We start from the raw sequence: 72,089 nt of genomic DNA, 5'->3' as shown, positions 1-72,089 counted from the left end.
ATAGATGCAGAGAAAGCTTTCGACAAAATTCAACACCCATTTATGATAAAAACCCTGCAGAAAGTAGGCATAGAGGGAACTTTCCTCAACATAATAAAGGCCATATATGACAAACCCACAGCCAGCATCGTCCTCAATGGTGAAAAACTGAAACCATTTCCACTAAGATCAGGAACTAGACAAGGTTGCCCACTTTCACCACTCTTATTCAACCTAGTTTTGGAAGTTTTAGCCACAGCAATCAGAGAAGAAAAGGAAATAAAAGGAATCCAAACTGGAAAAGAAGAAGTAAAGCTGTCACTGTTTGCAGATGACATGATACTATACATAGAGAATCCTAAAGATGCTACCAGAAAACTACTAGAGTTAATCAATGAATTTGGTAAAGTTGCAGGATACAAAATTAATGCACAGAAATCTCTGGCATTCCTATATACTGATGATGAAAAATCTGAAAGAGAAATCAAGGAAACACTCCCATTTACCATTGCAACAAAAAGAATAAAATATCTAGGAATAAACCTACCTAAGGAGACAAAAGACCTGTATGCAGAAAATTATAAGACACTGATGAAAGAAATTAAAGATGATACAAATAGATGGAGAGATGTACCATGTTCTTGGATTGGAAGAATCAACATTGTGAAAATGACTCTACTACCCAAAGCAATCTACAGGTTCAATGCAATCCCTATCAAACTACCACTGGCATTTTTCACAGAACTAGAACAAAAAATTTCACAATTTGTATGGAAACACAAAAGACCCCGAATAGCCAAAGCAATCTTGAGAACGAAAAATGGAGCTGGAGGAATCAGGCTCCCTGACTTCAGACTATACTACAAAGCTACAGTAATCAAGACAGTATGGTACTGGCACAAAAACAGAAAGATAGATCAATGGAACAGGATAGAAAGCCCAGAGATAAACCCACGGACATATGGTCACCTTATCTTTGATAAAGGAGGCAGGAATGTACAGTGGAGAAAGGACAGTCTCTTCAATAAGTGGTGCTGGGAAAACTGGATAGGGACATGTAAAAGTATGAGATTAGATCATTCCCTAACACCATACACAAAAATAAGCTCAAAATGGATTAAAGACCTAAATGTAAGGCCAGACACTATCAAACTCTTAGAAGAAAACATAGGCAGAACACTCTATGACATAAATCACAGCAAGATCCTTTTTGACCCACCTCCTAGAGAAATGGAAATAAAGACAAAAATAAACACATGGGACCTAATGAAACTTCAAAGCTTTGGCACAGCAAAGGAAACCATAAACAAGACCAAAAGACAACCCTCAGAATGGGAGAAAATATTTGCCAATGAAGCAACTGACAAAGGATTAATCTCCAAAATTTATAAGCAGCTCATGCAGCTCAATAACAAAAAAACAAACAACCCAATCCAAAAATGGGCAGAAGACCTAAATAGACATTTCTCCACAGAAGATATACAGACTGCCAACAAACACATGAAAGGATGCTCAACATCTTTACTCATTAGAGAAATGCAAATCAAAACTACAATGAGATATCATCTCACACCAGTCAGAATGGCCATCATCAAAAAATCTAGAAACAATAAATGCTGGAGAGGGTGTGGAGAAAAGGGAACACTCTTGCACTGCTGGTGGGAATGTGAATTGGTACAGCCGCTATGGAGAACGGTATGGAGGTTCCTTAAAAAACTACAAATAGAACTACCATATGACCCAGCAATCCCACTACTGGGCATATACCCTGAGAAAACCATAATTCAAAAAGAGACATGTACCAAAATGTTCATAGCAGCCCTATTTACAATAGCCCGGAGATGGAAACAACCTAAGTGTCCATCATCGGATGAATGGATAAAGAAGATGTGGCACATATATACAATGGAATATTACTCAGCCATAAAAAGAAATGAAATTGAGCTATTTGTAATGAGGTGGATAGACCTAGAGTCTGTCATACAGAGTGAAGTAAGTCAGAAAGAGAAAGACAAATACTGTATGCTAACACATATATATGGAATTTAAGAAAAAAAAATGTCATGAAGAACATAGGGGTAAGACAGGAATAAAGACACAGACCTACTAGAGAATGGACTTGAGGATATGGGGAGGGGGAAGGGTAAGCTGTGACAAAGTGAAAGAGCGGCATGGACATATATACACTACCAAACGTGAGGTAAATAGCTAGTGGGAAGCAGCCGCATAGCACAGGGAGATCAGCTTGGTACTTTGTGACCGCCTGGAGGGGTGGGATAGGGAGGGTGGGAGGGAGACGCAAAAGGGAGGGGATATGGAAACATATGTATATGTATAACTGATTAAATTTGTTATAAAGCAAAAAATAATAATAATAATAAAAAAAAAAAAAAAAAAAGAATACAATTTTTAAAGTGTCCTCATAAGTAGATCAGAGATTTCCCATTTCTTTCCCTTCCTAGCTGGTCCTGAATGAAAAGGAACAGTTTCAAAATTTAAAGAGAAGCCATTTCACATTTATTTTGAAGCTGCAGATGTGGGAGAAGATCCCACCCCACCCCCGCCCCCCTGCTTCCCCCAGTTCATTCTGCCTATTTTGTTCTTCTACTAGCAAGAAAGGGTAGAATTTTAATATGTCCCTGGAATGACTTTCTTCATGAATGAATTATTTCTCATTTACAAAGGTTTGGGAGATGCTTTTTTTCCTTCTATTTTTTTGCTGTGGAAAATGATGACTGTTTTCATTGCTAGACACATCACTGTCAGAACTCATGAAGCTGATGGTCAGGCCTGCTTCCCACGGAGTCCCTCTCCAGCAACCAGCTCAGCTTGTCGCGTCCCTGAAATAGCGGCTCTTGTCAAGGCGTGTATAGGGATGTCACAGTCACGCTGGCAAATGGCAGGTGACTGCTGTGGTTACACTGTTGGCACAGAATAAGGGCAGATGAAAAGCTGTGGAGGGCTGGCTCTCTCTCTCGTTTGATCCTCACGAAAACCTTTTATGAGGAGGTATGATTATCATTTTTACAGATGAAGAAACAGAAGCTCAGAGAAGTTCAGCCACTTTCTCGAGGTCACTCAGCCATGTAAAGGACTGAACTGGTATTTGAATCTGACTCTGCCAACTCCCTACACTTTGATCACCAGACTGCATTGCCATTCCTGTGTTCTCTAGGGGATTTCACCCAGGGTTGTGGCTCACGTGAGAGAGGGGGGATGATTTCTGAGGTGTGTGGGCACAAGATGGTGCCAGGGCAAAGCCAGCAGTGGCGATCTTTCGGGAGCTATGCCCACCCTTGAAAGTATCAGTGAGTTTGCGCCCCTGCAGCCTGCCTGACACCTCCTAAATGTCACCCCATCTAAGCCTTAGAACACCCCTTTGAGAGGGGTATTGTTCGTGTCCACTTTACAAATGCAAAAATTATGCCGTGCATTAGCTCCAGAACATCTTCATCATCCGTTTCCAAGTTTGTGCCCTTTAACAAGAGCTCCCCCATTCCCCCACCTCCACCCCTGGTGACCACTGTGTTCCCTGTTCCCATGAGTTTGGCTTTTTCAGATTCCACATAAAAGTGAAATCATACCTTGTTTGTCTTTCCCTGTCTGACTTATCTTACTAAGAACTCAGTGTGCTCACCACATAAGCAAAAGAAAGCATAATTATGTGACATGATAGAGGGGTTACCTAATGCCATCGTGGTGATCACAATGCAATATATAAATGTACCAAATCAACATGTTGTACACCTGAAACTTACATGGTGTTATATGTCAACTATATCTTAATTAAAATAATCATTAAAAATAAATATTTTTTTAAAACTGAGGCTCACAGAGTTTTTGTGACATGCCAAGGATTGAATAACCTAGAAAGGGAATTTGAACTCAGGCCTTCCTGGTTCCAAGAACCACTGTCCTTTGCTTTCTCTACTGAGAACTTCTGAGGGCAACTGTCCCAAAGTGAGCATTCATGTCCCTGGGGGTACATGAAATCATTTCAGGAATTCATGGACAAACCTTTTTTTATTTTAATGGCATGGATTTATCATAATCTGTGCTGGAAAAAATATTTTAAAAAGAAACCAAGGGCTTCCCTGGTGGCGCAGTGGTTGAGAGTCTGCCTGCTGATTCAGGTGACGCGGGTTTGTGCCCCGGTCCGGGAAGATCCCACATACCGCAGAGCGGCTGGGCCCGTGAGCCATGGCCGCTGAGCCTGCGCTCCGCAACGGGAGAGGCCACAGCAGTGAGAGGCTCGCGTACCGCAAAAAAAAAAAAAAAAAAAAAGAAAAAAAAGAAACCAAACCTACAATTTTATAAATATTATTGCTTAAGCTAAGGCCAAAATTACTTAAGTAAAATAAGTGAATTGATTAAAAAATTCTGTAGATAACAGGAGAGGTGGTACCCAGAAATGGCAAGAATTGTCAGAACGGTTTGTGGATGTCTGAAGCTTGGAAACACCGAATAATCACCCCATGACATTCAAGAATGGGATTTCCTGTACAAGCGCCTACGTAGTAAGGCCATAGAGGACATGCTTGGGGCGTGTCTCCCAGCTCGCTGTGTAATTACCTCTTCTCTGATAACTGTTCCCTCCCCGCCCTAAAGCATTTTACAGTGAGAGAAGCCATGTTCATATAGCATAGCCACAACCCACAGGCCACAGTTGGTGGTTGGTCCACAGTGGTCAGTGCTAGCTGGGCCAATCAGCTGCTTCCCAACAAAAACAGGCTGGTGTAAGAGCTGGCAGGCTTAGTTGGAGTGCTCTGTTGAAAGGAGGCTGTAGGAATTCAGGAGCTGTTGGTAACCACCATTCTGCCTTGTGGACAAGAAAGCAGAGTTGGCCACTCTGTTGGGTGAGAAAAGAGTGGAGTAGGCATGCCAAGAGAAACAGAGATGAGATGCAGAGTGAGAGGCCCCCTATCCCCCTACCGGTCTCCAGTCCCTGGCTCTGTGCTATCCTCAGAAGCCAGTGGGCTCTATAAGGCACTCCTGTGTTCTTCCCATTACTTCTCCTTCTTGCCAATGACAGCTCCAGTGAGGATCAGTAACTGCACCCAGAAGAGCTGGAACCTACACAAGGTGCCCCAAGATTGGTGGGACTGCTAAGCACTCACCTTTGTCAGTGCCCTTTCCTCACCTTCATGCCCTCCCTGGGTGCCAGGAGAGGCAGCGGGGCACACGCTCCACCTCCTGGCGTGGACCTTTCAAGATGAGACAGGTCTGATCTCCTTCTCAACATGGCACTTAGGGTCAGTCAACACAGCCCCATTTGGAGGCCTGGAGATCTCCACGTGCACCTACCATAAGTCAGGAGGTGTGGATGTCTCTGTTCCCCTGGGGGTGAAGAAGGGCAGCCTCTGTAATGAGGGGAGACAGGTCATTACACTTCTCACAACAGCACTTCTTTGCATAGAAAATGGCTCTGCAACTGAGCCCCCAACTGCTTGGGCTTGCTCTCTCTGGTCCTCTTCCTCAGGAAGGACCGCATTTCTGGCAGAAGTACAGGATATGCCCCCAGGGAACCTGGACCCCAATCTTTTTTTTTTTTTTTAACATCTTTATTGGAGTACAATTGCTTTACCATGTTGTGTTAGTTTCTGCTGTATAACAAAGTGAATCAGCTGTACGTATACATATATCCCCATATCCCCTCCCTCTTGCGCCTCCCTCCCACCCCTCTAGGTGGTTGCAAAGCACTGAGTTGATCTCCCTGTACTATGCGGCTGCTTCCCCCTCGCTATCTATTTTACATTTGGTAGTGTATGTATGTGAATGTTACTCTGTCACTTCGTCCCAGCTTACTCTTCCCCCTCCCCGTGTCCTCAAGTCCATTCTCTACGTCTGCGTCTTTATTCCTGTCCTGCCCCTATGTTCATCAGAACCATTTTTTTTTTAGATTTCATATATATGTGTTAGCATACGGTATTTGTTTTTCTCTTTCTGACTTACTCCATTCTGTATGACAGACTCTAGGTCCAACCACCTCACTACAAATAACTCAGTTTCATTTCTTTTTATGACTGAGTAATATTCCATCATATATATGTGCCATATATTCTTTATCCATTCACCTGTCGATGGACACTTAGGTTGCTTCCATGTCCTGGCTATTGTAAATAATGCTGCAGTGAACATTGTGGTACATGACTCTTTTTGAATTATGGTTTTCTCAGGGTATATGCCCAGTAGTGGGATTGCTGGGTCGTATGGTAGTTCTATTTTTAGTTTTTTAAGGAACCTCCATCTGTTCTCCATAGGGGCTGTATCAATTTACATTCCCACCAACAGTGCAAGAGGGTTCCTTTTTCTCCACACCCTCACCAGGATTCATTGTTTGTAGATTTTTTGATGATGGCCATTCTGACTGGTGTGAGGTGATACCTCATTGTAGTTTTGATTTGCATTTCTCTAATGATTAGTGATGTTGAGCATCCTTTCATGAGTTTGTTGGCAGTCTGTATATCTTCTTTGGAGAAATGTCTATTTAGGTCTTCTGCCTATTTTGGGGTTGGGTTGTTTGTTTTTTGATATTGATATTGCTTGTATATTTTGGAGATTAATCCTTTGTCAGTTGCTTCATTTGCAAATATTTTCTCCCATTCTGAGGGTTGTCTTTTGGTCTTGTTTATGGTTTCCTTTGCTGTGCAAAAGGTTTTAAGTTTCATTAGGTCCCATGTGTTTATTTTTGTTTTTATTTCCATTGCTCTAGGAGGTGGGTCAAAAAGGATCTTGCTGTGATTTATGTCATGGAGTGTTCTGCCTATGTTTTCCTCTAAGAGTTTGATAGTGTCTGCCCTTACATTTAGGTCTTTAATCCATTTTGAGTTTATTTTTGTGTATGGTGTTAGGAAGTGTTCTAATTTCATTCTTTTACATGTAGCTGTCCAGTTTTCCCAGCACCACTTATTGAAGAGGCTGTCTTTTCTCCACTGTATAATCTTGCCTCCTTTATCAAAGATAAGGTGACCATATGTGCATGGGTTTATCTCTGGGCTTTCTAACCCATTCCATTGATCTATATTTCTGTTTTCGTGTCAGTACCATACTGTCTTGATTACTGTAGCTTTGTAGTATAGTCTGAAGTCAGGGAGCCTGATTCCTCCAGCTGGAGCCCAGTCTTAAAGCATTTCTACAGTACAGGTTCTCACTTGCCTAAAATATACTGTACATAATGCTGCTGGGCCTTCAGCTGGTCAACCTCAGTGATCCAGTTCCATCTCCAATTCTTTCCACGTAAACCCTCTTTTCTGGTCCAGCTGATTTTGTTAGGATGCCCTGTAGTTGACACACCTGTGGAGCTCCTGGGCCTCCTTCTCTGAAATCTTCCATCACCCTGGGAGCAGATCCCTGCAGCCCTAGGTGCCCTCTTTCCCACACCTCAGCTGACTGGATTTGGAATGAATCTGGGGAGTCTCACAGAGGCTCTAGTTAGTTGCAGAGCTAGACTGGAAGGTCTTTTGGACTTGGGGGGCTGTGGGGTGAGCTGTGGTTTCCAGGCTGAACCATGTGCCAGTGCAATAAGTGAAGGTGGTCCAAGAGAATTCGGATATGGAGTGAGAAACAGAAAAGATGCCATTTGTGTGCGATCTTCCTAGTATTCCAGGCCCTTGTTCTTATTCGTCTTGACAACCAGGCATGTTTGTTTAACTTGAATATCAGGAAATAGTCTTATAATAAGTCTACTTTTGATTAAGTTATAATTTGTATGTAGTAAATTGCTCAAATCTTGAGTGGTTTGCTGTTTTTAGATACCGAACGGTGCATGATGAGCTATTTCCCCACGTGACCATGATGTCTATTTCATTGTCCCCATTTGTTCATGCTGCCTCCACTTCAGTGGTGTCCTCCCTGCTTCCCTCTGCTTTCTTGAGCCCTCCCCATCCTCCATGAAGCCTGCCTGACTCCCCTAGCCCAGAAAGGGCTCCCTGTGCTTTGAGCCCGTCTTATTCAGTCTGGGCTGCTATAACAGAAACACCACACGACTTAAACAACAGAAATTTATTCCTCACAGTTCTGAAGTCTGGGAAGACCAAGATCAAGGTGCTGGCCCACTTGATTCCTGGTGAGGACTCTCCTCCTGGCTTGCAGATGGCTGCCTTCTTGCTGTGTCCTCACATGGCAGAGAGAGGTCATCTCTCTCATGTCTCTTCTTGTAAGGGCATGAATGCCATTCATAAGGGCTCCACCCTCATGACCTGATTACCTCCTCAAGGCCCCACATCCAAATGTCATCACATTGGGGATTGGGTTGCAGTATATGAATTTGGGGCAGCAGGGGAGCACACACATATTCAGTTCATAGCAAGTCTAAGGACACTGAAGCAGTCCAGTTAACAGTCTTGACATAAGCTTCCTCTCTGGGCCAGGCCTGTGCTGGGCACTAGGGACACAAAGCCCCAGAGACACAGCCTTCCCTCTAGGCACTCACAGCAGAGGGGACAGACCTGTGAAGACACAGTCGTAATGCCATATGACAAGTGTTAAAATGAGAGACTTTCCTTCTTTTGAGGGAGACATGGGGTCCTCAGGGAAAGATGGAAAATAGTGTGATGTTGAAATTGAAGGATGAATGAAATTTTGCCAGGTGCACAGGGGGAGCAGGGACTTCCACACTCTTAAATTGTAGTTAAGAAAAAATTATTCTGACACCTGTTAAAACAGTAAGGAAGATTTACTTAAGACTTGCAACAGGAGTATTGTAATAGGGAGAGAGATTAGGCTCAACTCTGATTACAGCAATGTCAGGTGGGAATTTATAGCCAAGGAGCAGGGTGAAAGGCCAGTGGATGGGAAATTGCTAAGAGGAGACCCTAAGTGTAGGGAGATTTGCTAAACTGACCTAACAAAATTCTTGATAAAAGGGAGCCAAGGACTTAGACAACAAAGTTGGGGGATGAAGAATTTGATCAGATATCAAGGGTAAAGGATGACTTAGCAGGATTCTTTGCTTAGACTTGTATGGGGAAGCCAAAGACAGGATGAGGGCCCAGGTCAAGGCCTTGTGGAAAAGACGGCTCAGAGGAGGCTGTCTCAAGTTTGGTCAAGGAGAGTCTTTGTCGTAGTCCAGGTCCTGCAACATTATCTAATTATTATGTGTGAAATGGACTTCTCTTCTGACTTGCTCCAGTCAGTTTTCTCTCAGAGATCTAGGAATCTCCGCATCTAGAAATCACACACACACACACACACAATGGTAATGAAACCATCTTGGATGTGTATTGAGATGTAGAAAAGGAAGGGGGAAGACCCTGTTTCCTTCAGATTTCTAAAGGAGCTAGGAATTGAAGTTAACAGGCATGGAGGCAGTAGACCAAGGCTGGTAAGTAAAGAAACCCACACGTAGGAATGGACCCGCTTTAGGATCAGGGTGCTGAGGTGAAGTGGGGCTTCTCTAATATTGCAGAAAGTAGGAAGCAGGTCTGAGTTATTTCTTGACATGCTATAGACTGGGCTCCGTCCCCATCTCAGCCATCTCTATGGCCCCTCAGTGATTTGCACAGACTAGTGTCTCAGTTAGCATCTGCTATATCAAATGAAACTTGATTGGAAGCCACTGCTTAGTTACCCTAGTCACAGACCATAGCGTGATATTGTCAGGACCAAAAGTAAATTGAATGATGGACTACAAACACATTGTAGGTATTAAAAGGAATCCAGAACAGCCTGCCCTTCTTTTCAAATATCTTTTCTCCATTCTTTTTTCTTGACAAGAGTTTTGAAATAATGAGTGCTAGTAGGTGATACATGAGTGCCCTTTATTTCTTGCAGCAATGAAAAATGTAAGGAGCTTGGCTGAAGAATCCCATCTTTATTGTCATCTACCCTTGGTGGATATGTGAATTGGTACAGCCTTCAGGGAGTAGATTTGACAGTATCTATCAAAATCGCATAGCACCTTTCCTTCCATCCAGCAATCCTAACTCTAAGCTTTCTGTTCCCGTTATCCATGGCTATGCAACAAAGCACCCAAGAACTTCATGGCTTGAAACAACCATTTATTATTACTGCTCGCACTTATATATGTTGACCAGGCTCATTTAGGGTTAAGTGAGAAGCTCACTTAGCGTTTCTCATGTGGTTGTAGTCAGATGGAGGCTGACGCTGCAGTCATCTGAAGGCTCACCTGGGCTGGACATCCAGAACAGTGCACCCCGGTGGCTGGGAGTTGAACGCGCCGATGGGGCTGTTGCCTGGATTACTTCACATCGCCTCTTCATGTGAATTGGCTTTTCGTAGCATGGTGGCTGGATCTCAAGAGGGAATGTGTCATGAGTAAGTGTTCCAAAAGAGAAAAAATGGAAGATTCCAGGTCAGTTAAAGGCAGTGCCAATGAACTGGCCCAGTGTCACTTCTGCAGGATTCTACTGGTCACAACAGTTACTGGATCCACCCTCTCACCAAGGGTCCATATGCCCTCTACTCCCTTAATATATTCTATGAAATGTTTTCCCACAATTCTCTTTCTTGTTTTATAAAATATCAGAACTCTTTTACATACAAAGCTTTTTCAGTGAGGGTTCTTCAACTTTAAGCAATAGAAACTGAGTGTAAGAAGTAGAGAACTTACTGGGTGAGGAGTGGCTGAGGAACCGGGCTTGGAGCAGAAGGAAGTGCTGAGTAGTCTCTCCCGGGTTCTGCTGCCGGAGCGAACCAACTCTGTGATCGACTCCGCTCTTGCTTCTCAACTCAGGAAGCAACATCCCAGGAGAGAGATGCTGGTTGGCCGAGGGTAGGTCAGGAGCCAAACCCTGGTCTTTGGGAAGTGGAGGAGGAGCTTCTGGGGACTCCTACAGCTTCCATGGTGGAAGGCAGGTGCCGAGATTTCCATTCCAGCATGACTTAACCCAGTGGGGGAAGACAATATCCCAAAAGGGACAACAGATACGGGATTAACATGCAATAATGGACAGGCTTCCCACTGGGTTTGCTTTCTAATGCCTCCTCCTGATGTTACACACAACCAGATATGAATCTGAGTTGCAGTTCAAGGAGGATGGACTTTGGAGCCAGACATGGACAATCACTTAATCTTTCCTGGACTCAGTTTCCTGACCTGTTAAATGGAGGTAAATGGTGCCTAATTTTCAGGGTATTTGTGAAAATTAGAGACGACCTGTATAAACTGCTTTGCATGGTCTCTGGCCCACAGTAGACCCTTAATAAGTGGCAACCATTGCACCATTCTTCAAGATGGAGCAGCCATGGACATGCTCCCCTCCCTCCCACCACCTCCTTGGGACCTCCGTCCTTCTTCCATGATTGGTGATGAACTCACTAGCTATCCAGATCATCGTGTGAACTGGGTGTGAACTGTGGGACCTCAGAACACCCTGGGAAGGGAGCATAGCTGACAGGGAGCACCCTGCCCTCCCCAGGAGAGTGGTATTGTCTGCACGCATAGTTTTGGAAGGAGGAGCTCATGCCTTGGATCCACATGACAACATGTTTGAGCCCAGATGCTCTCACAGCTGCCACTCCCTCCCAGGATGCCAGGCACACTATGTGCTATTTAAAGCTGTGATTCCATGGGCAGTTACATCTCTCCTCTTTCATTCCTGGGCTTTTCTGTTCTTTAAAGAGACTTTGTTCTTTTTCCTTTTGTCCCTCTAGGAGTAATGGGATGAGTTCATGACCGCTGTCACCCTCAGAATTGCCTGGCTTTGAGACTGTATTCAGAATCCTTCAATGGTGCTTTAATGTCAGGTGCAAAATGAAGCCTTTCCTGAGTCTTTACAACATGCTTGAAGGGACAAAGTGGTCTTGTCATTGGCTGTTGTGATGCTCTCAGAGCTTTGCCACAATTCCTCTTATAACAGATGGACTCTTCATTAGGTGTGCACATTGCATCCACCTGGGAATTCACTGTCTTTGGTTGAAAGAGATTTGATTTTAGCTGCAGATAATTACTCCTTTTCTTGTTTGACGCTTAGTTAATAGATTATCAACAAATTCAAATTCTTCTGTCTTCTCTTCTGCTGGATTGGAATGCAAGAAATAGGTTGGATGAAATCAGCTTTCTTTCAAATGGCTTGGCTTGGACTCAAATATCAAGACCAAGGTTATTAGTGTTTGGCGGGGAGTGCAACATGGGGCTTCTGTCATTCATACCCATGGAAATCACGGATGACAGCAGATTCCATTTCTATTGCTCTTGGCATCACTCCACTGCAAAGTGCAGGTGAGGGCCCCAATGACCTCCATGTGAAATCATCCTTAAAACCCTCCCTTTCTTGTCCTGGTTTTTTTCCTACCACTCTGACCATTATGTCTGTCTTGTTTTTACAGGTTTCTCTTGGCCATTAAATATTTGAAAACTCAGGCTTAGTCCAATTTCTTTTCTGTTCTCATTCTTTAATCTCTTCTTGTGAATATCATCAGTGCCCATGTCTTCAGTTACCTCCTATGTGCATTTTGACAAGGCTAAACCTAACCTCTGAATCTCAACCCCATACACCCGACTGCCTTCCTGACATTTCCATGTGAATGTGCCAGAGGCTCCTCAAACTCAGCCTGTTAAAGTCTGAACTCAGTATTTCCCCTCAGAAGCTTGTCTTCTGAGATTTCCATCTCCACGGATGGTGGCCCCATCTACCAACCTTCAAAAACCCAGGTGTCTTCCTTGCCATGTCTTTCTCCCACCCTCTCCTATCCACTCTATCATTAATCACTGCAATTGTATCTCTTGAATATCCCACATTGCTCGGCCCGTTTACACCCCACCAGCAGCACCTTAGCCCATGTCATCTTTCTGGCTGAGATTACTATGCTTGGCCCCAGTCTGTTTCCCATGTCGTAAGCTTTCTAAAGCATAAATCGTATTACGTTACACTCTGCCTAAAAGCCTTCAGTGCTCTCCAATTGATTTTAAGATAAGAACCCAAATCCTTAACATGTCCTCAAGGCCGTGCTTGCCTGACCCCAATCCAGCCTTCCACACCTCCCACCTGTCTTCCCTCTGCCTGTGTCTGTCTCTGCGACAGTCACGGCAAGGCTTTCTCACATGCTGTTTGCTCTACATTCCACACCCTTTCCCTGGATTTTATTTTATTATTATAATATAAATTTATTTTATTTTATTTTTTCGGCTGTGTTGGGTCTTCGTTGCTGGACGTGGACTTTCTCCAGTTGCGATGAACGGGGGCTACTCTTTGTTGCAGTGTGCGGACTTCTCATTGCCACGGCTTCTCTTGTTGCAGAGCATGGGCTCTAGGCGCGTGCGCTCAGTAGCTGTGACACATGGGCTTAGTTGCTCCATAGCATGTGGGATCTTCCCGGAGCAGGGCTTAAAACCGTGTCCCCTGCATTGGCAGGCAGATTCTCAACCACTGTGCCACCAGGGAAGCCGCCTTTCCTGTATTTTAGATAACATTTACTCTGGTTCAGATTTCTACTCAATTATCAGCCCCTTGAGGAAGGCTCTCCCTTACCTCCCAGACAGGTCAAGTCCCTCTCGTGAACACTCTCAGAGCACCCTGTGCCTCTCGATCACAGCACTTATAATAATGGATCTGTGGGGCTCTCTGATTACTTGGCTCTATTCCATGAGAGCAAGGGCTGTATCTCTTTTTGCTCATCATTATGTTGCAGCCCCTAGTACAGTGACCACACGCTCATAGTAGGTGCTCATTAAATGTTTTTTTAATGAATAAATAACTAGTGAAGTTGAGATGAAACTCATGCCATTCAAGAATTAGACAAGATAAGCCTCCATGGGACCTCAGATTCTGGATAGAAGAAGAAAGAAGATAATTATTCACAAAGTCTGGTTTGGGTCTGGGGGACACTGTGGTTCTGCTTTTATCACGTAGTCTTTGTTGTACGCCCAGGGTCAGTCTATGCCCAGTGGGGTTTCTTCAGTTGTACAGGCTGGGTTTGTGATGGGAAGGAATATGCTATCAGAGTAGAGTTCTGTCTGAAGGACTACTCTGTTAGTTGCTAAATGTTTAGTTCTACTGTGTCCCATTCCTGTGCTCACTGAATTCAAGGAACTCAGTCTAGCAGGAGGGCCAGGACAAATCAACATGAAATCCGAGTGTTGAAGCCCAGGGTGATAGACGAGGTTTAGAATCAGCTCTTCCATTTCCCAGATGTGAGACCCCCAACACGTTTCTTAACCCCTCTGAGCCCAGGTGTCTTCATCTGTAAAGTGAGGATCACAAAATCAAGGTGGGTTTGAGGATTCAAGGAGCTAATACTGGTGGGGTGGGTGCCGTGCGCAGGGAGCAAGGGTGTGCTGTAGTTACAAGGACTGACTGGGGCAGTGTGACTTCTGGGAAGAGGGGAAGGAGGGGTTGAGGGGGTAGGGTCACAGAGGAAGGGACCTGGGCTGGGCTTTGGGATATGGGGTGGGTTAGGATGAGGAAGAAGAGGGACAAGAGGAAGAGGAGAGAGGTGGGATTCGGTGAGAAAAGGAGCAGAGGTAGGAAGGGAGTTTGCTCTGAGGGGGAGGAAAATAGCATTGAGGTCTAGTGAACAGACCCACAGGGGCTTAGATTTCGTTGCATGGTGAGCCTGGGTAGGTCTGTTAGCAGAGGAGGATCTGAATATTTCTTATGACATATCCCTTTATTAAAAATAAAAAAAATAGGGCTTCCCTGGTGGCGCAGTGGTTGGGGGTCCGCCTGCCAATGCAGGGGACACGGGTTCGTGCCCCGGTCCGGGAGGATCCCACATGCCACGGAGCAGCTGGGCCCATAAGCCATGGCAGCTGAGCCTGTGCGTCTGGAGCCTGTGCTCCGCAACGGGAGAGGCCGCAACAGTGAGAGGCCCGCGTACCGCAAAAATAAATAAATAAATAAATAAATAAATAAAAGTAATATTTATCATGTGGAGTTTGACCTTGGGTTTGTTAGGTATTTTTATAATTCAAACAGAATTGTAAATTGCCTGGGCTCTGTGCTAAGTAAGTATTTCAGCCCTTGATTTTATAAGTAAAAGAGAAGAAAGCACACAGGCATTGGTGTCAAACTATGTCATGATAGCATGACATTTAATGTCTCTCAACCTCAGTTTTCACACCTTTGAAATGGAATTAAAATGCCACCTAGTAAGGATAAATAGCTTCTATGTGCCTGGCACTGAAGTGTGTTGAGTAAGATACGCATTGATTAAACATCGTGCTATGTGCTTTACATGAATTTGTTACTCATGACAACCCACTGAGGTAAGATTATTATCATCCACGTCTTCCCTGGGAGGCATAGAGAGGTTTAGTACATCAGCCAGGCAGACTCCAGAGCTCAGTCTCTGACCTAGGATGCTGGACTATCCTAATTACCACCTCACAGGGTTGCACCAGGAACGTGTGGGGTAGTGTATGGAAAATACCACCTAGTCCACTGCCTGGTTTGTAGTAAGCACTCAACACATGTTAGTTCTCTCACATTTGATTTATATTTCGCTCAGTAATTTATCACACTGTTCCTTATTTGCTTCAGGTGTTTCTCTTTTCATCCAATAACAATGGTAATAAATTTCTTAAAGAAGGACATTACAGGGCCTCCCTGGTGGCGCAGTGGTTGAGAGTCCGCCTGCCGATGCAGGGGATACGGGTTCGTGCCCCGGTCTGGGAGGATCCCATATGCCGCGGAGCGGCTGGGCCCGTGAGCCATGGCCGCTGAGCCTGTGCGTCCGGAGCCTGTGCTCCGCAACGGGAGAGGCCACAACAGTGAGAGGCCCGCGTACAGCAAAAAAAAAAAAAAAAAAAAAAAAAGATAAAAAAAAGAAGGACATTACAGCTTGTGTTTCTTTTGTAGTTTTCACAGTGCACCTAGAGGTTCTCAATAGAAATTTCTGAAAATGAACTGAATAAATGCCTACTAGTTGAATAAATGAGGATTCAATAAAAAAAGCAAATGTAGAATATGACTGACTGGCTTTTATGTCTTCTTATTTATTTTAGTCTACCAAATTCTAAAAGAAGATTTGAGGATGACTGTAAAAACATGAAAGTTTCAACAGGATTAAAGAAAAAAGTGAGAAAATTGGAGTGAGAGGGAAATAAAATTAAACCAGGGGTGTTTCATTTCTTTGTCATTTTTGGATAGAAATTTGTCAGAAAATAGCCAAGATGAAACTCAGAAAATTTTCCAAGAACTGAAATTATTCCTGTAGAATGTTCCTTGGACTCTGATGAAACACAGCTCAAATCTCAAAGGGAGAAGGAGTTATAGCTTGAAAACTGGGGAATGTGGGACTCTTTCTGGTCTCGCTCCTAAGAAAATACCAGGTTTTCCTTAAGACCAATGCACTCGGACCTCTCTTTTAAAAAGGTAGTTTTCTCGGGCTTCCCTGGTGGTGCAGTGGTTGAGAATCCGCCTGCCGATGCAGGGGACACGGGTTGGTGCCCGGGTCCGGGAAGATCCCACGTGCCGCAGAGCGGTTGGGCCCGTGAGCCATGGCCGCTAAGCCTGCGCGTCCAGAGCCTGTGCTCCGCAACGGGAGAGTCCACAGCAGTGAGAGGAACGTGTACAGCAAAAAACAAAACAAAACAAAAAAACAAAATAAAAAGGTAGTTTTCTCAAAGGTAGAGAGAATCGTGTCTCACTGGCTTACATTATCCCATCAAACCTCCCTCATTTCTTTTTTTTAATTTATTTTTTTATTGAAGTATAGTTGAATTACAGTGTTGTGTTAATTTCTGCTGTACAGCAAAGTGATAGTTATACATATATGTATATATACATTCCTTTTCATATTCTTTTCCATTATGGTTTATCACAAGACATTGAATATAGTTCCCTGTGCTATATAGTAGGACCTTGTTTTATATCCATTCTATATATAATAGTTTGCATCTGCTAATCCCAAACTCCTAATCCACCCCTCCCCCATTCCCCATCCACCCTGGCAACCACAAGTCTGTTCTCTATGTCTGTGAGTCTGTTTTTTTGTTTCATAGATAAATTCATTTGTGTCGTATTTTAGATTCCACATGTAAGTAATATCATACGGTATTTGTCTTTCTCTGTCTGACTTACTTCACTTAGTGTGATAATCTCTAGTTCCATCCATGTTGCTGCAAATGGCATTATTTTATTCTTTCTATGGCTGAGTAATATTCCATTGTATATATGTACCACATCTTCTTTATCCCTTCATCTGTTGATGGACATTTACATTGTTTCCATGCCTTGGCTATTGTGAGTAGTGCTGCTATGAACATAGGGATGCATGTATCTTTTTGAATTATAGTTTTGTTTGGATATATGCCCAGGAGTGGGATGGCATCTCTATTTTTAGTTTTTTCCATTGTGGCTGCACCAATTGACATTCCCACCAACAGCATAGGAAACCTCCCTCATTTCTATTTCTACCTGATCTCCAAGATCTATCAACATGTGTCCAGAAGTCTTGGAAGAAGCTTATAATCCCCCCTTCTCTCCTGGATTTAGGATCAATTAAGAATAGACACAATAGGGTCTGTGGAAACCAAGGATGGTAGAATAAGGTTAAAATTTTGCCTCTGAGGCTACCTATCCCTCACATCTCACTTGGCCTTTTCATATAGAATTTTCTCCCTATCAGTGGTTCTTAGTCCTGGCTGCACATTAGAATCACCTGGTAGCTTTAAAAAATTACCAGTGCCTGCACACCATCTGTGGAGCATCTGATTTAATTGATCTGGGAGGGGCCATGCATCATTATCTTCTAAGCTCCTAAGATAAGTCTAATGTGCAGCTTAGTGTTGAGAACTGTTTAGCATGGATCAGAATCCCCTGCAGGGCTTGTTCCAACACAGATTGCTGGACCCCCCCCCCCAGAGCTTCAGATCCAGAAGGTGGATGAGAAACAAACTTGTAGGTGGCGCTGATGCTGTTGATGCTGGGACCACACACTTAGAACCACTGCTCTAAACCAACAATTTAGCCAGACGACCTCAATGTTCACAAAAATTCCATTATAGTGAAAATGTTTATTGTTATAGAGGTAATTTTGTATGTTTTTCTTTTTGACTTATTGAACAAATAATACTAGAAAAAGAAAAATGGGAATGCAACACAATCTTACAAACTTTACACATATACCATCCTATTGTGGAACAGCAGCAGCTGTAACTAGCATTTATTGTGTGCTTCCTATGTCTCAGGCATGAGCTGAAACTTGAAGGGCATTCTTTCCTTCCATCCTCATGACAACCCTATGAAGTAGCTACTTTACTATCCCATTTTACAGTTGTAAAGTTTGCAACACAAAGAGATTATAATGGATATTTTACACACTTGTAACCAGAGCATAAAGTCAGCTTCTTGGTACAATGGCATATTTTCCATATTCTACCATTGTATTCCCATGGTATATCACATTTTTTTTCTCATTGGACATTTAGATAATTTCTGTTTTTCACAATTATAATGAACACAGCAATGATCAATTTCATTTTGTACTTGTCTTAAATTATCTTTTTAGAATAGAGCCTCAATCAGTCAAAAGGTAAAATCACCTAACTTTGCTTACAATGCACCAGAACAGAAAACATTTTTAAACCAAATATCTTTCAACCTTTTTAAACCAAATTGTTATCTGAGTTTATTTATTTTTAATTTTATTATAGTATAGTTGATTTACAATGTTGTGTTAATTTCTGCTGTACAGAAAATGACTCAGTCATACATATATATGCTGAGGACAGGGAGTTACGAGAAGGTCTGTGGAAGGGACAGGCAGATCCCCCAGATCTCCACTCCTACTGCCAAGAAACAGGCAGTAATGCTCCCACAAAATGGAATAGATAGCTTCCAGATTCAGGGACACCAGGCACAGATGAGGCAGGGTGTGCCAGGCCAGACCCAGGGGATTGGGTGCCGGTCTGCATCTTGAACAGGGAGACCTCCAGCCCCTTGGCCAGGTGAAATCATGGCACTATGTTTCCCTAACTGACTCAGCAGTGAGTCAAAATTTATGAGTTTAATATTGAAAATACTTCATATGGGTCTATTCAAAAGTTGTGCTATAATCATATTAGAAGGTTGAGTTGAAGAGAGGTAAGATATGAGAGAGCCTTATCTATTTACTTGAATAGGAAATTGTATTCAATATGGAAATATTTGGAGATATGGAGGTAAATAAAGGGTACACAGCTAAAATTGTTAAAAGGGGTTGCCTCTAGGAAGGGGATAAGGGAGGGGGTGTTATATGTGGGGGGACTGCTGTTTTTTCTTATAAGCTTGTAAGCACTAATTGACTTTTTAATGATGTGAGTGTATTTCTTTGATAAATTAAAATTCAAGGAAAAGGGGAAACTTGCTCAGGCACTGTTTACTACTTGATTTCTGTACATAATGAGTTGGATTTCCATAAATGGATTTTGTTCAAGCTGGCCAGTCATGGAGATTGCAGGTCGTAAATAAGAATTAATGATATTGGGGAGATAATTAATTGGTCTGTCGCCAAAGAGAGAACTCTTCTCTCGATTCCTAAGACAGGAGTCTAGGTTCCAACTTACAGAGTTAGGATCTCTACTGTGGGCTTCATTCTGACCAAAATTCTAAGAGAAACCCTGTGCTACTCTACACTTTGCCATTCAATCTAGCTTATGAGTCACCCATACTGTGGGTGAGAGTCTAACTAACCATCATTCCAGCTAGGAAAATGCTCGTGCTGTCTCTCTGTTGCCATAGAAACAATGCAGCTCAAGTCTCTCTGCTGCTTTGGTAACCCAGCCCCCCACCCCCACCCCCATCCCCGTTTCCTCACATCACTACCTCGGGGGTATTTTGCTGCCAAGATAATGGTCTCTATTGTGGAATGAATGTTAATGGGGCAGCAATCTACCCCAGCCTAACCCAGCCCCCCTCCGCAGCTCCACATTTGAAGGCCTTGTCTAAGTGGTGTCTCAATGAGATGATGACAGCTGCTCAAATCAGATGGAGAGGGGCTGTAGTGGTTGCTGTGGTAGGGGTTCCTTGTTATGGGGAAACAGTGGGTCAGCTCCTAATCTTGAAAAAGGAGGAAGGGAGAGATCATCCGTTAGAGGGACCAGCTGTTGTCAGGCCCCTAAAGCCAGTGCTCTCAATCAATAAATGATAATGATCATAAATGAAGCTTGTTAGATGATGAATATATGCCAGGCACTGGGTTAAGTACTTCATGCCCATTGAATCCCTATTTTACAGAAGAAGGAAAAGATAAGCAACCTATTCAATATCACACAGACTTCTGATTTGATTCAAACTCAAATCTTAAACCCTGCACGATAGTACCGCTCGATACCAGGGAAAACAAGAGGAGCACCAGAGAGTGTCCTTGCATTAAAAGAGCTTACTCTTCAACTGGAAAAAGAAATTTAACACAAAGGAAAAAGAATGAGAGATAAGTCTTAAGGGGTGTGGTGAAGTGTGAAGTTCAGGTGCCATGGTCACCAAGAGGGTTGAGAAGTCACAGAAGTCATAACAGATTTTCCATAGGGATAAAGAAGAGGGAGGGTCCTGCAGGTACCGCGAGAGATCCAGTTGCCAAACCTTATACGGCGAGACTCGGGGTCAACGTCAGGCTCGGGCCCAGAGCAGGCGTTTAACCCAAGTCACCTCCAGGTGATGGCAGCCTTTTAGTTGCTCAACAAAGGGAAATCTTTCACTCCTCTCCTCGTTCCCATGTCCTCAAGCATCATGAGGTTCAAATTTCCTTGATACTGCCTGACTCTTTTACTTTGAAATACAAAAAAAAATTGGAGTTCCATATAAAATTGTTTTAAATTTTATGTCTCTCAGTTTCACAATCCAGTAATTCTATTTGTTTTCCAAGTAAAGTTTTTTAGCCACCTCAAGTTCTCATGGGTTTAAGTGGAGTATAAATCTTCAGAAATAGAATTTTTATGGTCTTGATTTTTTAATCAGAATTATAATGCTTAGACTTGTCCTTGTGTATCCTCTAATTTGCCTACACTCTCCTCCTTTTAATACTCCAAGGCATGACAGTCACAGAGAGCAGGCTGGAGGGACCATGTGGAGTTATAATGGAGGCACTGAATTCTCCAAGGGGAACTCAAGGGTGAAGCACCCTGACGGCCCCATCTGTGGGGTCTTTTTAAGCCTAAAGCAGTGGTTCGCAATTATGAGCTCTCTCTAGTCACTGAAAAGAACATAAAAAATGCTCAACTGTCAAAGTCAAATGAATATAAACTTGCTTTTTCTTTTTGTAACATATACGTATGTTGTTAGGAAATATTAAAGGGAACTGAAGGCAAAGGTTTATCTGAGCATAGTATCAATTGTTAGTTAGGTTGGTGGCTAATGAGTGAGACTGTTAGATTTGAGTCCAGCTCAGCTTCTCTGTCTGTCTCCTTCTCTTTCTCCCTTTCCCAGTAGCTCTCTTCTCTCCCAATAGCTGTGTGACCTTGTACAAGTCACTTCATTTTCTTAAGCCTCAGTTTCCTCATCTGCAAAACTGGAAAAATAATGATAGTTCATTTTTATGCAGATTAAATGAGGCTTTGCATGTAAAGAGTTTATCGTGATCCCTGACACATAATGCTTAGCAGATATTAACAGTTTTTACTCTAGGAAAAAGAAATCCACCAGGTGTTTAAGATCTTCAGAAAAACTCCTCTCCCTTAGGGTTTGGCTTCTTTCTGGCAGTCTAGCCTGTTTCAGCATGTGAATTTTGGCATACGGTATTATATTCCAATATACTTACCAACTATTCCTGCAGTTTCTCTTCTAGGCTCCTACCTGGATTTGACAATTCAGACTCTGATGTCTTAAGCTTCTGACCTTGTGTAGTGGCATTCACCCACTACCACACTCTACATCTTGATTTCTATGGTTCTGCTTCTGGACTCAGGATTAGATCTTGAATCTTAGTTGCTCCCTTGCTCAGCAATAAATTTCCAATATCCTTGATGGTGAACTGTATCTCACATTATAATTAACACAATCATGGAGGGGATTTGAGCCTTTGTAGGAAGAAATCAGATGTCTTGGCATCAGGTGAATTGATAATTACTGCCCCAGAATGCAGAGGAAATTTTATTAATCAACTACAGTGAGTTTGGTGTCAAGGTCTAGAATTTAGGAAGTTTCTAGCTAGAGTGTACAGCTAGTCTTGATTAGCTTTGTCTGACTAACTATCTCCTCATCTATGGAAAGGCTTTATCATTAAAAGAGCATTTAGCTTCGTGCTGTGAGGAAAAACGGGGGACCTCCATAGCCACCAGAGCAACTGAGTCAATGTTGGTGGAGTGATGGTAGTAGTGACTCAATATGCTCACATTCCCAATAATTTATGGTTTGCAAAAATAGAGAAGGCTTACATACTGCCCTCCATAATCGGATGAAATTGTTGGGGATGGGCAAACAGAATCAGATACTTATATAGAGGATATGTATAAAATATATGTATATGTGTATGTGTATGTGTGTATACAACAAACTCTAATGGCTACAGAGTTTGAAAAATACTTACCGAAATGTGGCAGAGCTGAACCAGAGTGGCTTGGTGGGGGGGGGGGTGTAGTATTCAAGGTAATTATTTGTTTGGTATTTGAGAGCCATTAAAATATAGTGGATGTCAACTTGGAGAGGTCCACCCAGTTCCACATCATCTCTCACTTTGCTGTGTGAACCTTTCTTTCTATGTAATGTATAAATCTACTGTATTTGGATAAAAACAAATAATGAATATGACATTGATTGGAAACATGTAATTGTCATAGAGTCAATGGTTCAGTAACTATTGTGAGTCTATGTCTTGCATTTCAATACATCTAACTGCTCTTTTTACTTGGGAATTCATAATTTTATTAATGGAAAGTTTACTGAGTCTGCCATGTGCACAGAGTGGGCAGGTGTGACTGGTGGGCAGTGGCTCTCTCTCGGCTCTTCCGAGTGGGAACAGCCTGGAGGCTCAAAGTGTTTCACCTGAGCACTGAGACAGCCCCTAGCTAATTTCATGCCTTCCTCTCATGCTTCTCTCAATCCTTTCTCCACGCAGGAGCCAGAAGGACCCAGTTTTCTCTTAAATATAATATTTGATACATTATATGTATATTACATATATATACATTATATGTATATTACATATATATAATGTTTGTGTATATATATATACACCATATATATATGGTAAAGCATAATCAAATGAATACTCAAAACCAACCATCCCCCTTAGGACACAACCCAGTAACTACCCATGTGTCCCCTATCCCACACTTTTTCCTCTTCCCAGAGGTAACCACCATCCTGAACGTCATGTTTATAGTTCCCTTTAAAAAATATTCTTTCATCCTGCCTATATCCTCAAATAATGTATTGCTTAGTTTTGTTTGTTTTTGAGCTTTGTAAAAATGGTATCTCAGGCTTCCATGGTGGTGCAGTGGTTAAGAATCCACCTGCCAATGCAGGGAACACGGGTTCGAGTCCTGGTCTGGGAAGATCCCACATGCTGCGGAACAAATAAGCCCACAAGTTTTGCACCACAACTACTGAGCCTGCGCTCTAGAGCCTGTGAGCCACAAATGCTGAGCCCACATGCCTAGAGCCTGTGCTCTGCAGCAAGAGAAGCCCGCGCACCACAAGGAAGAGTAGCCCCCGCTCGCTGCGACTAGAGAAAGCCCACGCAGCAACGAAGACCCAATGCAGCCAAAAATAAAAATAAATAAATTTATTTAAAAATAATTGGTGTGTCTCACAGTATCTTTTTAAGATGCTCCATGTTGTTGCAAGTAGTGTTTGTTCTTTCATTTTTACCTCTGTATACCCAGTGTGATCTTAAAAATATATATCAAATAATATCACTCTCCAACTAAAATACTTCAGTGGCCTCTCATTGAATTTAAGGGAAATCCCAGATGTCTTACCTCCAGTACAAGTCCCTCCATGATTTATTCACAGTCCTGAGGGCCTCAGGCAGCCTCCTCTGTTCTAGGGATCTGCTTCTCCGTACCAGTCTTGGCCTATTGTTGCCTGTGAATTTCAGAATCTGCTCTCTCCTACCCTCTCCTGCACCCTCGCTCCTGTTCCTAACTGCCCTTGGTAATTCAGAGGCCCTCTCTCACCTCTCCAGGCTCTGCTGTCCCCACTCTTACATGTGTCTTATGTTCCAGCCACACTGCCCTTTCCAGTTCCTATATGCCCATTTGAGGGCTTTGCACAGAATGTACCTTCCACCTGGAATGCTACTCTTCCTTATTCTTGATCTTCTAAAGCTAGGATGACCCTGCCTCTAGCCAGCTGACTAGATCAAGTGGCTCTGTTCAACTCTCATCCTGCCCTGTTCATTCTCTTCATTGTACTTAATGAAATGTGAACTTTAATGATACTTACTCATTTCTGTGATTATTTAGTTACTGTTCATTCTCCTTCTATAAATTCAATGAGGCCAAACACTGTCTTTCTTTCTTTTTTTTTTTCTTTCTTTTTTTAAACATCTTTATTGGAGTATAATTGCTTTACAATGATGTGTTAGTTTCTACTTTATAGCAAAGTGAATCAGCTATACATATACATATATCCCCATTTCAAGCACTGTCTTTCTTATTCACCACTGTATCCCTAGAACCTGGAATAGTATTGGCAAAAAGTAGATACTTAGAAAATATTCGTTGACTGAATACATGTTTGAATGCATAAAAAAATAATGCATAAACTTATTTTTAAAAATTTGGATGGGACCAGCATTTGTTTACAAGACCCATTGCCATGGGCAGCCACATCTCAGCCTCACTCTGTCTGTCTCCAAAGAGCTTTGACTTTCTTGTATCCCCATCTTCACATTCCAGATAGCTGCATTTCTCTCTGTTGTTGGAGTGCTGTATCCCTGGAAGCCCACAGTTATGCAGTTAAAGTTGTGCTGCAGGAATTCCTTGATACAAATCCCCAAGCCTTGGAGCGCAATAGCTGCCCTTGCCTTCCCAAGTGTAGGCCTTGAATTGGTTTTCTCTCTCTAAAGTACTGACCCTCCCTTTGTATTTGTGTTTTTCCCTACTTGGAAAAAGAGCGTGGTAAATATGAGTATGCTGAGGGTTAATTTGGAAGAGTGTCTTGCCGGAGCCTGAAATGACATTTTTGCTTCGACCTGTCAAGTCCTTGTGACTTTCCAGAAATGGATTTGGGTAATGACTTGCCATTATGAGTAATTAGCATTTGCGGATGTCTGAGAAGGCCTGCTCTTTCTTTTTAGCTTTGGAAACTTTACTACCCTTTTGACACATCTAGTGAAGTCACACATTTGGCAAGGGTGAGATAAAATCATGGAAATAAAGGTTATTCATCAATGCCTATAATTAACCCTTCACTCTCCTGAAATAAAGTTGTTTACATTTCTAGATGTAGTAGACATATCTTCCAGACTGGACCAGGTTTCCATTAAACACTTCAAATTAAAGTTAGCATTTATAAGTTGATATCTGGAAGGACAGAAGAGAGCCATAGTTGTATTTTCTTATCCAGTGTGTTTGACCACACACCAGGGAGTCTTTGACTGCTTACTGATCTTAGATATGCCGGTTGATTTATGAGATGTTGGAATCAGAACGAATCTTAGACTTTGACTAGTCCAGCCCTCTCATGTTACAGATGAAGAAACCCAGGCTGCCCCAAAAGATAAAGTGACTTTGTTTTTAGTAGTTAATTTAGAGTTTGGAGATTGAAGTAGATGACCTTTAAAGTTCTTTCCAAATGTATGACATACAGAACAAAGTGTTTTAAAGTTTCAGCACTCATAGGGATTTTCTGGGCTCGCAATACTATTGACCTTATTTAGTTCTATGAAGACAAATTCTAGCATGTCCACAAATGGATCGTCTCAGTTTACACATCATAAGTATCTTATCTGTTCTGTTATCAGGCTGCGTTGTACTGGAGGCTCAGTCAAGCACCTGGAAACTGAAGGGTGAAAAACAAAGAGTACTGTTCGATGCTTTATGGACTAGAGAGATATGAGCCATAAACACATTCATGGACTCTCACAGCCATCAGGGAAGCCATGAAGGCAGGACATTGCTACTCTCTGTCTTACCAAAGTCACTAAACTGTAAATTGGAGTGAGGAAAGTGTGGGAAATAGCAAACCTGATCTTGATGTCCCTTTGACTAAGCCAAGCTTGCTGCTTGCAAGTTAGAATAACAATATCATAAGATGATCCGGTGTATGTATAATGCAATTGGCTTCCAGAAAAAAAATCTGTGCGGCTTCAGAACTCCCCCCTCCCTCCCTTCCTCTCTCCTCCCCCTCCTCCTTTTCTTCCTCCTTATTCCTCATTCACTCCTTCCTTTCTTCCATTCATCTTTCCTTACCTTTTTTCTCTCTCCTTCCCTCCTGCTTTTTTGCTCCCCCATCCTCTCTTTTTTTCCATCTTTTCTTTTTCCTTCCTGATATTATGATGGGCTTCCCTTCCCTTTGGTTCCCAACCTAGATTTTCCTGTTTTAATGAAGAGTGCTGACAGCGTCTAGGGCTTTTCAGAGTGGAGTGATTGCAAGAGCTTCCATTGCTAGGCAGAATTAGAAATTCTCGTTCTAATATTTAGTGTATTACAATATGAAAAGTTAGGTCTTACTAACGTATCATTATATTTTTATTGACAGTGGTACAAGATCAAAGAAGTTTGGATCTCTTAGGTTTGATCAGAGCAATAGGGGCATGTAGAGTAAAGAAAAATTAGAGTTCTTGTCCCAGATCTCAGCACCTTGCTCTGTGATCTTAACCAAGATGTTCAATTTCATTTTTGAAGGTTTCATGCCACCTTTATTTGCTAGAAGGGAGTGGGAATACATCAAGTGTTTAGCTCTCTTCTTGTAATATGGCTTGTTGCTTTTCTCCAGCTGCCAGGTAAGCTATGGCTTTATGAAACCTTCCTTCTCAGCATATTATAGAAGCTGGTCTTCACCCCAGGCACCATGTAGTGGTGCAGGGCTAGGACCAGCTTTTCCCATAGGAATACAGTGAGTGATGGTATGTTTGTGTGTGTGTGTATGTATGACTAATGCAGAGTTGGGCCTGTCTTCATACATTTGGTAAATGTTTACTGAGTGTCTCTGGGTAAGGTACCGTGAGCCAGGGACTTGGGCTGCAGAGATGAATAGGAATGGGTTCCACTGTCTGGTTGCAGACATAGACACAGACAGACAATTGCAACAGAGTGTGATAACTACTTTGACAGAGGTATTGTGTGTGCAACCATGGTGCAGGGATTCCTGGAGTGGGTGCTCAATGCACTCTCTCTCCATACACCAGTGCTTTTCAAAAATGTGGTGCATGGACCCTGAGAAACTTGCTGAATGTGCAAATTCCTGGCTATCACCCCAGAACTGGAGATTCTCTGAAGGTGGAATGTGGGAGTCTGCATTTATAGCAAGCTTTTGAATGATTTAGAAGTGATTCCAATGGAATATACTATTTAAAGTATAGCTGAAAATCCACCATTTGAGATCCATTTTTTTAGGTCTTAAAGCCTTTTGAGGCTTAAAAATCCCAATTTAAAACACAAGTGCTGGTCCCTGTTGGGAGAGACCTTGTGTCATATTCTTTACATATGGACCTTCCCATACTTGCCCTCCAGCGTCCTCTAGGTATTCAGTCAATGATGACTGCATGGAAAAGCTGACCTGAGCACAGCTGAGCCCTCAGCTTTGGGGGGAAGCAGAGAGGGAAGACACAGAGTGAGTTGTGTGTAAACAATTGAGAGCAAGTAGAGGACAAATCAGCAGGAGTGGAGAGAAGGACCCTGAAAGGGAGAGTGGGAGTGAGGTAATGAAAAACTTAATCTGTTTCACAGTGTCCAATAACCTGTATCAAGTGTGACTGAGGGCAAAACTTACCCTTAATTTTTATATTCTATCACTACCACTATTTGCTGCTAGGATCTGGTCTAATTCTAAAATATATGCATATTTTAAACTTAAAGATGAGACTTAGAGTCTTATCAGGTTTGCTTTCTGGCTCAATCCCCTAACAGCCATGCAAATCAGATAACTCTTTCTCCCAGACTTAGTTGGCTTCGCTATAAAGCAGGGATAGCAATACCTGCCTGCCTCACAAGGTTGCCATAAAAATAAAATGAAACAATATAAGCATATTTTAAATCTGGGTTGAGCCATTTCTTAAAATATCAACACCAAGAAAGCAGAGATTTTTGTCCAGTGTTTATTGCTGTGTCCCCAGCACCTGGGACATTGGCAGCTAATCGTAGGCTCTTAAATGCTGGCAGACAAATGACTTCTGATGACTTATCTGATGAGGTAGATGAATGTATTGGAGCAAACTTCAGACCCAGGCAGAGATGGGTTCAGATGACAAGGTCTACCTCTGATTGTTCTGTGACTCTGGGCAAGTGACTAGGCATCTCTGATCTTCATTTCTCCTCCATAACATGGGAGTGATAATATCTATCTTGTAAAGTGCAGAAACCAAAAGATAATACATATGAAGTTCTTGGTACAGTTCCTAGTATTTGGTTGACAGTCTAAGGCAGCTTTATTATTAACCAGAAGCTTAAAAACCAAAAGTAGAAGAAATGCAGAAAGCACAGAACTGTATTCTGGAGTCATAAATACTTTGGACATTGGTTGAGAATATGACATATTCTCCAGAAAAAAATCACACACATGGATATTATGCATAGAATTTCAGAGTCCATCTTGAAGCCATTCATGGACTCATAGTCAACTGACTTTTTCAAGTCATGATTTTATTTTATTATTTTTATTTTTCGCCGCACAGCGCAGCTTGCAGGATCTTAGTTCCTGGACCAGGGATCCAACCCGTGCCCTCGGCAGTGAAAGCACAGAGTCCTAACCACTGGACCGCTAGGGAATTCCCATGATTTTTTTTTTAAACATAGTACATGATCATGGTAAAAAATGCAAACAAGTCAGAAAAGAACAAATACTGAAGAAACAAATTAACTAAACCCCCAGTGCCTAGAAATAACTAATATTAACACTCAGTGAGCATGATTCCAAACATTTCTGTATGAATATATATATGGATCAGAGAGAGAGAAATCTGTAAGAATACACGTTTTTGAGAAAATAAAAAATTTACATTTAATTTTGCATGAATTTAATAGAAGGGAAAGAAACTGATGTAAAATTGAAGGACTTTTTGAACTTCTATTAAACACTTTTTACTACAGGTATCATTAATTCCCCTCAAATTCATTAATTTCCAAAATATTCTGTTATGGTCAAGAAAATATATATTATAGAATCTTTGAGTTAACTCTATTTTTAATTCTATTTCAGTTTTAGAGGTGAATTTTGATCTTTACTATGGTAGGTGAGTTGATTATTATACTGCTTATTTTTTGCCTCCTTCCTCTCCTGACCACTCAGTTTTTGTTGGCTATATTATTCTTAGTTTATCAGGATGTTATATGCTTATATTCTATACTGAAACCATAATCCTCTCAATAACTTAATGTTTATTCTATGTTAGTGAACGCTTGTCAGCAGTTTTTTTTATAGTGTTTATGCTGTTTTGTTGGAAGTCAATTTGGGGGGGGTATAGTAGACTGGAATGTCAGGATATAGGATAACATATACTTATGTTATTTCCAAGTAGTCCAGGGGATGCAAAATATTAACACACAGTCTTGGGCCAATGGAGGGGAGTTAGGATGTAATCTGACCAGATTATTTGAGGAATGCAGGTAAAGGGCTGGAAGCACAGGCCTGCTGGTCAACCACAGCTATGACAAGTTGGGCTCTGGTTCCTGGCAGAAGCCATTGGTTGCCAAATTCCTTGGAGAGGACCATCTGTTAGACTCCATCCTCAACCTCTCCACCAAGTCCCTCAGAAGAGGTGATTCTTCAAGGCCAGCCACCTGTGGTCTCATGTCCAGCCGACTTCTAACCCTATGGCTTGGCTCGTGCTTGCTGTTCTTTTAACAATGATGGTCAGAGGGGAGGGGGATCTCTCCCCTTTTCTACAAATGCCAATCCAATGTTTAAAATGAGACAGTGAACATGCCTAACCCAGCCTCTGCCACGTAGGTGCTGAGTTAATGCTTACTTGAAATGTAAATTGAAGTAACAATTTAGTGTTTTATCTGAGTTTAGTCAGCCTATCCTTGAGGGTTAGGGTCTGCTATCAGCTTTCTGTCAGTATGCACTGGGAAGTGAGGTAGAAGGGCTCACACGGGGAGAGGAGGAAGCCAGAAAGGTAGACTGAGGTCACAGATGGTGGAGCGCATGCTCTCTGTTAGAGGGCTGCTGTTTACCACCAGCAAGGAGGGAGAAATAGACCAAGTGCACCGAGGTATTTTTGTCCTGCAGCTGCAGAAGCAGGCAGCTCATTTTGCATGATTTATAAGGACCTTTCTAGTTTGTTCTTTTTAACCTAGCTGACTCTGAGAAAGAGCTCCGTGCCCAGGGGAATCATTCACTGAGGCATCCCTCAAAATAGGAATGTCTCCATGGAAGCATGGATCTGGAGAGGTCTTTTAGAGATCATCCCTTCCAGTGATCTCAGTCCTGGCTGCACATGGGAATCTTCCAAGGTGTTTTCAACAACACTGATGCCTGGGCACTACCCCTAGGGAAGTACAAATCATTAGTTTATCTGTGGAGCAAGCCATGCATATGTATGTTTAAAAGTTGCCCAGGTGATTCTAATGTGCGGCCAGAGTTGAGAAAGCCTGAACTATTTCAACCCTCTCGTGGTACAGATGGGGAAAGTGCAGCTCAGAGATGGGAAAGAGCTCGCCCAGTGACACACAGTTACGTTAGTTGTCCAGTTGGGACAAGAACCCAGGTGTTCTGACTCTTGTGTCAATATTCTCTAGAATGTCATCATGCCCTCTTGTAACCAGACCTTTGGAAATAGTAACTAATCTCTCCTGCCTCCTCACAAGGCTCAGAAATGAACTTCAGCTATTGCTACCAGACAACTGTTGATACACTCCTGCAGGGAGTGTTTTAATGAAATTAATTCTCATGCAGAATCCTACAGAAGGTTTACCAAGAATGAACAAAGGATGTCCAAGAGAATAGCCAGAGGGTGTTGCAGTGTGAGAAAGGATATTGCTGTGACCACACTGTTTTGTTTAAGGCAGAGGGTTTGCCCTCCCATCACTAAGGTTTTGTTTTGTCTGGCCTTTGCTTGGGGTGCGGTGGGAGACCACGGAACAGAACAAACTGAGTAATCCACATCCCCTGACAAATTTGATGTGCTTTTAAAATCAGATATTGAGAAGTATGCACCTTAACATGGTTCTTTTTCACCTTGGGTGTCAGGAAGCTCAAAGTAACATTTTATACTCATTCAGGTCTAGGTCTCTACAATAATATTTTCTGTTTGGTCTCTTTCAATGTTTGTTTCTTATCATTTAAGTCTTGTTTTTACAGGATTATTGGACATGTATCTTTTGATGTAAGCTACCTCACATCTTTTGGAAAGTAGTCAGGGGTATAAATAACATATGGCTCATGAGTTTGATCCAGCCATGATCTGAGTGTGCACGGATGGGAGGTACAGGGGTGGAGGTGGAGTGGGAGAGCTCTTACAGTTCCAGACACTGGTGCTGAGCCCTCTGAGGTCTTAGTCACTCATTTATGGGGACATTCCTGTGCCCTAAATTGAAATTTCTATACAACTTTCCTCATTTTGAAAGTTTTTGTGCTGATTAAGTCAAAGTAAGTTCCTTCCACACTTCCTCACCACACTCCTTTCCTGTGGTTTTAAAAGCCAGGGGCACAGGCCATTTTATATTTACAGTGAAGTTTTGTGAGCAAGCCCATTCTGAAAGAGTATCCTGGCCAAAGCACCCTTTTATGCACTATCATCATGGCAGATGATAAAAGTCAAGAAGTGATAGGGCAAGAGCAGAGTCCACACTGAAAATTACCATTCGAAGCAGTTGCTGGCTGGTCTTTACCCTCCTGGCTCTATTAATCGGGGATGGCCATTAATACCAGGTGACAGGAGCCACTGTCACCTTCTGCTCTCCTTCCGTATTTACCCCAGGGCCAGTAAATACGGTTCTCCTTCCATATTTACCCCAGGACCAGTAAATACGGTTCTCCTTCCGTATTTACCCCAGGACCAGTAAATACGGTTCTCCTTCCGTATTTACCGCAGGACCAGTCAAGTGGCCAGTGTCATCTCTAATGAGGTGGGATCTGTGCCAAACAAAGCTAATGTGGCTCCTCTGTCTTCTCTCTTAATCCTGGGAACAAACATGGAGGTGGTTACCGTCACGTCAATCTCTCTCCCAGTCTGGGTGACAGCAGCTTCTTTGGTGAGGAAATCATACCCCATTCTCTCTCCTCCTGCCTCATTGTCCATCTTTGCAAAAGGTTCTGAAAGCGATAGAAGGGTTAGTGTCTGTGATGGATGGGTTGGCAAGATAACAGATGACTCTGGTATCTGAAGTCAGTAATCCTCTCCTGGAACCTCATTAAAAGCAATTTTTGTGTAACTTAGATGGTTTATTCTCGGGATAATGAGAGCATGAGTTTGAGAGGCAGACAAATCTAGACTCAAATCTGTGCCCTCTTCCCAACACACACACTGTTTGCTAAGTGTGTGACCTTGGGTAAATCACTTCTCTCTGAGCCTACTTGCTCATCCATAATACGGGGATAAGTGTAGCACCTGCTTCATTGGCATGTTCTGTGGAGATGGAGTAAATGAAACATGCATGTGCAAGACTTAGCCAAGTGTCTGGCACGTAGTAAGTGCTCAATAAAGGGTAATGGTTAGCACCCAGCATGGATGGTAACAACACCCTAAGGCATTTCTCTAGGGAAGCTTCTGAGAGTCAAAGAAATGAATTTTGGCAAACCAGTTTCCAGGAGACTTTACAAGCTCAGTTCTCAGACCTCCAAGTTCTGTAGAATAGCAGGTCTGAAAATTCCCATCTGATGTGCTGTGTCCATGTGGCTCAGCTGAAGACATAGCATGCAGCCTTAATAGATCTAGAGAAAACTGGGGAGTGTGTTAAAATTGGCCACAAAAACAAGCAAGAATCAAGCTCTGTAATTAGTGTTCAGCCTTCTATAGACTGTGAAGTTTAACAAGATGGTCTAAAGGTCAGGAGTGGGACTTAGCTAAACCCAGAGAGGGAGAGAGAAAAGAAATATCTCGTTGCCTGACCATTTCCATGTTCCAAAGACCTCATGTTGGGGAATCAGAGAAATTCCAATTAAGCCCTTTCATTTTGATTTCTCATTAGATCCTTAGAATATCTGCAGAAAATTAAATGGAACTGGAGACCTCCAGCAGGGAGATTTATCCAATTTAATGTTTTGAAAGAGACTTATTATCTTGTCAGGAATAATTCGAAAATTCAAATAAGAGCAATTGAATCAGCAGAATTTAGGCCTCAAGATAACGATCATTTTGTACAACCAACCATAGCATTTAAACAGCTGAAGTGGCATTTCCAAAGCTGCAGCTCCTGGCAGTTTCGTCCTTCCAAAACCTCAGCCCTTCCTCACTGTACCCTCTCCCTCCCTTCCCATCACCACCATTTCTTAAAGACCACAATAAAAGACCATGGCAATAGCATTCATATTTGGGTTCCTCACTCTTGCTTAATCGATGTGCAGATAGGCTGTAGCCCAGTGGACTTCCAACATGCTTGCCCTGCCCCTCCGGGTGTCTTTGGCTGGCTGTGTTTTTCATGTGAGATAGCAGCTGGCTGCCTTCCTCATCATCTCCTGGGATGGGGGCTCATTGCTAGAACCAATTAAATGGGTTTCAAACTGTAACTGGGCTTTTTTTTTTTTTTTAAGCCTTCCAGCTACAGGCAGCAACTGCATTGAGAGATCCAAGGAGCAGGAGCCTTCAGGTTAGGAGATGTTTTCCACCATGGCTTCTGTCAGAATCCCTGTTGAGGCCATGTGGATGCTGAGATGTAGCCCAGTGACTTATGCCTCAGTCCTGAAGGACGCTGTCTCTCTAAGTATTGTCAGCTGCCCTGGGGCAGCCAGGCCCCATCGCTCTCCAGCCTGCTCTGCTGAGACTGGGCTAGAGAGTGGGGAGAGGGAAGGAGGCAGGCAACACACTCTGAACTTGTCAAATAATAGTTTCTCCAACTCGAGTCATGTGAAGAGTCTCTTTTGGTTTAGAACAGTCTCTATTGGGTAAATATTTGGTCAATTCAAAGCCATTTCTTCTTTCCCCCTCCTCCTGCCTCCCCTCTGGGTGTGGGAAAGCTTTGAGTCCTGCTATGGAGGTTGTGCTCTTTCTCTCATCTTCACTGTTGGGTGGCTAAGCTGCTCTGATGGCTGAGCTAGTGTTTGTTTAGGTACCACTGTCATTGCCTCTGGTCATTGAGGTCCCACCCTCGATGGCCTCCTGACCCAGGCTTCTGCTATACCAATAGTCCTCTCTGTACTTTGTCTCTTTCACTGAACATATAGGAACTTTCAGGACCCCCGAAGCCCACACATAAGCCTGAGAGATCCAGGAATGTCACCACAGGGTATCCTCTCTGACCCCTCACTCTGAGTGGCTGCATCCTCCCTGTGCCACATGGGTGTGGCCGTGTATATGTCATTTTCCCCAGGCAGTGCCCATAGAAGAATGATTCTTTCCAACCTCCAGCCCCATGATGATCTTGACTCCCCCTTACCTATCAGGATATTTCTACCAACCCCAGCAAACCTTCCACCCACTGAGGAAGACAGTAGGGATATGTGCCTGACATCTTCACCCTACTTCTTGCTACACTTCATTATGGTGGAAGGGGTGTTTCATCTCACACTTCCCTTTGGAGAGCACTAATCCTATTTCCCAGGGCACTGAGTTCCAGAGCTCACACTTAATAGCAGAAAGAGAAGCATCCTTGCTACATCATGGAAGAAACTCTATGATCTGAGCCCTATTGGGAGTGGTTCTTGATGGCGGAGCTCATATGACAAGGAAAGTAAGATTAGCAGGGACAAAAGTTACACTGGTTTAACTTACCTCCAAATATCCTCACTATATTTACAGTCCACCCTGCCTTCTAGGGGACGTGGATCCCAAGAAGCAGGCTTTGTTATTGGGCAGGGGCTGAGTGCGAGGATGCTCCCTGGAGATTCTAAGAGCATGAATCTCACTGCCCTACCCAAAGAAAGAAAGACAGGAACACAGAATCTGGGTAGCCTCTGGCAGGAAGGAGGCAGGGTCTGGCCTGGTTAGGGAAGCTGTAGGAAGGGCTACTCCGGAGGAGAAAGAGGAGGTCAGTTAGCTGGCATCTGGAAAGAACTTTGGGGACAGAGCAAAGAAGTTTAAAGAGAATATTTATGAAGTTTGGCCTCGTGGTATGAAATATATACTCCTCTGTTGCCCCCCAACCTCCTGGAAATATAACATTGTGGATTTGGATCTAATTCCAGGATGTGCGACAGCTGAGACTTGATTCAAGGTGGGCATGGAGTGAGATCCGGGCTGTGCACAGGGATCCAGTCACAGTGCAGTCCTGTTTCTCTCTCCCACTGCTTTCTGCTCCTAAATGAACCCAGGAGGTTAATGAGATCTGCAACCTTTCCAATTTCCCTTAATCTCTCCTCTTTCTTTTTTCAGGGGCAATTTGTCCATATTTTTTGCTGAGCTATTTCTATTTTTGTTACTCATTTCGGAAAATGAGTTTAAAAAATTTCATTCCCCTAATCAGTCAGTTTATCGATATTTTCTGAGTGCCCATTTTGTAGGAGGCAAAATTCTAGGCACCTGGGAGAGTGATGAACACTACAGGCACAGTGACTGTCACTGTGCAGTTTTGTGAGGAAGACAGACATTAAATAAAGAATTATTAGATGATTTGGTGGATAATTCCAAATGTGTGAAGTCCTATAGTAGAGGAGATGTGGTACCCTTAAAGACTCAGCATCTTCTAAGGGGTCAGGAGAGGCTTCTCAGAGGAAGGGTATTTGGCTGAGTTGTCCTGAAGGATGAGCAGACATGAGCTAGGGAAAAAGAGGAGGAAGAACATTCTACAAAAGGGACCAATAAATTCAAAGTCTGGAGGCACAAGAGCACACCATCTTCTCGAATAAGGGTGGCCAGCCTGGGCAGAGCACAGGATGTGAGGGAGGTGTTGGTAAGACGTGAAGCTGCAGACATCACCAGGGCCTGTCCTGATGGAGACAGTACAACACAGAACTAAGTGCATAGGCTATGGAGCCAGAAAGTCTGATTGCCTGCCTCCTAAATTAGGGTGACCTTGAGAAGTTGATCTCTCTAAGTTGGCTCATCTGTAAAACCAGAATACCTGACTCATAGGCTTATTTTGAGAATTACATGACTTAATCCACAAAAATCACTTAGCACAGCACCTGGCCCTTAGCAAGCACATGATAAGTAAGGCCATGATGAGGAATTTGGATTATATTTTTAAAGCAATGGGAAAACATCAGTGAGTTTTAAGGACGATTTTGTCATCTGTCTTGTGCTTTTAAAGCATTGTTCTGGCAGCAGAGAGGGAAAGGGGTTAGAGAGGAAAAGGAAATATGGTTGTGTCAATGGGAAGAGGGTGGCAGATGGGGGGCAGGGGTTGACTGGTTCAGTGTCCAGTTCAGCCTCCCTCAAACATGCCTTCCTGTGCTGCAGAGGCTGCTGAAGACCAGTTTCCAGCTCAGGTTCTATAGCAGATAACATTCCATCAATTACATGCATCTGGGAGATTTAGAAGGTGGTCTCAGCTGGCATGATTGGTCATGGCCATTGGCCCTCCCAACAGCAGCAGCCCAGTGTCAGGCACCAGCAAAATGGCCACTAGAGGCATCTTCACTGCCTTTGTGACCCCAGATCACCTCTAATGTGATGTTCTTAGCGTCAAAATTTCCAGTGATGGCTTCTTGACTCTCCACATTCCTGATTGTGGTAGGGGAGCAGTTCCCCTGCTGGGCTCATTTTGTGGTATTGTTCTGGATGTTATTTCTGGAAGCCTAACCCAGAGCCTTCCAGTCCTTCCAAGATTGTGCAAGCTCCTTGTTTCCTGTATTAAATCCCTTTATACATAAAAACGAAAGTGTTTTCTATTTCCTGCAACTAACCCCTAATTGATATAAAGATTATAAATGGAGACATAGAGATTATTGTGATATTTTAGACAAGAAACGATGGCTAAACTAGCATACTGTCATGGGAAAATATGTAGAAAGGGATATATCTGAGAGATATTTAAGAGGTTGAATTAACATGACTCAGTGATTGATTGAATATGTGCTTGGGGAGGAATAACAAGTGACATAAATTATTGACTTGAGAAATTATGTGGGTGGTGGTGATACTTCTTAAGGCTATCAGGTTGGAGTTGGAGCAGTTTGGGTAGAAAAATTATACATTTAATTCTGGACATATTCTGTTTAAGGCATATTTAAAGTAGCCACAAGGAGATGTGGCAAAGTCTGTTGAATATATGTCTGGAGTTCAAAGGAAAGGCATGAGCTGGATATTTGTGAATCCATTGTATAAAGATGGTAATTAAAGCCTTTGAAGTGAATATAGTTGCTTAGGGCACATGCAGAGTGAAAATAATTTAGGTTCCAGATAGATCTTCGCGAGATGCCATCATTTAACGGACATTGAAAGAAGAGGAACCCAAAAAGGAGCCAGAAAGGAGCAGCTGGACAGGCAGGAGGCGCTCAAAGAGAGAGAAGCCAAGAAAAGGTAGTGAAGCAAAGACTGAGGGAGAGAAACAAGTAGGATGGGAACTGAAAGACGTCCATTAGATTTAGCAAAATTGAGGTCAGAGGTAAAGTGACAGGGGAAGAAACCAGATTGGAGTGGGCTGAGAAAATAGTAAGAGGTGAGGAAATGGAGGAGGCACATGTAAACAGCACCGCAGGGCAGCGTTCACCAGCTCATGTGTCAGAAAACTCAAAATAACAATAAGAGTGGCAGGAACATCCTGAAAGGTCTCCCTTCTGGCCATATCTTGAGTTCTCCATAATCTTTCCATAAGGTGGACACTTTATGGTCTTCATATGAAGGAGAAATGTAACCATGAAAAAAAACACCAACAATCTGATGCTGAAGTTTGGCTATGAGAGAGAAGAGAAAGGAATGCAGTAGCCATAAAGAAGGTGGGCCTGAGGGAAGGTTTAGTTTTTTAAGATGGGAGAGGCTTGAGCTTGCTTCAGTCCTGATGGGAAGGAGCCAACACAAAAGAGAAAGGACTGTTGATTCTGCAAGTTTCCTGGGAAGACAGAACAGCACAGGGTCCAGAACACAGGAGGAGGCATTGGCCTTGAATAGGAGCAGGGATCATTCTGGTCCAACAAGGGGAAAGGAGGGGAAGAAGTCAATGGGTATCTTATGTCAAGTTCCCTAGAAGCAGAGCTCAATATAGGGATTTTTGTGCTAGTGATTGATTGAGGGAGTGCTCTCAAGAAAAACACTTAAGGCAGTATGGGAAGCAGTGGTTGAAGGAAAAAGCTAAACAAAGTTGTGGTTTCAAAAATCCAGCCTCAGCCCAGTCCCTCAGGGAGCTCTGGTGTGTAAACTGCTTCTGCTGAGTTTGTCTGTCTTTGAGGCAAGGGGGTTAGACATCTATATCCCTGCCTCAGGCAGTCATTACCCAGTGGCTGCTCTGCTGGAAGTGGAGTGGGGTACATAACCTCCCAGGCATCTCTGGGTAAGGTGGCTTCCATAATCAAAGGGCATAATCTCACACCTTAGAGAAGGGTGCAGGAGTGACCCATTAGCAGCCAACTCCACAGCAGCTGGGGAATGGGTATGCCTCTCTGTAAAGGATATCTGGGTGGGGTCCCAATAACGGATGTTGTAGGAGTAGTGCAGGAGCATATGCACATTTGGTTTCAAGGATAAACAGTAAATGAGGAGGCAAGAGAATCTGAGATTTAAGAAGAGGAGAAAATGTTGAAAATAATAGGAATATGAACTCACCAGGAAAACATAGTAGACTTCCTGGACAGTTGAGGTTGGTGACCATGCATTTCTAGTGGTACCAGTGAGCCAACTTGTGTAATTTCCTCCAGTGGTACCCAACAGTCTAGATGCAGCCATGGAGAAAGCAGTTAGATTCATCTGGGGCTGGAGTCAGGATAGGTGCTTTGAAAGGACAGAAGATAGGGGACATTTAGGCACTAGTTATGGTCCTTAGGGTCTAGCTGGCATAGCGAGAAGTGGAGGAGGCTGATGGAGAGGGAGAAAACAGATAAGAGTCAATGGCTTGAGGTCGCTATGAGGTTGGAGAATAGATCTGGTGGGGGGTTGTTGAGTGAACAAGCTTAAATGGTAGAATTTCATGGGCATATAGAGAGCACTTTGAACGTTTGATCTGATAGAGTGGATCATGGGAAAGGAAGCCTGACTGAACCAAATACCAGAGTCATCAATGAATGAGGCTGGAAATGACTGAAAAATAAAGAGTGTGGCAAAGTGGTGTGCAGAATACTGCAGTGAGAATGCACATGCCTCAAGGGTGGAGGGATTGTACTTCCTTTCAAGGCCCTAGGGATCCCCTAAATCCCCCAATCTAGCAGGATTTGGTCACCAAGGCAACCTCACACTAGGCTCCTTCAATAAGCTGTGATCATTTGGGTTTGTTTCTACCGTTCTTTAGAACTTCTCAAATTCTATCGTATTTTTTTCCCCTTGAGGAAGAATGAACTCAACAGTGTGTTATATTCAGAGGGAGAGCCAAGGGGCTGTGGTCCAAGGTGAGCATTTCAGCCTCAGTGGAGCCTTGTGTCCTCAGGTTCAGTACCAAAGGAGCATCACTTTAGGACACTGTCAGAGAGAGCAAGACCAGTTTTCTTTGGGGGATAACTTGACGTAAACAACTATGCCCTCAGGTGCTTTGGGAACAGGTAACGCTCCCTCCTTCCTCCCCACCTGGGGAAGGAGGCAGCACATTCAGTGATTTCATGACTGGGCTTCTGGATCCAACTTGCCTGATTTGATTCCCAGTGTGATTTTCTAGCTCTACAAGTGTGTTTCCTCTTCTGTGAAATGGAGCCAATTATATTTCTTAACAAGTTTTTGATAAGAATTGACATGTTGCTGCTCTTAGCACAGTTTCAGGCACATAGAAACTCCTCATTAAAATGTAGTCATTACTATTTTTACAGCAGTCCACCTCCCTTTATAAGTAGTGAGGTGTCATGGAAATACTGGCCTTTGGAGTCTATATGGGCTCAAACTCTGGCCTCTCTACTTGTTGGTTGTATGGTCTAGAAAAATTACTTACATCTTAGAACCTTGGTTTCTTTAAATATAAAATGGGAGTAAGCTCATAAAAACAAAGAATAGAATGGTGATTGCCAGGGGCTGTGGAAAGGGGGAGATAGGGAGTTGCTAATTAACAGGCCTAAAATTTCAGTTATGCAAGATGTATAAGTTCTAGAGATCTGCTGTATGACGTAGTGCCTACAGATAACAATACTGGATTGTGCACTTAAATATCTGTTAAGAGGGTAGATCTCATGTTATGTGTGCTTACCACAATAAACAAACAAATAAAAGTTTTAAGTTGTCAATGCAAAAAAATGGAGTAATAGGAATTTCATAAGGATCAAAGAGATAATGTATACAGGAAACTGAGTGGTAAACTACTGCTCACAGTTTTTTTTTTTTTTTTTTTTTTTTTGGCTGTGCCACGCAGCTTGCAGGATCTTAGTTCCCTGACCAGGGATCGAACCCAGGCTGCTCCAGTGAAATCATGGAGTCCTAACCATTGGACCACCAGGGAATTCCCACATTCACAATTTTTATTATTGCCGTTTGGAAATGTAACAATGTTAACACTGCTGATAAAGAGCTAGTTAATTGGGCTTTTGGTACTAAATCTAAGGCCTTTTGACCAAAGTATCTTAAGATTTTTCAACACTGAGAGTGAACAGAGGAAAACGAGCTTGTTACATGTTCAGAGTTTAAGAAGATATGGATGTTTATACAGTGTGGAGCCTTTTATTTTTGTTGACTGTGAAATCCACAAGAGCCCTTAGAGTCCATCCAGCTCACCCATTCTTAACACATGGGGAACTTTGGCCTCAGAGGATGATGGGACTGCCTCAGTGTTGGGGTGATACCTGCATTGTGATAGTCTAAAATTTAAAGGTGTATCACAACCACATAAAGCTTGCCAATAAATTACTATTAACTCAACTATAAAAGAAAAAGAGGCAGTTTACATCCATTAAGGACAAAATGACATGGATTTCACTGAGTCACAGAAATCCTCCCGCCAAAGGCACTAGACGTTGAACAGCTGGGTTGGCAGGTGAGTTTTAGTGTGTTTTTCATACTAGTTCAGATTGCTGCTCTTACCTGATAGATGTTCTACAGTCATGACAGGATCTCAGCATGAAGACCCAAGGCAATTTCTGATCCAAAGGGAGAGTTTAATTGAATTTTATCCCAGAATATAAGTGTGGAAGATACTTTCTCCAGGACCATTTCTATTCATTTTTTTTTCCTGACAACTTAGTTTTTTTTGTTTTTGCTTTTTTGCGGTACATGGGCCTCTCACTGTTGTGGCCTCTCCCGTTGCGGAGCACAGGCTCCGGATGCGCACGCTCAGTGGCCATGGCTCCTGGGCCCAGCCGCTCTGCGGCATGTAGGATCTTCCCAGACGGGGGGCACGAGCCTGTGTCCCCTGCATCGTCAGGCGGACTCTCAACCACTGCACCACCAGGGAAGCCCGACAACTTAGTTTTATTCCTTGTTTAAAAAAAATTTTTTTTCTGACAACTTAATTTTATTCCTTGTTTTTAAATTTTTTTTTTACATCTTTATTGGAGTATAATTGCTTTACAATGGTGTGTCAGTTTCTGCTTTATAACAAAGTGAGTCAGTTATACATATACATATGTTCCCATATCTCTTCCCTCTTGCCTCTCCCTCCCTCTAACCCTCCCTATCCCACCCCTCTAGGCGGTCACAAACCACTGAGCTGATCTCCCTGTGCTATGCGGCTGCTTCCCACTAGCTATCTATTTTACGTTTGGTAGTGTATATATGTCCATGCCACTCTCTCGCTTTGTCACAGCTTACCCTTCCCCCTCCCCATATCCTCAAGTCCATTCTCTAGTAGGTCTGTGTCTTTATTCCTGTCTTACCCCTAGGTTCTTCATGACATTGTTTTTTTTTTTCTTAAATTCCATATATATGTGTTAGCATACGGTATTTGTCTTTCTCTTTCTGACTTACTTCACTCTGTATGACAGACTCTAGGTCCATCCACCTCATTACAGATAGCTCAATTTCATTTCTTTTTATGGCTGAGTAATACTCCATTGTATATATGTGCCACATCTTCTTTATCCATTCATCTGATGATGGACACTTAGGTTGTTTCCATTTCCGGGCTATTGTAAATAGAGCTGCAATGAACATTTTGGTACATGACTCTTTTTGACTTATGGTTTTCTCAGGGTATGTGCCCAGTAATGGGATTGTTGAGTCATATGGTAGTTCTATTTGTAGTTTTTTAAGGAACCTGAATACTGTTCTCCATAGTGGCTGTACCAATTCACATTCCCACCAGCAGTGCAAGAGTGTTCCCTTTTCTCTACAACCTCTCCAGCATTTATTGTTTCTAGATTTTTTGATGATGGTCTTTCTGACTGGTGTGAGATAATATCTCATTGTAGCTTTGATTTGCATTTCTCTAATGATTAATGATGTTGAGCATTCACTCATGTGTTTGTTGGCAGTCTGTATAGCCAAATCAGAAAAGAAGAAGTAAAGCTGTCACTGTTTGCAGATGACATGATACTATACATAGAGAATCCTAAAGATGCTACCAGGAAACTACTAGAGCTAATCAATGAATTTGGTAAAGTAGCAGGATACAAAATTAATGCACAGAAATCTCTGGCATTCCTATACACTAATGATGAAAAATCTGAAAGTCAAATCAAGAAAACACTCCCATTTACCACTGCAACAAAAAGAGTAAAATATTTAGGAATAAACCTACCTAAGGAGACAAAAGACCTGTATGCAGAAAACTATAAGACACTGATGAAAGAAATTAAAGATGATACAAATAGATGGAGAAATATGCCATGTTCTTGGGTTGGAAGAATCACCATTGTGAAAGTGACTCTACTACCCAAAGCAATCTACAGATTCAATGCAATCCCTATCAAACTACCACTGGCATTTTTCACAGAACTAGAACAAAAAATTTCACAATTTATATGGAAACACAAAAGACCCCGAATAGCCAAAGCAATCTTGAGAACGAAAAAAGGAGCTGGAGGAATCAGGCTCCCTGACTTCAGACTATACTACAAAGCTACAGTAATCAAGACATTATGGTACTGGCACAAAAACAGAAATATAGATCAATGGAACAAGATAGAAAGCCCAGAGATAAACCCACATACATATGGTCACCTTATCTTTGATAAAGGAGGCAGGAATGTACAGTGGAGAAAGGACAGCCTCTTCAATAAGTGGTGCTGGGAAAACTGGACAGGGACATGTAAAAGTATGAGATTAGATCACTCCCTAACACCATACACACAAATAAGCTCAAAATAGATTAAAGACCTAAATGTAAGGCCAGAAACTCTCAAACTCTTAGAGGAAAACATAGGCAGAACACTCTATGACATAAATCACAGCAAGATACGTTTTGACCCACCTCCTAGAGAAATGGAAATAAAAACAAAAATAAACACATGGGACCTAATGAAACTTGAAAGCTTTTGCACAGCAAAGGAAACCATAAACAAGACCAAAAGACAACCCTCAGAATGGGAGAAAATATTTGCAAATGAAACAACTGACCAAGGATTAATCTCCAAAATTTATAAGCAGCTCATGCAGCTCAATAACAAAAAAAACAAACAACCCAATCCACAAATGAGCATAAGACCTAAATAGACATTTCTCCAAAGAAAATACACAGACTGCCATTTCTATTCTTATCTTGAATCCTTCATTGACCGGAATTGCATCTCAAAGGCAGGAATCACTATAGAAGAAATGTCATATTTCAAAAAAAAATTCATGTATAAATTCCATGGCAAGAAATCTCCTTTTTAAAGTCTATGATTGTTTTAATTTTCTTCACCCAGAATGGGCTGTGTCACTCTAATCAGTCCACACGAGCTGCATGTCCAAATCATCTATACACCTCATCGTACTCCACCACCTCAATGTTTTATTCATCAGCACCTGCTTCTCTGAGTGTCACTGAAACTTGTTTTGCTCAGAGTAGCTCCCTTTCAACCTTTTATCAAAAAATCTCCAATCCCCCATTAATAATTTGATGAGAAAAAACTGGGGATGGTGTTCTCCACAGTGTGACAAATATGCCAGTGATTTCATTTGAATTACAGCAATGGAGTGTCTACCTTTTCAATCAATAATTTTTCTTCTTTTCTTGGATGATAATCTTTATTATAGGTAGCGTTCAACAAACTTGATAACATTCGCTGGTGATTTTCTATAACAGCAGCCATACAGAAGTGTAATTTCAAAGTCCCTCTGATCTCATTCAGCTTTATGCTGTTGGATTAGATGCCAAAGTTGTCTTTTTACCATCTGCAAGATTTCTGCTATTCTGAATACTCTTAGTTTGCTCTCAGTTATCTGGTAAATCATTCTGTACATTTATCACTAGTATTAAATTTTAAAATTAAAGCTGTTCAAGATTATTTTGCCTCTAGTTTTAATAATATGGTAGCAAAATTGATTCCCAAGTGTCACCAACTGTAGAGGTAGATCAACAGGGGAGAAAAATTGATTTTTAAAAACATCACACATATCCCTTGGGGTCCTGACTAATAAAAGCATCTCATAACGTCTTTTTTTTTTTTTTTTTTTAGTGGTACGTGGGCCTCTCACTGTTGTTGCCCCTCCCGTTGTGGAGCACAGGCTCCTGATGCACAGGCTCAGCGGCCATGGCTCACGGGCCCAGCCGCTCCGCGGCATGTGGGATCTTCCCATACCGGAGCATGAACCCATGTCCCCTTCATTGGCAGGCGGACTCTCAACCACTGTGCCACCAGGGAAGCCCGGTATTTTGTGTTTTTACTTTCAGTTGTCTCAAGGTATTTTCTAATTTCCCTTGTTACTTCTTCTTTGACTATTTTTGTTGCTTAAGAGTGTGCTTTTTGGGACTTCCCTGGTGGTCCTGTGGCTGAGAATCTGAGCTCCTAATGCAAGGGGCTTGGGTTCGATCCCTGGTCAGGGAACTAGATCCCACATGCTGCAACTAAGAGTTCACATGCCGCAAATAAAAAGACCCTGCATGCAGCAAGAAAGATCCTGCACACATGCAGCAACTGAGATCCAGTGCAGCCAAATAAGTAAATAAATAAAGAGTGTGTTGTTTAATTTCCATGTATCTGTGGATTTTCCTGTTTTTGTTCTGCTACTGATTTCTAATTTTATTCCATTGTGATCAGAAAAGATACTTTGTATGATTTTAATCTTCTTGAGTTTGTTAAGACTTATTTTGTGGTAGTCTGTCCTGGAGAATATTCTATTTGCACTTGAGAAGAATTTTTATTCTGCTATTATTTGGTGGTGTGTTTTGTATACGTCCAATAGGTCTAATTGGCCTATAGTGTTGTTCATGTCCTCTTTTCCCTACTGATATTCAGTCTAGTTTTCTATCCATTATTGAAAGTGTGATATTGAAGTATCCTATTATTGTGCTGCTATTTCTCCCTCCAAGTCTGTCAAAGTTTGCTCCATATATTTAGGAGTTCTAAGGTTTAGGGTATAAATATTTATCATTATCATATCTTCTTGGTGTATTGACCCTTTTATCATTTATAATACCCTTCTTTGTCTCTTGTAACAGTTTTTGACTTAAAGTCTACTTTGTCTGATATTTGTATAGCCACTCCTGCTCTCTTCTGGTTACTATTTGCATGGAATATCTTTTTCCATTCTTTGACTTTCAGCCTGTGAATGCTTAAAGATAAAGTGAGTCTCTTGTAGACAGTATATTGTTGGGTGCTATTTAAATACATTCAGCCAGTCTCTGTCTTTTCACTGGCGAGTTTAATCCATTTACATTTAAAGTAATTACTGATAGGGAAAGGCTTGCTATTGCCATTTTGTTAACTGTTTTCTGTGTATCTCATAACGTTTTTTGTCCCTCCATTCCTCTCTTACTGTATTCTTTTGTGTTTTATAGTGACATGCTTTGATTTCCTTCTCATTTCCTTTTGTGTATATTCTATAGACATTTTCACTGTGGTTATCATTGCAATCACATAAACCATCTTAAAGTTATAGCATTCTATATTAAACTGATAACAGCTTCAATCACATACAAAAACTCTATCCTTTACAAATTCACCCCACCTCCCCACTTTCTTATTGATGTCACAAATTACATCTTTAGATGTTTCATGCCTATGAATATTTATTTATATATTTTTATGCTTTTGCCTCTAATTCCATGCACCAAAAGTAAAATAATACAGTTTACACATTTGTCCATGTATTTACCTTTACTGGAGAACATTATATTTTTGTACAGTTTCATGTTGCTGTCCACCATCTTTTTGTTTCAACTGGAAGGACTCCCTTTAGCATTTCTTGGAGGACAGGTCTAGTTGTAGTGAACTCTCTTGGATTTTTTTCATCTGGGAAATTCTTAATTTCTCCTTCCTTTTGAAGGACAGTTTTGCCAGATGCACTGTCCTTGGATAGGTTCCCTTTTTTCTTTCAGCTCTCTTAATATATTATCCCACTGCCTTCTGGCATGTTGGGTTTCTGCTGATAAAACCACTGAGAATCTTACAGAGGATCCTTGTACATAAGGAGTCAGTTTTCTTTTGCTGTTTTCAAGATTCTCTCTTTATTGTTGACTTTTGACAGTTCGTAATGTGAACTCATTAACTGGGTCTTTTTCGGTTTATCAGAGTTGGTGTTTTTTGAGTTTCTTAACTATGTATGTCCATTTCTTTCCCTAGATTTCAATCATTATTTCTTCAAATAAGCTCTCTGCACTTTCCTCTCTCTCTCTTCTCCTTTTGGAATCCCCTTAATGCATATATTGATCTACATTATGGTATAATGCATATATTGATCTACTTTCTAGTATCCCATAAATCCCTTAGGCGCTCTTCACTTTCCTTTGTTCTTTTTTTCTTTTTGCTTCTCTAAGTGGACAATTTCCAATAACCTATCTTCAAGTTCACTGATTCTTTCTTCTGCCTGATCAAGTGTATTTTTGAACCCCTCTCGTAAAATTGTCAATTCAGTTATTGTAATTTTCAGCTCCATACTTTCTGTTCTGTTCTTCTTCTTCTTTTTTTTTTTTTTTTGCGGTACGCGGGCCTCTCACTGTTGTGGCTTCTCACTGTTGTGTGTGAAGCACAAGCTCAGCGGCCATGGCTCACAGGCCCAGCCGCTCCACGGCATGTGGGATCTTCCCGGACCGGGGCACGAACCTGTGTCCCCTGCATCGGCAGGCGGACTCTCAACCACTGCGCCACCAGGGAAGCCCTGTTCTGTTCTTCTTAATAGTTTCTATCTCTTTGTTGATATTCTCGTTTTGTTTATCCATTGTTTTCCTTAGTTCATTTAGTTGTATATCTGTGCTCTTTTTCAGTTCATTGAACATCTTTTTTTTTTTTTTTTTTTTTTGCTGTATGTGGGCCTCTCACTGTTGTGGCCTTTCCTGTTGCAGAGCACAGGCTCCGGACGTGCAGGCTCAGTGGCCATGGCTCACGGGCCCAGCCACTCCGCGGCATGTGGGATCTTCCCGGACCGGGGCACTAACCCATGTCCCCTGCGTCAGCAGGTGGACTCTCAACCACTGCGCCACCAGGGAAGCCCTCATTGAACATCTTTATGACAGTTATTTAAATTCTGTGTCAGGCAGCTTATATCTCTGCATTTCTTTAAGGTATGTTTCTGGAGTTTTATTTTGTTCCTCTGATTGAGGTATGTCTCCATGATTCTTTGTATGCCTTGTGATCTTTTCTTGATATTTGGACATTTGAATAAGCAGCCACCTCTCCCAGTCATTACAGACTGGCTTTGTGCAGGAAAAGACCTTCACAATGGCGAGAGGTTATAGGATCTTCCAAAGTCTTTCTGATATTTGGTTCCCTTTGACATCTGCTTGCAGAACTGCAGCTATAATATCCTGCAATACTTGCCCCTGTTTTCAGCAGCTTCCAAACTCTGGCACCAGTGCCCTCAGTACTCCAAGTCAGGCAAAACAGAAACCAATCCCTCAGGCAGCCCCCAGACAAGCCAAAATGTTGGGTGCACAGTCCTCTCTTTGTTTCAGACCCAAAGAAGAACCCCTGGTATTGGGGGTGGGGGATGCCTCACTAAGCTGTGTAGAGGGAGGGGAAAGAATGGTTATGCAAAATGCCACAAAATTTTCTACATCTTTCTCTGGAATCTTTTCTTGGTTTTACATTGGCCTGGATGCTGTAGCTTCTCAACTGTCTCTAGAGTTCTCACAGAGTTATTATGGCCCATATATTGTTGTTAACTCATTGTTTCAGGGTGGGGGAGTTGGAAGGCCTGGAGCATCCTAGTCTGCTGTAATAGTTTAACTCTGGTGTACTATAAACAAAGGACTGGGCATCTAGAAAGAGAAAGAAGCTCTTCATTGTTTATTATTTTGCACTATTTGAAACAGTTCAAACTATACTATTTTTTAAAAGTTAAGAAATATTATTGAAACAGGCAATATGTACAATGTCTATTATGGAAAATCTGAGAAGAGAGAGGCTAGAGAGGTGGCCCTATGTTTCAGAAAAGGTCTAGTCAGGAAAAGTGAATCCACACCAGCTGTCCAAATAAAGAGAATTTAATATGGAAGACTCATTACAAAGGTACAAATGTGTTTGGAAGATTTGAGAAGCCGAACAGGGTTAGTGAGGCAGCCCAGAGATTATTAATATAGATAATAGGGTTGACCATGGAGGAGACTAGTCACTACCAGTGAGGCTACTCCTCAATGATGTCTCACCTCCTATTGGATGAACCTACCTAGAAACCAGTTGGCAAGGGAGCCTTGGAAACAAAGTTTGCAGGAGTCAGCTCCTTGAATACAGAGCAGAACAGGGCAATGTATTAAAGAACAAAAGGTAAATGACTAGCACATTCTATAACACTTGATAGTTCTCTACAAAAGTGGAGATCACTTTGGATAAAGGAACTATGACATGTGTATTCTTTATGTGCAAGCATTATGATCTTGAAGAAATTGTTCAATCTTACTGTAAAAGTAAGTAAATATTCAATCTCATCTGTAAAATGGGGATGATAAAAGCACCTACTGGACAGAATTTTGAGGTTTAAATAAGATAAAATATGTAAAGTTTTCAGAACAGTGCATGCAAGTGCCTGATAAATGTTTACTATCAGTATAAACGTTAATGAAATTCAGGACTATAAGCAAACATTAATGCATATAATGTAACCATGGTTCCCTAACTTGTGAGCTTATTGGACTTGCCCTTAAGCATCCTGATGTTTGGACTTCCCTAGTGTCACAGTGGTTAAGAATCTGCCTGCCAATTCAGGGGTCATGGGTTCGATCCCTGGTACGGGAAGATCCCACATGCCATGGGGCCATGCGCCACAGCTACTGAGCTTATGTTCTAGAGCCCTCAAGCCACAACTACTGAAGCCCACATGCCTAGAGCCTGTGCTCCACAACCAGGGAAGCCACTGCAATGAGAAATGCATGCACCACAACAAAGAGTAGCCCCTGCTCGCTGCAACTAGAGAAAGCCCACGTGCTGCAATGAAGACTCAATGCAGCCAAAAATAAATGAATGAATGAATGAATAAATAAATAAATTTATTTTAAAAAGTGGAGATCAAACTAAACTTTTAACAATGGAGGAGCTTTGGGATAAGTGAGAGGAGGAGAAGAGGATGTCAAGGGTGAAAATAAACATGAAGCTTGGAAGATTGAAGAGGCAACTCAAGATGGAGTTGTTGGAGATGAGATTGCTTTAGGAGAGTGGATCCCCATCTTGTGTAGTTTTGAGCAATAGGAATTTATGGAGGATCATAACAAAATAGTGTTTTAGGCAAATTAGTTTGGCATATGTGCAGAGGGCAAATTGAAAGGGGCTTAAATTGGAGTTGAGAATACTTTTAAAACCCCACTTGAGACTACAATTAGAAACATGAAAATTATGAAAGGAAAAATTTCATTGGTAAAGGCATATATGCAGTAAAAGTAGTAAATCAACCACATATAAATCTGTTAAGAATGTTAAAAGACAAAAGTAGTAAAATCACTTATATCCACAGTAAGTAACAACAAAATGGCAATAACTACATACCTATCAACAATTACTTTAAATGTAAATGGACTAAATGTCCTAATCAAAATGCATAGAGTGGCGGAATGGTTACAAAAACAAAATGCGTATACATATGCTGTCTACAAAAGACTCACTTCAGGTCTAAAGACACACACAGACTGAAGGTGAGGGGATGGAAAAGGGTATTCCACGTAAATGGAAATCAAAAGAAGGTAGCAATACTTAAATCAGACAAAATAGACTTTAAACAAAGGCTGTAACAAGAGACAAGGAAGGACACTACATAATGATCAAGGGATCAATCCAAGAAGAAGGTATAATAATTATAAGTATATATGCACCCAACATAGGTCCACCTAAATGCATAAAGTAAAATTAAGAGACATAAAAGGAGAAATCAACAGTAACACAATAATAGTAGGGGACTTTAACACCCGACTTACATCAAAGGACAAAGCATCCAGACAGATAATCAATAAGGAAACACTGACATTAATTAACACATTAGACCAGATGAACTTAATAGATACATATGAAACATTCCATCAAAAAACAGCAGAATACACATTCTTTTCAAGTACACATTGTACATTGTCCAGGATAGATTATACTTTAGGCCACAAGTCTCAGTAAATTTAAGAAAATTGAAATTGTGTCAAGCACCTTTTCCAATCACAATATAATGAGACAAGAAATCAACTACCAGAAAAAAACTGCAAAAAACACAAACACATGGAGGCTAGACAATATGCTCCTAAACAACAAATGGGTCACTGAAAAAATCAAATAAGAAATTAAAAAATACCTAGAGACAAGTAAAAACAAAAACAAAACAATCCAAAATCTATGGGATGTGGCAACATCAGTTCTAAGAGGGAAGTTTTTAGCAATACCAGCCTACCTCAGGAAACAAGAAAAATCACAAATAAACAACCTAACCTTACACCAAAAGGAACTAGAAAAAGATAAACAAATAAAACCCAATAGTAGAAGGAAAAAAAATCTTAAAGATCAGAGCAGTAATAAATAAAATAGAGATTAAAAAAATAGAAAAGATCAATGAAACTAAGAGCTGGTTCTTTGAAAAGATAAACAAAATTGATAAACCTTTATCTAGACTCATCACACACAAAAAAGAGTGGCCAAATCAATAAAATCAGAAATGAAAAAGTAAAGTTACAATGCACCACAGAAATACAAAGGATCATAAGAGATTACTATGAGCAATTATGGGCCAAAAAATGGACAACCTAGAAGCAATGGATGAATTCCTAGAAATGTACAATCTCCCGAGACTGAAACAGGAAGAAATAAAAATCATGAACAGTCCAATGACCAGTAATAAAATTGAATCAGTAATTTAAAAAAATCCCTCCCCAAAAAAGTCCATGACCTGATGGCTTCACAGATGAATTCTACCAAACATTTAGAGAAGAGTTAACACTTATCCTTCTCAAATAATTCCAAAAACTCCTGAACTCATTCTACAAGGTTAGCATCATCCCGATACCAAAATCAGGCAAAGATATCACAAAAAAAGAAACTACAGACCAGTACCACTGATGAGCATAGATGCAAAAATCTTCAACAAAATATTAGCAAAATGAATTCAACTATACATTAAAAAGATCATAAACCATGATCAAATGGGATTTATCCCAGGGGTGCAAAGGTAGTTCAATATCCACAAAACAGTCAACATGATACACCACATTAACAAACTGAAGAATAACTCATATATGTAGAATCTAGAAAAATGGTATAGATGAACTTATTTGCAAAGCAGAAATAGAGACACAGACATAGAGAACAAATGTATGAATACCAATGGGGGAAGGGGTGTGAGATGGATTGGGAGATTGGGATTGACATATATACAGTACTATGTGTAAAATAGATAACTAATGAGAACCGACTGAATAGCACAGGAAACTCTACTCAATGCTCTATGGTGACCTAAATGGAAAGGAAATCCAAAAAAGAGGGATATATATGTATAGCTGATTCATATACATATATATATGTATATGTATAGCTGATTCACTTTGCTGTACAGCAGAAACTAACACAACATTGTAAAGCAAGTATACTCCAATTAAAAAATCATATGATCATCTCAATAAACGCAGAAAAAGCTTCTGACAAAGTTCAATATCCATTTATATCCACAAGAGGGTATAGAGGGAACTTACCTCAACATAATAAAGGCCATATGTAATAAGCCTACAGCCAACTTCACAGTCAATTGTGAAAAGCCAAAAGCATTTCCTCTAAGGTCAGGAACAAGACATGGATGCCCATTCTTGCTACTCCTATTCAACATAATATTGGAAGTTCTAGCCACAGCAACCAGACAAGAACAAGAAATAAAAGGAATCCAAATTGGAAAGGAAGAAGTAAAATTGTCACTATTTGCAGATGACATGACACTATACATAGAAAATCTTAAAGATGCCACCAAAAAACTACTAGAGCACGTCAATGAATTTGGTAAAGTTGCAGGATACCAAATTAATATATAGAAATCTGTTGCATTTCTATACACTAACAATGAAATATCAGAGAGAAATTAAAGAAATAATCCCATTTACAATCTCATCAAAAAGAATAAAATACCTAGGAATAAATCTAAGTAAGCAAGTAAAAGATGTGTACTCAGAAAATTATAAGATATTGATGAAAGAAATTGAAAACAACACAGACAGGTGGAAAAATATACTATGTTCATGGATTGGAAGAATTAATATTGTTAAAGTGTCCATACTACCCAAGGCAATCTACAGATTTAATGCAATCCCTGTCAAAATAACTGACAATTTTCACCGGACTAGAAGAAATTACCCTAAAATTTATATGGAACCACAGAAGATCCTGAACTGCCAAAGCAATCTTGAGAAAAAAGAACAAAGCTGGAGGTATTATGCTCCCTGACTTCAGACTATACTACAAAGCTTCAGCAATCAAAACAGCATGATACTGGCACAAAAACAGACACATAGATCAAGGGAACAGAATAGAGAGCACAGGAATATACCTATGCACCTACAGTCAATTAACCTACAGCAAAGGAGCCAAGAAAATACAATGGGGAAAAGTCAGTTTCTTTAATTAATGTACTGGGGAAACTGGACAGTCACATGTAAAACAATGAGATTACAACATTTCCTCACACCATATACAAAAATTAACTCAAAAAGGATTAAAGACCTACATATAAAACCTGAAACTATAGAACTCCTAGAAGACAACGTAGGCAGAACACTGTCTTAAATCATAGCATGGATCTGTCTCCTAAGGCAAAAGAAATAAAAGCAAAAATAAACAAATGGGACCTAATTAAACTTAACAGCTTTTGCACGGCAAAGAAAGCCATCAAGAAAATGAAAAGACAGCCTATGGAATGGAAGAAAATATTTGCAAATGATATAACAGATAAGGGGTAATATCCAAAATATATAAATAGCTCATATAACTCAATAACAACAACAAAAAAACCCCAACCTGATTAAAAAATGGACAGAGGACCTGAATAGACATGTTTTTCAAAGAAGACATACAAATGGCCAACAAGCATGTGAAAAGATGCGCAACATTGCTAATTGTCAGAGAAATGTAGTTCAATACCACAATGAGATATCACTTCACACCTGTCAGAATAGCTATCATCAAAAAGACCACAAATAACTAATGTTGGTGAGAATGTGGAGAAAAGGGAACCCTAGCTGGTGGGAACAACCAACAATTGAAAACAGTATGGAGGTTCCTCAAAAAAGTGGAAATAGAACTACCATATGATCCAGCGTTTCCACTCGGGTATATACCTGAAGTAAACAAAAACATTCATTCAAAAAGATACATGCACTCCAATGTTCATGGCAGCATTATTTACAATAGCCGAGGTATGGAAGCAACCTAAGTGTCTATCAACAAATGAATGGATAAAGAAGAATATTACTCAGCCATAAAAAAGAATGAAGATTTCCCATTTGCAATAACATGGATGGACCTGGAGGGTATTATGCTTAGTGAAAATAAGTCAGATGAAGAAAGACAAGTGCTGTATGCTACCACTGTCATGTGGAGTCTAACAAATGAAACAAATAAATTAATATAACCAAAGAGATATAGATTTACAGATATAGAGAACAAACTGTGGTTACTAGTAGGGAGAGGGAAGGGGGAGGAGCAAGATAGGGGCAGGGGATTAAGAGGTACAAACAACTATGCATAAAACAAATAAGCTGCAAGACTATGTTGTAGTGCACCGGGAATATAGTCTATATTTTATAATAACTTTAAAGGGAGTATAATCTATAAAATATTGAATGACTGTGTTGCACACCTGAAACTAATATAACAAAATTAATTAATTAAAAATAAAATCTTGCTTGAGTATTTCCTAAGGATTTTGCACAATTAGTATTAGATACAGACAGCCTAGACTAGACCAATCTGATCAAATATATCTTATTTCTCTTTTAAGATGCAGAAACAAGAAACTTCAACTTTGCAGAGTACTATATTTTCCAATAGGAAATCCATACCTTCTTTCTGTTTTCTGAGGTAATTTTCTATAAATTCTTGGACAAAGAAAGGAAAATCTGGAGGCCACATTCTGGGTAATCTTGGTCAACACATTTCCCTTGAATGATTCAGATAATTCAGATAAGTGTTTCTCTGAATTATTCGTATAGTATCCTCAGTTCTCCACTTTATTTTTTAGACGTAGCTCTAGGCTCTAGGTCCAAGGTCCCACTGGGTTCTTTATTGAGGTTTTCTTTGTTTTGTCTGCCCCATACCCTCTTCTGAGTATATTGCCCTTTTTTCTGCAGTGATAACCACTGCTGATCCCAGTTCTCTGCTTTCACAGCCACAGAGGTGTGTCCACAACCCAGGCCACATGGGTTCTTCCCTAAGATATTTTGAACTGGAGCTGGGGCAACGATGTGGCTACTCAATATGAAATGAGACTCAATTTCAACCATGTTGTTTACCATGGGTCAGAGAGAATGAACTTAACACATTGAAAGAGGCCAAGAAAAAAACAAAAAACAAAGGTTTTATCCTTGGTTCCTGTTGTCCCTTGGCATGGCTGCATCCTTGCTCTTACCACAGTTATGTGAAAAAATACTTTCCCCTTTTTAACCAAACTGATTCAAATTGGGTTTCCATCACCTGCAATCAGAACATGTCATGTACAACCCTTCAAGTGTATACAAACTATTTTAGGGAACCAAATTCTCAGAGGAGTCAGAGGTCTAAGGTAGGTTAAGAATCCCTTTTCTAGGCTCTCTAGTGGGTTATTTACCTTATCTTGCTCTTATTTTTTGGTCTTTGGGTTCTTCACCCAGAGATCAGCCTTACCAACCCAGGGTATGAGTCAAAGACAGGGATCATCCCTTCTGGGAGAAAGTTCTGGAAGGGGCTTCTTCCTGGAAGAAAGAGCTATGGGAAGTATAAGGAGTTCCCTGTTGGCCGGTAATGAGAGGCATATGGACTGTATGAGAGGCACACTAGCAGAGCATGGATTCTAGAACTAGGCTGTCTGAATCTGAACCCCAGCCCTCCCACAAACTGACTGTATAATCTTACAGAATTTACTTATTTTCTCTGTGCTCTAGTTCCCTCATCTGTAAAATGGGGAGGCCTATATCCACCAGACACCCCAGACCACCATCTTATCATCTAAAGGACAAACAGAAAGACCAAGGCTTTTGTGTGTGTGTGTGTGTGTATGGTGTTAGGGAGTGTTCTAATTTCATACTTTTACATGTACCTGTCCAGTTTTCCCAGCACCAATTATTGAAGAGGCTGTCTTTTCTCCACTGTATATTCTTGCCTCTTTTATCAAAGGTAAGGTGACCATATGTGCGTGGGTTTATCTCTGGGCTTTCTATCCTGTTCCATTGATCTATATTTCTGTTTTTGTGCCAGTACCATAGTGTCTTGATTACTGTAGCTTTGTAGTATAGTCTGAAGTCAGGAAGCCTGATTCCTCCAGCCTCATTTTTCGTTCTCAAAATTGCTTTGGCTATTCGGGCATATACCCTGAGAAACCCATAATTCAAAAAGAGTCATGTACCAAAATGTTCATTGCAGCTCTATTTACAATAGCCAGGACATGGAAGCAACCTAAGTGTCCATCAACAGATGAATGGATAAAGAAGATGTGGCACATATATACAATGGAATATTACTCGCCATAAAAAGAAACGAAATTGAGTTATTTGTGGTGAGGTGGATGGACCAAGAGTGTGTCATACAGAGCGAAGTAAGTCAGAAAGAGAAAAACAAATACCGTATGCTAACACATATATATGGAATCTAAGAAAAAAAAAAAAAGGTCATGAAGAACCTAAGGGTAAGATGGGAATAAAGACACAGACCTAATAGAGCATAGACTTGAGGATATGGGGAGGGGGAAGGGTAAGCTGTGACAAAGTGAGAGAGTGGCATGGACATGTATACACTACCAAACGTAAAATAGATAGCTAGTGGGAAGCAGCCGCATGGCACAGGGAGATCAGCTCGGTGCTTTGTGACCACCTAGAGGGGTGGCATAGGGAGGGTGGGAGGGAGGGAGACACAAGAGGGAAGAGATATGGGAGCATATGTATATGTATAATTGATTCACTTTGTTATAAAGCAGAAACTAATACACCATTGTAAAGCAATTATACTCCAATAAAGATGTTAAAAAAAAAACAAAGACCAAGGCTTTTTCCCAATAATTCTAGTAAAAGTCCCAGCATTGAGTCTGATGGGCCAGCCTTGAGTCATATGCCCTTTTATGAATCAACCAGAGGACTGAAATAGTCTGAAGGGTTAGCCCTGAGTCATGTGACCATCTATGAAACAGGAGAAGAAGCAGTGCTAAAAAGCCATACAATCTGAGAGTGGAGGTGGGATGCTTCCTCAAAGGAAGTCAAGAGTCCTTGAGCAGCACAAAGGAAAATGGACACAGATCCCCTGTGAGCCTCCTGCGTGTGGAGATGACAGCTCATGTTTTTCTAAGCACAATCTTATGTACTGTGAGTGCATAGTAAGTGCTCAATAAATAATCTTCCCTTTAGCCTGGCTATCACCAAACCTGACTGATATTGAAAACTCCTTGATTCTCAGTGTTATGATTCCATCCTGCTTTTTAGACAGAAAAGTCTAGGGCAATACTTATGATCAGAAATATAGCACCAACACTTTAAAAAACCTTTCTCTGACTTTGTTCAAAGTTGTGAAGGTGTTCAGTAGCCTCAGACTCAGACTTTGAGCAGCAGACTGCAAGGTGTCTTTGGAAACTCAGATGGGGCTAGTAGTCTTTCAAATGCATGAGGGTCACAGGACTCAGGGCTCACCATTCAAATACATGGTCAAATATGGACCAGGTCTAGTGCTGTCAGTTTAAACAGGTCTTTATGTGGACACCATGTAGGGTGTCAGCGAGCACTAAGTTTCTCAGGATCCCTGTGGGGACACTGCTGCAGTGGAATTGTGGCCCTGGCCAGCCTGGGATGGAGAACTCCCAGGACACAGTTGGGTTTTGCTTTTCAGCTAATATGCTGTGGAAAGGAAGTATTTGCCTGCCTGTAAATCTGCTCAAGCCCAAATGCTGAGACAATTCTTTAAGACAAGGAAAATCTGACCAATATAGTAACACCGATGGAGCCTGCCTGGTTAAATGTCATGAAAAAAGGGAATTAGGATAATAACAAGAACATGGAGAAACTCCCCCTCTGTCTTCTCGCCAGCAGCTTCGAGGCTGCTCCCTCTAGGGAGTGCTGACGGCCGGCTCAGGGAAGGAGAGTGGGTGACTGGGTGCCTTGGATTCCTCCAGCAGGTGTGAATTTGGGGCAGGGAGCCTTGAAAAGATTTTGGTCATTAGTCTCTTTTTTAAAATATAAGAATGCCATTGGGAAGAATCACATGGTCAGATCCTAACAGGTAATCTTTTGTTGGAAAGAGAGAGAAAGACAAAGAGAGACGGAGGGGGACTATATGAGCATTTGTGTCTTGATACCCTGCAGAAGATTACGTCATTAACTCTTGTTGTTGGTAAAAAAGGGACGATCTAGAGAAAGGAGCAGCTCCTGGAAAGACTCATCATAGTGAGTGGGTGGGAGCAAAACAGTGTCTGAGTGGCTTTGTAATTCATGGACATCTGGTGGAGGAAGAGGAAGCGGAGGGTGTGCTAGTAAATACCGTCTGCTGTTCCTGCCCAGCATCACTGGCCCTTTCTGCTGGGAACTCCTTTAGCCCTTTACCCATAGGGTCAGTCTTGATATTACGTGCCCCTCCTATAGCCATAGTTGATTGGTCAGAGGTGGGCAGCTGACCAAAGATGGGCCAATGATAGTATCCCTGCCATCACGGCCATGGCTGATTGGCCTAGGAATGAGCCTCTGATCCACTTGATTCAATAAACCTCTTCCCTAGGAATCTATATTAGAACCACAGAGCTTGTCCATCCAATGTCTCTCTGGTGGATGAAATTAATATGGAGCTGCTGGTAGCCACGTTCTCTGCCGTGTAGAGGAAGCCTCTCTGCGGAGAGTGGGAGGTGAAGCTGAGGTGTAGAAGGGAGCAGGGATGCAGGCGTCTAGTGGCATTTGAGTCCTGGCCTCCATCTGCTCCTGAGGCCCAGCCCTGCCTTTCTGTGGCTGACTGGCCAACCTTTCCTTGGATTCCCTAGAGCCTATAAACGTCCTTTATTGCTTTAACAGTTTCCAGTGGCTTCTGTTACTTGCGGCTGAAAGAGTCCTAACAGCACAGGCACTTAACATTGGTTCTGAGAAGACAGAATGTAGAAACGTGGTTGCTAGGGCCTGGGAAGAGGGGGGATGGGGAATTGTTTAATGGGTAAAGAGTTTGAGTTTTGCAAGATGAAGAGAGTTCTGGAGATTGGTTGCACAACAATGTGAATATGCTTAACACTACTGAACACTACAATTTAAAATGGTTAGGGCTTCCCTGGTGGCGCAGTGGTTGAGAGTCCGCCTGCCGATGCAGGGGACACGGGTTCGTGCCCCGGTCGGGAGGATCCCACATGCCGCGGAGCACTGGGCCGTGAGCCATGGCCGCTGAGCCTGCACGTCCGGAGCCTGTGTTCCACAACGGGAGAAGCCACAACAGTGAGAGGCCCGCATACCACAAAAAAAAAAAAAAAAAAAAAGGTTAGAAAGGTAAATTTTATTACTGTATTTTACCACATTTTTTAAAAATGGCCCTGAGAAGAACAAAACAAAAACACACCTCCCACAAATTTCAAAATCAAGGGTCAGCCTTGCGGTGGATTCAGACCACCAATTATTTTCTCAATATCAGCTTTGCAGCTGAGCTTGAAACTTTTTTCACCCCAATCTGACTAGATCTCATCACTGGTCACCCCTGCTTTGTGTGACCTCATTTTAAAAACATGGGGTCTACAAGGCCAAGCTCTAACAAGTAATTCAGAAAATACATTGGCTCCCTCAGAACCAAGTTCATTCGATTTCTTCCAAAGCCTTGTAGAAATGATGTGGGGTCCTCAACCTTGTGGCCACCCTCCATCAGCCCAGATGACTGACAGTGGCCTGAGCAGATATACACGCGTGGGAGGGAGAGCTTCAGTCTGGATGTAGGTCTCACAAAGGGCGAGAGAAAGAGCCTCTGTTCACAGCTCAATTTTAAAATCCTTTTGTGTGGCTGAAATTGCGGGGAGGGGATCCTAATGGACCCAATACAGTCCCCAGTGCAGCCACAGTCTCCTGAACAAGTCGGCTGAATGAGGGTGATAAGGGGGATAGGGCAGTGCATCTTCCCACTTTGGGAAGCTTTTCTCCAAGGGCTCAGCCAGAGGCAAAACAATCAACAAAGACAGGATTTCAATAAAGAAAACTCCAGAGCTGATTTCCCTTTAGTGTATTGAAAAGACCTATCAATCACAAATAGAGAGCTTTGTTCTCCAGATACCCAAATATTTTGTAAGTATTTGTGTGTATAATATTCTTATCCACAAACCGAGAAATCCCTTTCTTTTCAAAATGTGCTATTAAAGATATAAAAATCTTCAAAACATTGAAAGGGAATTGACTTGTCAAGATGAAAATCCACCCCCCTGCCAAGAGGTGAAAATGGAAAAAGATGTTTATAAATTATATTGTGGAGAAGGTGAGTTTGAGTTTTAAGAGACATGGAAGAAGCTGTGGGGGTGGGAGTCATAGACATGCCTGCTGAAACACATTTCTTTTCTGAGCTAAACGCAGGAGGTGTTTTAAAGTGCAAAGTGTAAATTTTTAAAGTGCTGCGGCTTTAAATCTATGCATATTAGTGTCCCTGAGGACACCCTGACCGGCAGCTCCACTGCTGATGCTACACATTAACATTCTGGGTGGCAGCAAGATAATTTGATTTTACCAAATTTGAGAAGCTATTTATAAAAGCAGAATTGAAATAAATCGTCATCCTGCAAATGCTGGCTGCTGGACTTTGAGGGAAGGTGAGAATCGTGAGACTGTGCAGTGTGAAAAAAAATGAAAACAGTTCCCTTCTGAGCATCCGGCTGGGATGCTGTAGTCAAATCACCAGCTCTCTCTGCTGGAATCGACCGTCCTGCTGATGTCAAGTTTGCTCAGCACTCCTCTCAGCGCTGTGTGAGTCTAGACTAGCCCTTACCCTGGCCTTGCTCTTCTTTTCTTTTTTTTTCCTTCCTATTTCAAGGACACATATATACACTGGAGTTCATCCTTAACTACTTCTGTGAAAATGTGATTCACCTTTTCAAGAGGGCCAATTGCTCTGGAAGAAGTTTCTTCAGACTCAGAAAGATTGATAGAAATACATGTTCTGCTTTTTTTTTTTTTTTTTTTTTTTTACAAAATCCTTAGAAATGGACTTGGACAAATTTATGCAATAGACAAGGTATATCTCGGTCACATGAGCCCATAACTCCTATTGGCATAGCCCTCCTATGGACCAACCTGGTTTACTTTCCTGCAGTCCATGCAGGCACCCTTTGACCTCTGGAGCTTCTCCCGAACCTGTTTTCCATCCCTCAGATCTCTTTCTTTTCTAGGGAATAACAGGTGATAGTGGTTTGGTCACCAGATAACAAACTCTACTCAGTTAACTTTCAAGGGAAGAAATCTGTAATTTAGTCAGAACATAAATTTTTTTATTATTATTATTATTATTTTTTATGTTGGGGGTAGGAGTTTATTAATTAATTAATTTACTTTTGCTGTGTTGCGTCTTCGTTTCTGTGTGAGGGCTTCCCCTAGTTGCGGCGAGCGGGGACCACTCTTCATCGCGGTGCGCGGGCCTCTCACCATCGCGGCCTCTCTTGTTGCGGAGCACAGGCTCCAGACGCGCAGGCTCAGCAGTTGTGGCTCACGGGCCCAGTCGCTCCGCGGCATGTGGGATCCTCCCAGACCAGGGCTCGAACCCGTGTCCCCTGCATTGGCAGGCAGATCCCCAACCACTGCACCACCAGGGAAGCCCAGAACATAAATTTTTAGCAAGTCCTTGCAGTGACGTTGGTGTTATTGGAGGGTATTTAAAACACAGCAGGTGTCCAGTGAGGTAGGGTGATTGGGGGCAGTCAGTGTGATGGCACTCTTTCTGCTCCTGGCCTGCCACTAGGGTTGACTTGACATTCGATTAACTTCCTTCTCACCAGACCATGCTGGTTCACTTTTCTGCTCATGGGTTTGCTGAAAACAAAAGTAGCTGCTTGGTATTTTAAAAAGGCAGGCATTATTACCTCTAGCCAAAATGATAGCACAGAGGCAGGAACAAGGGGGCCCATCGACCAAGAGGACCCCCAACATTTTGGGGGTCCCCACTACCATCTTCCCACTTGCCATGTCTAGACTTTGCCAGCGTGGAGCTAGCCTACCAGAACAACGCCAAGGAAAAGAAGTTCAGAATTTGTTTTGATGCTGAGGTGACGTACAGATCTCTATCGGTGACCCTAACAATTGAAATCTTTTTAGAGGGTGTGAGTTTATGTGAAAAACCATAAAGCTGTCATACAAAATGACCCCAATCATTGGTTAGGTAAAGTGTGTGCTACGATGGTTCTTGCAATGACTAGTTCCAAGAAGGGGATGATGGAGTTAGCTCCTGTCTGGCTTCCAGGTAGTTGGGAAGTTCTGAGATTGACAGCTGACATTGCTACATTACTTGATAATTACAAAAAAGATGTGCAGGAGAGCAGATTGTTAAATTTAACAAAACAGCAACAACAAAAAAACCCAAAAAATTATTCAGGGAATTACATATCTGCTCTATTTGTTGAGATAATTCCCCAGCATTTCTCTGAACCAAGATCCAAGTCTATTTCCCTTGGCTCGTGTGCACGCACATTTGTATATATCTAAGCCCTCGAACAGACTTCACAGACCATGAGAAGCACACAAAGTGTATTTTAGGTCAAAGCCAGCAAGTGTGCTTGTGCGTGCATATTTGTGCACATGTGTGCATGTGTGTGATTGATGCTATATGCTGGCAAGACTACAAAAACTTGATGAGAAGCAGATTGAAGGCAGCATGGAATTGCCCTGTTCCACAGCAGTGCTGAACACCTGCTGTTCCTGGAAAGGCTCCAAGGCGCTATGTTGTTCCCCACTCCTCTGTTTTTGCAATCATATCTCATGAGCTGGAAGGTCCTCTTCTATACATTATTCAAGGCTCAGCTTAAGCATCTCTTTCAAAGCCTTCCTTGACTGTAAACAGGCAGTTAGCCATTTCTCCCATGGTGCCCACTACACCTTGCATTCTCCTCTGATAGAACATTAAGCTTCGCCACCAGTATTTATTTACGTTTCTCTCCCCAGCTGGCTCAGCTAGAGCAGGGATTACACCAGACAAGACATGCTTCTGTGTCTACGGGTCTGTACTGTGCAGAGCTTGAAGGCACTAACACTAATACGGGACAGCCACTGACACAGGCACCCACCTTTGGGGCACCATTTGTGACCAGGACCTTCCTGACATCTTATAGGAACTTCTAAGGGCTTCACAATAAGATCTCAAACCAAAGGAGAGAATCAGTTTGTCTCACATTTCATTTAAAGAATATTTTGATATTACAGAAGAGTTTTAGAAAATGAGGAGATTTCATTCTGGGTATAATTGATTTTCTTATGTCATTTGCATAGGAGACAGAAGATTTTGATTTTGCAGCTCATCTTAGTTTTTGCCATTTGTTCATTTACTCATTCAGCTATGTTTACTGGGTATCTGAACTTCAACTCCAAAATTACCTCATGCACCTGAACATGACACAGAAATCTTTATCCAGACACAGTGTTGTAATGTGGGATTTAGAAATACTGGAGATAAAGCCACTGTATTATCCATCTGTGGTAGCTGCCTCCCCTCCCCAACTTAATCTTTCCTCTAAGAAGCCCAGAGACCCTGATCATGGAGTTCACAGCAAGCTTACGAGCTCCTTCTGTGAGCACCTGTCTCCACATACAGGGAGAATGGCAAAACACAGTGGGCCCCAATGAAGGAAAAAGAAATCAGTTAATATTTATTGAACATTTGCTACATGCTTGACACAAAGAAGACACAAGGAGAAAATGAAGTAGTGTTCTCCTGCCTCCTTACTCTAGTCTTACTGGAGTGACCAAACTAACACATGGGAAATAATTACAGACAATAGAAGACAGTTCATTCCCTCAATCAGCATCTCCTAAACTTCTTCTATAGGACTGGTCCTGTGGGAGCCCCGGGAAATGCAGGTATAAAGATTCAGTCCCTGTCCTCCTGGCGCTCCTGGTTTAAGGGCCATCAACACGTAACGTGTAAACTGTAATGATGGAGCGTCGTGGTTGCCCCATGAAGCAAATACTAAGCTGACTGGAGGCCAGCCAGCCTTTCAGAGAGGATGATGTGGGAGGGGTGAGTTCACTGGGGAGGGGCTGGGGGCAATTAACTGCTATTGAGGTATTCTCAGGAGGTATTCTAATTATACTGGGGTCTGTTACCAAATAGTATTATCAGTGAGTTTGAAGAAGGAGAAGGGTTTCAAATTTGCCAAGCCCCCATTTGCTTCTAAGATGCATCTTAAGCCAAAATGACCCTGAAGGGCACGTGTATACATAAAGGATTTTCTTTGTTGCTTCCTTTCCCATTCACTTCTTCATTCATTCAACAAACTTTATTGAAGTCCCAGGTGCCAGGCAGGCTAGCTCTGCTATTTACTAAGTGTGAGACCTTGAGTAAGTTTCTCAAGCTCTCTGTGCTTATTTCCTCATCTGTAAAATGGGGATAATAATATTATTTATCTCATCTGGTTTTTGGCAAAATTAAATGTGTCAATACATGTCAATTGCTTAGAATGATACCTAGCACATAGTAAGCTCTCAGTAAGCATGAACCAGCTCATTACATTTCTTATGTGACCAGGAAGGGATGCAAAACAGTTGTCACTGCCACAAGGTCTCTCCCTGCTGAGCCTCCTCTTAGAGTACTGGGCTTTCCTCCGACACCTCCTGTGACCTTGAAACCCTGCAAAGGGCAAAATGAGTGTTGATGTGTAGGACCAGATCCCAGGATGCAGCCAGCCGTGGGAGGTGAGGAAATCAGCCCACGCTTCCTGGCAGCAGGAAAGACGTGGGCTCAAAAGGGGCACAGCAGCTGCCGGGGTGGCAGTCAGTGGGAAGGGCTTTCTGCAGCTGGGCACTGAACAGCTTCAAAAAGAACTGAGCCTAGGTCCCTCCATCCTCTGAAACTTCTCTGAAGGGCTTGGAACCATGCTTAAAAGTTTACTTGTGGGTCTACTGCTTGCATAGGAATTGAATTATACACCCCTGAATTATATACTCTACGGTTTCCTCCTCTTCATTTTATCTTCTGAAGTCTTAACTTGTCTTTATGAAAAAAAGACAAAAGGTGAACTTGTAAGGGACGATAAGCTAAGAAACTCTCATGTCTCTAATACTCCACTTGCTGGGACCATTCCTGCAGTGATGCTGCTGTTTGCCTTGGACATGTGGCAGGGTAGCACTCTAAATGCCCAGGATTCATTTTCAATTCCCCCATGTCAGAACACACAGTCCTTTCTTTATGGACCCTCTACTCAGCTTGTTACCATAGAAACTGCCTCCTGTGTCAGAGCACCTCTGAGAGGGGAGGAAGGAGGCATGAGCTGCTGCCATAGCAACACACGTCTCCTCAGCAGCAGCCCACACTCGGTGCCATCTTGATTCCAAAGAGGGAGGAATGGTCATGGGGAGGCCTGAGTAGTTTCCCTAGGCTGGGAAGTGGAAACTCAAACAACGGATCCTTATCAGGAATTCAGGCAGCTCTGCTTGCAATCAAAGAATCAGAAAAGTTCATTTCGAAGTCCTGAGATGACCACAGAGGTCAGAACCATTTGAAACCAAAGTACCAGTGAGACCACTTGCCAGTGTTGAAAAAGTTAAAGTATTAATCCTAATGTTTCCACTAACATTCTACATACATGAGTAATGTACATAGCATCATGGTTAAGAGTAAGCTCAGGGGCCAGGCTCCCTGGAATCAAATGTTAGCTTTGTCACGTATGGGCTATGTGACCTTGGATAAGTCAGTGAGTTTGTGTCTCAATTTTGTTATCTGTAAGGCGATAGTCCCTACCTCACAGGGCTGCTATGAGAACTAAGTCACTGAGTTCATGAAAAGCTCTAAATCCCATCATATAATAATTCCCCAACAAACATTAACTGTTATGATTATCACCAGTAATGACGTGATAGTAGTTATGAGTGCTTAACTGGTACCAAACACGTGCTAAGCACATTACTTGCAGTATAGCCTTTAGTCCTTCAATAACCCCATGTGGTGGTGCTCTTTTTATCCTGTACAGACCAAGAGCCGAGGCCCCAGGAGGCCAGGCCTGTCAGTACCATCTCTCTCGAGCCTGCATCCTCAACGGGGCAAAATCACCCCCAAGGGGGTAAAAACTGGCTCCTGGAAGGGTGGGGAGTGAAAAACATCTTACTCTTTTTAGGTATAAGCAGAGATACACATAGTACATAAACAGACATACAGCGTATCTGTGGTACTAACATTTCATGGGCAGGTGGAAGGCAAATAAGGAGAAATGTCTAAAAGACTTTTTAGGAAAGTGATAATGAAATGGGGTGAGAAATCAGCAATCAGATAGGAAGGTTTGGGAAGCTAAACTGAGACAAATCCAACCCAGCCCACACTCTCTACAGGCTGTCAAGGCCAGAGCGTCCAAACCATCTTCCTTTTATACCATCTAGATATTAAGAACACCTTCCACAGTGACCTTGGAAAAAATGAGCCCAACATCCAAGAAATTGCTCTGAGCTTGTAAGAAGCAAGACCCTATGTAAACCCATAGGGTTGCTGTGATTCTTGCACTGAAGGTGAAGACTGAGGCCGCTGTGGAATCAAGCCCCAGAGACCTTCTCTGACCTGTGAAAGGACAGCAGCAGAGCAAAGGCTGGGGTGGAGGAAGGGGGAGGGGGGAGCCAGCAGACTCCTGCCCCAGTCTCCCCAGCTGCTGGGATGGACAAGTTTGATCCCTGACTAGTCCCTGGATGTCTGGGAAAAGGCCAACAGGGATAAATTCTCCTGGAAACATTTCCCAAAGAACTGGAAGCTTTTCTATCCCCGTCGCCTAAGCAGCTAACCTCTGGGCATTGAGCTTCTAACTGGAAGAAACGGCACCCCGAGGTCTGGCAGGTGGCAACAGCCACAGGACAGTGAGATGGGAGACTCCCTCGGAGCCTGTGATGGCAGTGCCATGACACTCACCCCCTCCATCTGCCCCCAGATATGTGAATAAAACCGCTCAGCAGAAGTGAAAATCAACCTGGATATCGATGATGTGCGACATTTTAGAATTTGCTAAGCAATTTCACATCCATCAGAGCCAGGAGAAATCATTGCCATTAATATTATTATGATTAGGAGAGGTAGGAAAGAGAGAGGGCAGGACCTATCCAGTGTTTTCCCAGAGGGACCCAATAGCCCAGAGACCTTCAGACTGTTTTCAGTTGTAACTAAACTTAGGAGGGACAACTTCACACTGTAAACAGGTATGTGCATACATGTATGTGTTGAATTGAAATAAAGTGTTGAGAAATAATACTTATCCTGAATATGGATGATGCACTTTGATGTTTCCAGTTGGAGCCTGGTGTAGTCTATTTTTACAAATGCATGATTCACTAAAATGACTTTGTGGGTCACAAGCCAAGATGTGAAGAATGCTGTGGAAGATCGCATGTGACTCTTTAGAGCAGTGATGCACAGATGTTAACCTGGCCGCTGGAGTCAGATTCCCTTGGTTCAAGATACAGGTGGAGAGTTCAGCCAAGTTACTTTACTTCTCTAGTCCTCATTTCCTTCTTAGCAAAGTGGGAGTAATGTTTGTAGTACCCAAGCCCCAAGGACTGCTCTGAAATTAAGTGAAATAGTGCTTATAAGGCCCTCAACACTGTGCTTGACATGGCATAGAAAGTGGCTGCTAAATGGTACGTATCATCATTATAACTGTTGCTATTGTGTTTATTGCTGCTTTTAAAGCATGTAGAAGGAGGCATGTGCACCAAAGTGTGGTCATTTGGGAGTACAAGCCTGGATAAAGTAGTGGTGGAAATGAAGCCGGGCTCAAAAAGAGAAGGATGAGCCCTAATGTAGTAAGAAGAAGGAGAGGGTAAGGGACAGAGTGGGGGAGATCTCAGGGTGGATTGGAAAGGGACGCCATTCCCATGACAAGGCTGGTGTATATGTGGGGTTGGGGATAGCCTCAGAAATCCTCACATACAGAATTTTTTTCTTGCAGAAGTCCAGGGCTGACTTGTTTTTAGACCACAACCAGTAGCAACATGAATTCCAGAAGAGAATGCAGTGGCTTAAGCAAACCTGGATGCTTGTGGTGTGCTAATCGAAAATTATACACTTGGTTTTCTGACTGCCAACCACGGTCTAAGCATGATCTTAAATACAAGTCTGAGTACACAATTTACCCGACTGCTGACTCGCAAGCTGTGTTTATGGAGCAGCTGAAATTGCTGGTGAATCTGCAGAAATAGCCCAGTTTGGCCTGCAAATCATGGTGTTCAGACCAGAAGCTGCGTGCCAGCTCCTCGCCTTTGCCCTCGCCCTGCAGGACAGCAGTCCAGGTGCCCCCAGAGCCAGGTGGTCAAGGTGGGGGGATGTGCACACGTGTCCACGTGGAGGGCAGCAAAAACAGATGGCTCCCAGGAGTGGTGAAGGAGGAAGCTGTCTTCTGAAACTGATTACTGCTTGTCCCTGAGACCCAGGATTGGAAAGGAAGAGATAATCATGATCATGACGATGATGTTGATGATGACAATAATACAAAAATGACTAATATTTGTTGAGCATTTATTTTACACCAGGCATGGTGCTGAGCTCTTTAACTGTAAAGTCACATTTACTCTTCACGATAACTGTGTGACATAGCTGTTACTATTACCCCCGCTTTACGCAAGAGGAGTCTGGGCTCAGAGACATCAAGCAACCAGCCCAAGGTCAACTAGCCGGCTAGTGGCTGAGCAAGAACTTGGATGGTTTGACTTAAAGCATATCCTGAGGGAGGCAGCCAACAGGTGCATCTTCCACTGGGGGGAAGGTGGTCTTCCGAACTGGGTGCAGAGCTGTCCCAGCTTTTCCAGGTTGAGATGCAGGGAGGTTGCTGATATCTTCAGACAGTTTGGGGTGCTGAGGACAAATGGGAAGGAACAGGTAGGAGAGTTGGAAGGCTTTGCTTGAATGTTGTCTTTCCAAGAAGTACAGACTAAAATACATCCATTGGAATGGCCTTTTGGCTTTGAAGATAGGGACATTGAGACCCAGAAAGGGGAAGTGACTTGCTCAAGTCCACACAGCAAGTGAGTGGCAGAGACAAGATGAGAATCTACACTGAAAGACTCTCAGTCCAGAATGCTTTTTCCACAGTCCCAATGAGCACAGTGAAGGTAATAGCAATATAATAAACATTTATTGAGTGCCTATTATCCACCAGAAACCATGCCAGGTATGTTATATGTATTAAATCAGATATACCTCACAACAACCTGATAAGGTCTGTTCTATTATTATCCCCCATGAAAAAACAGTGACACAGAGAGGTTAAGCAACTTGCTCAAGATCACACAGCCAGGAAATGATCGGTGTCCGTCAAAACCAGACAGAGGAGTTGCCGTCCTTCCTGTTTCCTTTGCTTTATTTATTTGGCCCAGTTTACTCCCAATTCCACGTGCCCTCAGCTGCTTGCTCTCCTCTTTACCCCGCTCTCCTCTGGAGAACTCAAATGATCCTTTCTCTCCCTTGATCTCAAGGAGTCTAGGCTGAAGTGTCTGGGTGTGTGTGGCAGGAAGCCGGCAGGACCAGGAGCAGGGGTTCTGCTCTTCTGAACAGAGAGCTTTCTAAACAGTACAGCAGTGCCCACTCCTCAGTGGCTGACTGACCACGTGGGAGGCGGGACCTGGGCTGCTGGGCTCCGTGCACAGTGGGCACAGCTCTGGGGCTTATCTGTGAGTGGTGACTAATAGCTCTGCACCGTCCTCACAAATTCCACTTTGAATCGGGTGTCACTTTAGACAGAAAGGCTTTTATTTAATTTCAGTTATCTGGGTGGCAGTTGTATTTTTCACCTTCACCTTACCCTTTTCATAGCCGTAGATAATCTTTCCCTCCATAGACAGGCTCACAAATGTAACTGCACTTATGGGTCAGGCTTTGCAGATGATCATCACTCAGAGGATAAAGACGGAGCAGTGACTCCCTGGAGTAGCCGAGGCACCTTCACAAGCTAGGCTCTCCCTCCCCAAGCTGGCTCACTTGGAGGGGTGACCCACCCCACCCCAGTGGAATAGGAGATGAGATCTCAGCCTGGTCCAAGGAGAGTGAACAAAGAACGGGAAGGAGCAGTTGGGAGGCCAAGGGGCGACGGGGTGAGGGGGTTTCCAGTGGCATGTGACCTGCGCCAGTTTCTCTGGGCTTCCGGCTCTGGAGCCAGACCCCCAAGTTCAAGTCCTGACTGATCTGCCGACTGGCAATGTGATCTGAGCAAGTTACTTAACCTCGCTAAGTCTCAGTTTCCTCAGCTACAAAATAGGGATGATAACCACACGCCATCGGATTATTATAAAGACATAAATAACAGAAAATGTTGAATACAGTGCCTGGCACACCAGGAGGGTTCAAATATGTTGGGTGTTATTTTCAAGAATGTAGATGAACCTTAAAACATCATGTTGAGTGAGAGAAGCCAGACACAAAAGAGCACATACTGTCTGGTTTCCTTGAGAGGAAGTTCTAAAACAGGCAGGACGAATCTATGGTGAAAGACATTAGAACAACAGTTGTCTCTGAGGTGGGAGGTGGGAGGTGGGGACATGTAGACCAGGAAGGGATGCAAGGGGTCTTCCAAGGGTAATGGAGTTGTTCTATGTCTTAATAGGGGTGTGCGTGTAATTCTCAGAACTCGTTGAACTGAAGACTTAAGACCTGAATTTTACCATATATAAATTATACCCTCATTAAGAATTACCAGTAAAATCATTATTATTAATTATTATTCTACTTGTGTTTAACATTTTGTGCCCTAAGATCAATCTTAATGAGGAGTCCTTCAGTGATGGAGACCAAAGTAGATTAAACAAAAAGGGGGATTTATTGACTTTCTTAGCTGGGAAGTTCAGGATAGTTTAGCTTCAGGAACAGCTGGATTCAAGGGCTATGTCATTCACATCTCCTGTAAAATGCAGATGTCATTAGCTTTCCAGCCTGCATCATGGTGATCAGTGGCATCATGGTGATCAGAAGATCCAGAGAAGCTGATCCAGTGAAGGTATTTTGAAAATCACGAGCACTTTCAGTAAGAGTTCCAAGAAAGAGTACTAAGTGCCCTATAGAGAGACCTTTGTCTGTCACCTTAGCCACCTGCAGGTTGTCAGAGTGAGTTTCGTTGGCCAGGGTCCCAAAGGAGACTCCTTATAAGCCCCAACCCAAGCCTGAGCAGGAGATGCTGACTTAACCCCATTGGGAAGCACTTGTGACCCCTCCGCCACAACCCCATGCCTTCTGTCTGGCTCCCATGGGGTTCTTTAACATCTCTAGGGCAGAATTTAAACATACCCTTTGATGCACTTCCACGTCAGAGAATCTTCTTTATGACGTGTAATTCACACACACTAAGATCCCAGTAAAGGAGGGCTCATTGCAACATGTTTGTGATAGAAACACTACAAAAATACCCAAGGGTTTATTAATAAAGAGATGGTTAAACACATTAAGGTGCATCTGGATTATGGAATGCTTTGTGGTCTCTAAAAAGAATGAAGTAGGTCAATAGCTCTGTTTCTTGAAAAAAAAATAAGTTGAGGAAGAAATCATTTATTCATCCAACATTCAGCAAATATGATTGGCTGCCTACAGAGGCTCTCTTCTGGGAACTGTAATAAAAATTAATAAACAGAAATCCCAATTAAATAGAGCTGGGAGACCAAAGAGGGGAGTTTGCACACCCTGCAACCATAGCAGAGCCCAACAAGCAGAAGAAACACTTATCTTCTTTCCTGGCAAGGACTTGGCCAGTGGAAAGCCATGGACTCTTTGTTTACTAGAGCCCTCCCACCTTCCTTTCCCCTCTATAAAAGCACTCCCCTTCCCTTGCCGTCTGGGGACTTGTGTGTGGCTCACCATGGTTGCAGACTCAGAATCGCAATTCTCTGTTGATCCTGAATAAACCTGTCTTTACTGCAGAAATACCTAGCCGTCTATTTGTTTTAGGTCAACAGAACATCAAGGAGCAAGACAGACACAGTCCTGGTTCTCATGGGCCTCTTTTTGGTATAAAAATGTTGGTGCCACATCCTCAGAAAATGCCTGCTCAAGGCCACTGTCCCCAGGGTGTGGGATCTGGGGAAGCCACAGAGGCCTGGGGGAAGGAGGGTGGTGTTTTTGCTTCTTCCATTATATATGTTTATGCTATTTGAATATTTTTACAATGAGTATTTATCATTT

Source organism: Mesoplodon mirus (assembly GCF_964341445.2).
Source record: "Mesoplodon mirus genome assembly, chromosome: 19".
NCBI lineage: Eukaryota > Metazoa > Chordata > Mammalia > Artiodactyla > Ziphiidae > Mesoplodon > Mesoplodon mirus.
Note: the sequence above shows the minus strand (reverse complement) of the source record.